Source organism: Clytia hemisphaerica, unplaced genomic scaffold (assembly GCF_902728285.1).
Source record: "Clytia hemisphaerica strain Z4C2 unplaced genomic scaffold, Clytia hemisphaerica genome assembly, whole genome shotgun sequence".
Lineage (NCBI taxonomy): Eukaryota > Metazoa > Cnidaria > Hydrozoa > Leptothecata > Clytiidae > Clytia > Clytia hemisphaerica.
Window position 1 is genome coordinate 165,304 of NW_027103603.1, and position 72,089 is coordinate 237,392.

Sequence of the window (72,089 nt, forward strand, 5' to 3'; positions counted from 1 at the left end):
CATAATTTTCAGAAAAAGGGGGGACCCACCCCCTTATTTTGGTATCGATACCAGCTTGAAAATCATATTTTTCAGAAAAAGGTGGGACCCACCCCCTTAATTTGGTATCGATACCAACATGACTTTTTGAATTTGACAAAATATCATGGGACCCACCCCCTAATTTAGTACCAATACCAATCTAGCAAATTTGAGTTTAGAGCTGTTTAAAGGGGACCCATCCCCTCCCACACAAACAGGGTACTAAGAGAAACTTCAAAAAAACTCATTTTTGAAATACTCTTTCTTCAACACAACACAAAAAATGTCATTATGCTAAAATAGAAAATGACTGAAAACTGACAATATAATAAAAACAAACCCAATGAAATCAATTGAATCAATATTATCTGAATATAATTGATGTGAAAAAACTAGGAGAAGCTATTATTAGTACATAATTTTAGAACAGAATATATTCACTCCATTACCAAATGCTATCACAGAAAAAATGTTTTTGCTTCAGGCTTGATCAAAAATAAGACTTGAAAATATCGAAAAAGTCCAAAATAAACAAACTTCAAAGTCATTTATACTTATTACTCATTTACAGTCATCATACTCAAAAGCTAAAACAAATCCAATTGAAACCTGTTTAGACTGATATGTACCCGGGGTATTTTCTAGCTATAAGAGCAAAGATTAGGAAAGTTTTGCTGTCATTTTGATATGGATACCAACTTTCTGAATCATATTATTTAAAAAAAGGGGTACCCATCCCCTATTTTGGTATCAATACCAACTGAGGATAACTCTTTTTTTCTAAAAAAGGGGGACCCACCCCCATCAATACCAACTTGACTTTTCAGACTTTTAAAGAAAAAAAAGACACCACCACCCGGCTATGGGTCTGGTATCTGGATGTTGACCCCCCCCTGTGAAGTGATATAAAATTAAAATAGTATGTATATTTACAATTGAAAAGTAAATAAAATTTCACGCAACAAAACCCAAATAAGCGAATTATTCAAATACCGATTTTTAAACGAAAAGATACTGTTTTCTATGTTGTTCTTCGAATGAAGACGTGTGTTAATTTTACTGCCACTCTTTGTAAACTTCGAATGCTTCTTTGGAATGTTTGTCCAATTCCTCTTTATACGCTACAAAGGACAACAAAAAATCAAAATTTCAACAAGACTGACTGACCATAATTAAGGGCTCAACCGAAGCTATCCACAGGGTGACTCGATGGGTGACTCCGAAACCAGACCAAATCTAAAAAGTTATACCTCACACTTTCAGTTAGACTAGACTCAAGTAAAAAGCTACTTCGAGTTAAATCATTTCGCTTGGTCTCAGGATGTAATAAAAATATCAAGCAGAGAGGGGATGGGTGTCGCTAAAAATGATGACAGTGTAAATCAGGAATAAGGTACCTGTTTGGTTTTCCCAAAGCGTCGCTGCTCTTGCGTTGAGTGGACTTGAAACATTGGGATCTGAAAATAGTAAATTTAGATAATTCGATTACTGAAAAACATAAAATCATAAGACTGATTTGACTCTCCTTCGTTTTTCGAGTAAAAACACACAGAAAGAGTAACTTTTACTCAGCCTGTTCGGAAAAATATACCCAAAATAGTAACTCTCGGATGGGAATTTTATACACGATAAACATCCCCTATATCAAATCAATTTCAGGGATGCCTACATCGTATCAAGATATCGTCATCCATTAACTCGATCTTCAAGTACCGGTGTCTTTCGTATCAAAGAGTGAATCAAACAGAATCAAATTCAAAATATAATAATTTTTCAAAACTTCCGAGCGACACCCATTTTTGGTCGAATGGTAGAAACATTCAAACGATAAAGAATCGAATTATAGTTAGTTTGAGCTGTCTGAATTTATCTTCCACATTTGATAGGCTCTGGTTTTTAGAAGTCATAGTGCGGAAAGGGGTCTGACCCCCCCTTCTTGGCATCCCCCCAACCTTTAAAAATACCTATCCCCCAAGGGTTTCGGGCTAATTTTTTTATGGTAAAAAGGGAAGGAAAACAGTAAAGAAAAATTAAGTCTGGCAAATATAATACCACTTTTTAGTGAAAATAAAGAATTTCCTTCAATGCAGACCAAATTTCATAACAGTGCTGGAAAAAAATCTACAATATGTGTAAAGCCCCCCCTTTCTTAAACGACCCCCCTTGCTACCCCCCCCCCTTTTTAGTGAAAATTTCTGATCCCCCCTTTTTTACTTTTTTGGAAGGTGTCATCCCCCCTTAAGAAAGGGGGGTCCGAACTATGAGAAGACCCACATGCAAAATATTAACACTAAAATTTAAAAAAAAATTGAACCTTGTAATAAACTTTGAATCGAAACCAATATGGAGTGAACGCTGTTGCAGGATGACCATCTCTCCTAAAAAAATAAACATAATAGATAAAAGTACTTGGAATAGACGATATCGGCTTTCGATAAATGCAATGCATTCTGGTTTCTAGGGACTCTCAAAGGAAAAATTATAATCTATTATAATTTCTTTTATTAAAAACCCCTTTTTGAGATGTACCTAGGAAAACCAGAATTGCTTGCTTCTCGAAGCGATATCGTCTATTGTTGTTAAACTGGAATATACACCTAACATACCCTGCGCTTTTGAGGAGATGGGTAAACGAAATACACAAGGAAAAATTGCTACCTCGACGACGGTATCGAAAACACAAATGTAAGTGTAATAGTGAATGCTTATGTGGAGAATTTAAGATACCCTTGCATTTAAGCAACAAAGTAACGTCGATATAGTTCCCGTAATTTTTCTAATTTAACGCATACCCTAATTTAACACGTACCCTGTTTTTGGCGAAAAGTCGTAATTAATTTTACTCTAATTATTATGCGTGGTCAAGCCTTGGAAATGAAAACTTAGACAAAAATACAATACAATAATATATGTATGATGATGTAATGATGATGTAATATATACTGTACAATCCTGACTAAATAAAGATTTCTACGTGATATCTACCTCCAGTTTAGCATGTCCAATTTAATTTTCCCTAATTATTAACGCGTACTCAGCACGCTCAGATATCGTAATTATTTATTCTCTAATTTTTCACGCGTACCAGCCCCTAGCATTCTTTAGGAGGGGCTAAGGAAAATCGCCCTGGCTAAATTTTAAAAACCTAGCCCCCACATTCATAAAGCAAAATATTGAAGAAATTTTGCATGAACATTCTTATTAGTTTTATTGCGCCACAGGCAAATATTTTTTAAGAGGAGTCAAAACTTTCTCCATAGCATAAATTTTTAACATAATTTAAAATATACTGTCTATCTGCCCCCAGTTCTATTACTCAACACACAGCCCCTCCTACAATCATCTGTGAAAATTATGAGACTTTCCAGTTAATTCAGGGTCCCCCGCTCCCCCAAATCAATGTTGTGGATATCGGAGGAAATTTGACCATCAACGCTTCTCGAATTCAAACAACATTGACTTGGGGGAGTGGGGGGAGGTGTCAGTCTCACAATATTATGCAGATGATTGTCTGAGCGTTTTGCAAAAAAGACTTAGTTTCCACACCGCTTGACTTCTAAGTTTCACATGGTGTCTGGGGGAGAATTTTTTTTGTTTGCCGTCAACACTTAAAAATGAGGTTGCTTAAAGCAATTAGCGTGCCTTGTTGTTGTTGTTGTTGTTGTTTTGATTGGAAATATGGGTGTGGAAGGGTGTGGCCTTGCATGAGTGGGTGGCATTCCTGATAAAGGAGTATCCTATCCGTACTGCCATTAGATCCTATCTGACAAAAAGTAATGTTTGATTATGAAAATCTTTTTTTTTTTTGGCACGTGGCCTTGCCCTACAGTGGGGGCGTTTTGAGAATACCACTGTCACCCGGCCAGGTGTTTCGTAAAAGGCGAAAGCATGGACCAAACTGTAACGCAGTAAAAAGAAAAGCGCAGGCACTTAACCCTCTTTAATTAACACGAAGTGACCCGGTCGCCTTTATTTTTCCTCAATACCTTGTTCAATTGTTTATTATATACATATTTCTCATTTATCTTTACAGAAAATAAAATAAAATAAAAACTACTTACTTACAACGTAGTGGTCTAAAGAAACGACTATTCTTTTTTAGAATCAACCTTACAATCTAGTTTTTATATTTATAAAAACTAGATTGCTGACGTGTGAAAAGGAATGTCGGCGTGAATGATCCTTTTGTTTCGATAATAACATCAAAGCGGGAACTAATTTTCTTCTCGTTTCTTTCTTTCCTTTTTCTTTCTCATAACTTCAAGCTTTCCCTCAGTCTCTCCCAAGCATGGTTAGCTCAAATGGTTAGAGCGTTTGTCTCAGAAGCATGGGTTTCCGAGTTCGATCCCTCTGGGTGTCAAATTTTCCAATTCTTGATTTTGTTTTCGTGCTGCTCATCACTTTAATTTTGAGTCACATTTCATGGGAGTGAAGAGACATCGACGCGTTATGTAATGTTAATTGCTATTAGTAATTACGCGTTCAATTCGAATCTATGATCTGTTCTCTCTTAGTGAGGAGTTTGATACCCTTATAACAACCGTATTTTATAAGCACTGAATGCTGAATTTCAAATGACGACCACGCAAGAAAGATAAGCAAACGATTGGGTCAAGTGTCAAACATTTTGACCCGGAAATCAATTATCATGCTCGCTCACTCGCTGGCTGAAAGTGAAAGTGAAAGTAAAAGTAGTGAAACTGAAACTGAAACTGTCAGTCACCAAACGCAGGCGCAAACGCCTATACCCGTTCTTCTATATCTCAGCCTTGAATAATCGCTTGTGGTAAAAAAAAGATTGAAGAAAAAAAAAAACTTAAAAGAGTTCTTATTAAGTGATGCTATCATAGCTTATCTAAACCTTACACAGAGAGCGCAGGTAATATATGCTAGTTACTTGTTTGATTGACCTTCATTTTAATAGAAAGAGAATTAAAATAAGAAATTTGAAGAGTTGAAAAATTTGACACCCAGAGGAATCGAACTCAGAAACCCATGCTTATGAGACGGATGCTCTAACCACTTGAGCTAACCACACTTGAGACAGTCCGAGGGAGATTTGAACTTATTAGAAAGAAAAAGGAAATAAAGAAATGAGAAGAAAATTAGTTCCTGCTTTGATGTTATTATCGAAACAAAAGGATCATTCACGCCGACATTCCTTTTCACACGTCAGCAATCTAGTTTTTATAAATATAAAAACTAGATTGTAAGGTTGATTCTAAAAAAGAATAGTTGTTTCTTTAGACCACTACGTTTTACTTAATTAATTAATCACTGAACGACAAATGGATGGCATGCGGAGAAAACAGAGCAAAGTCTCCATCGCTGATTCCCTGTACATGAGATTCCTGTATGTGGAGTTGAAGATGCCGGTCAGCCGTATCATGAAGAAGTTTCCAAAATACAGCCGTGCAACCGTTTTCAGACATGTGAAGAGGCCGCTCAACCGACCACACGATAAACGAAAACTAAATCCTGGACGTCCAAGGAGACTCACCCCGCGCGACGAGAGAAACCTTATTCGCCACATCAAACGTATGAGAAGCACGATCGGCCCATTTACTTTGCGCAGACTTGCTGTGGAGGCCGGAATTGACCAGACAGTTCCATGGCTACTGTTGGTAGAGTTATGCGAAGAACATGGCTACAGATATCTTCACTCCCGCCGTAAAGGATTATGAAAAACACAGACTTGCATAAACGTTTGGCATTTGCCCGAAATGCCCGGAAACTGCCAAAGAACTTTGGATGAAGCATATTAATTTCTATGGGATGGTACGGGTTCACACACAAGACCAACCCACATGATGAGGCCCGCTCCACAAAACTATGGCCTGGCGTCGAAGAGCCGAAGGATTGAGTGGCCAGTGCACGACTAAAGGTAAACGCGCAGGTACAGGGGGCCGCATGTCCAATTTCATGGTGGCAATTTGTCCGAACCGAGGTGTGGTATTTTGTCGCCAGTACCACAACAGATGGAACAGTGACAGCTTCGCTAAAATGGTGCGTGAGGAATTCCCTGCCATCTTTCAAACTACTCGACACATCCGGGGTAAGGCTTTCTTACAGGACGGTTGTCCGGTTCAAAATTCTGCCAAGGCTAAGAAGGCAATCAAGGACATTGGAGCCGAAGTGTTCTCCATTCCACCGCGCAGTCCAGACCTAATCCTATTGAGAACTTGTTTAACTTGGTCAGTCGAAAGCTATCGCAGATGCATTGGAATACAGAATTACTAAGGAAAGTTTCAACAACGAGTTCAGTGGCCGGGTGAAGGCAACCATTGAGAACTTTGACGTTGGAATGATTGACCGAATTATTGGTAGTATGCCGAAACGGTTGGACAAAATTATAAAAAGGCGTGGTGGCAGGCTGAGATATTGATTTTGGCTACATATGCTCTTGTGTTGCTCTTTCTTGACATTTTTCAAATAATACTCACAGTTAACCACAGTTAACCACAGTTAACCTCCTCCTTTTTCATAAAGAACATTAATATATTATTATCTAAAGTTTCTTTTAAAGAGCAGCCCTCAGTTAACTGTGGTTAATTGTGGATTAATGTAGACTTTGGACTGCAAAGTAGCCAGAGAAGCTGGAAAACATTCTTTAGACTGTGATATTAGAATCAGGGATATCATGAAAAAATACTGTCGGCTTTTAGAATTAAGATTTTCAAAGTGTCATTGAGTAGACTTTGCACGACCAGTCGTGCAAAGTCTTCTCGGTCAGGGAACCTGGTTAGGTCGGCCTGGCTGTAGGTTATCAGGTATGCGTGCGCAGCTGTCGCGGTTGCAATGAGCTTAGCGGGCGGGCCGCTGCTTCGGTACTGGTCTTCTTTCCCTTTCCATTCATTCTGAAAGGCAGTAAACAATACACAGGTCAAGACTTTAAGGTGTTCCAAAGTTCAACGGAAACATTCTTGTGTTTAGAAATTTTACTTAAGCTTCTTATTGTTTATATGTTTATTTCTTGATATTGATAGAAAGTATTTTTTATTTATGTACACACCTGTAAATAGTAGATGTGACTGCTTTATAAATGCAAATAGGCATGGTCTAATTTGTTGTCTTCTTTTATACTTGGACCATATTCCATGGTCAAATTACCTTCTTTATGGGAGAGAAATTCATGCAAGGCCTGATTACCCCTGCACGTGGCGAATTCGGCGCGAATTTTCGTATTTCCCGCGCTTCTGACATCATTTTATTCTTTGCTATAACTCAAAACAACCCAAAACACATGGTGAACTAATTGGTATACTCTGAAACTACTCAAACGCTTGCACATGGCCGTCGGATATGTTTTGGTGGGCTTAGCAACTGGGAGCTTCAATTTTTTTCAAAAATATGATGTAAGATGTACAGGGAAACCCCTTTCAATTTTTTTTTTCCAAATTCAGACAATCATCTGTGAAAATTATGAGACTTTCCAGTTAATTCAGGGTCCCCGCTCCCCCAATCATGTTGTGGATATCGGAGGAATTTGACCATCAACGCTTCTCGAATTCAAACAACATTGACTTGGGGAGTGGGGGGAGGTGTCAGTCTCACAATATTATGCAGATGATTGTCTGAGCGTTTTGCAAAAAAGACTTAGTTTCCACACCGCTTGACTTCTAAGTTTCACATGGTGTCTGGGGGAGAATTTTTTTTGTTTGCCGTCAACACTTAAAATGAGTTGCTTAAAGCAATTAGCGTGCCTTGTTTGTTGTTTGTTGTTGTTTTGATTGGAAATATGGGTGTGGAAGGGTGTGGCCTTGCATGAGTGGGTGGCATTCCTGATAAAGGAGTATCCTATCCGTACTGCCATTAGATCCTATCTGACAAAAAGTAATGTTTGATTATGAAATCTTTTTTTTTTTGGCACGTGGCCTTGCCCTACATGGGGGCGTTTGAGAATACACTGTCACCCCGGCCAGGTGTTTCGTAAAAGGCGAAAGCATGGACCAAACTGTAACGCAGTAAAAAGAAAAGCGCAGGCACTTAACCAACATCTTTAATTAACACGAAGTGACCCCCGGTCGCCTTATTTTTCCTCAATACCTTGTTCAATTGTTTATTATATACATATTTCTCATTTATCTTTACAGAAAATAAAATAAAATAAAAACTACTTACTTACTTAATAAATTAATCACTGAACGACAAATGGATGGCATGCGGAGAAAACAGAGCAAAGTCTCCATCGCTGATTCCCTGTACATGAGATTCCTGTATGTGGAGTTGAAGATGCCGGTCAGCCGTATTATGAAGAAGTTTCCAAAATACAGCCGTGCAACCGTTTTCAGACATGTGAAGAGGCCGCTCAACCGACCACACGATAAACGAAAACTAAATCCTGGACGTCCAAGGAGACTCACCCCGCGCGACGAGAGAAACCTTATTCGCCACATCAAACGTATGAGAAGCACGATCGGCCCATTTACTTTGCGCAGACTTGCTGTGGAGGCCGGAATTGACCAGACAGTTTCCATGGCTACTGTTGGTAGAGTTATGCGAAGACATGGCTACAGATATCTTCACTCCCGCCGTAAAGGGATTATGAAAAACACAGACTTGCATAAACGTTTGGCATTTGCCCGAAATGCCCGGAAACTGCCAAAGAACTTTTGGATGAAGCATATTAATTTCTATTTGGATGGTACCGGGTTCACACACAAGACCAACCCACATGATGAGGCCCGCTCCACCAAAACTATGGCCTGGCGTCGAAGAGCCGAAGGATTGAGTGGCCAGTGCACGACTAAAGGTAAACGCGCAGGTACAGGGGGCCGCATGTCCAATTTCATGGTGGCAATTTGTCCGAACCGAGGTGTGGTATTTTGTCGCCAGTACCACAACAGATGGAACGGTGACAGCTTCGCTAAAATGGTGCGTGAGGAATTCCCTGCCATCTTTCAAACTACTCGACACATCCGGGGTAAGGCTTTCTTACAGGACGGTTGTCCGGTTCAAAATTCTGCCAAGGCTAAGAAGGCAATCAAGGACATTGGAGCCGAAGTGTTCTCCATTCCACCGCGCAGTCCAGACCTTAATCCTATTGAGAACTTTTTTAACTTGGTCAGTCGAAAGCTATCGCAGGATGCATTGGAATACAGAATTACTAAGGAAAGTTTCAACGAGTTCAGTGGCCGGGTGAAGGCAACCATTGAGAACTTTGACGTTGGAATGATTGACCGAATTATTGGTAGTATGCCGAAACGGTTGGACAAAATTATAAAAAGGCGTGGTGGCAGGCTGAGATATTGATTTTGGCTACATATGCTCTTGTGTTGCTCTTTCTTGACATTTTTCAAATAATACTCACAGTTAACCACAGTTAACCACAGTTAACCTCCTCCTTTTTCATAAAGAACATTAATATTATCTAAAGTTTCTTTTAAAGAGCAGCCCTCGGTTAACTGTGGTTAATTGTGGATTAATGTAGACTTTGGACTGCAAAGTAGCCAGAGAAGCTGGAAAACATTCTTTAGACTGTGATATTAGAATCAGGGATATCATGAAAAAATACTGTCGGCTTTTAGAATTAAGATTTTCAAAGTGTCATTGAGTAGACTTTGCACGACCAGTCGTGCAAAGTCTTCTCGGTCAGGGAACCTGGTTAGGTCGGCCTGGCTGTAGGTTATCAGGTATGCGTGCGCAGCTGTCGCGGTTGCAATGAGCTTAGCGGGCGGGCCGCTGCTTCGGTACTGGTCTTCTTTCCCTTTCCATTCATTCTGAAAGGCAGTAAACAATACACAGGTCAAGACTTTAAGGTGTTCCAAAGTTCAACGGAAACATTCTTGTGTTTAGAAATTTTACTTAAGCTTCTTATTGTTTATATGTTTATTTCTTGATATTGATAGAAAGTATTTTTTATTTATGTACACACCTGTAAATAGTAGATGTGACTGCTTTATAAATGCAAATAGGCATGGTCTAATTTGTTGTCTTCTTTTATACTTGGACCATATTCCATGGTCAAATTACCTTCTTTATGGGAGAGAAATTCATGCAAGGCCTGATTACCCCTGCACGTGGCGAATTCGGCGCGAATTTTCGTATTTCCCGCGCTTCTGACGTCATTTTATTCTTTGCTATAACTCAAAACAACCCAAAACACATGGTGAACTAATTGGTATACTCTGAAACTACTCAAACGCTTGCACATGGCCGTCGGATATGTTTTGGTGGGCTTAGCAACTGGGAGCTTCAATTTTTTTCAAAAATATGATGTAAGATACAGGGAAACCCCTTTCAATTTTTTTTTTCCAAATTCAGACAATCATCTGTGAAAATTATGAGACTTTCCAGTTAATTCAGGGTCCCCCGCTCCCCCAAATCAATGTTGTGGATATCGGAGGAAATTTGACCATCAACGCTTCTCGAATTCAAACAACATTGACTTGGGGGAGTGGGGGGAGGTGTCAGTCTCACAATATTATGCAGATGATTGTCTGAGCGTTTTGCAAAAAAGACTTAGTTTCCACACCGCTTGACTTCTAAGTTTCACATGGTGTCTGGGGGAGAATTTTTTTTGTTTGCCGTCAACACTTAAAAATGAGGTTGCTTAAAGCAATTAGCGTGCCTTGTTGTTGTTGTTGTTGTTGTTTTGATTGGAAATATGGGTGTGGAAGGGTGTGGCCTTGCATGAGTGGGTGGCATTCCTGATAAAGGAGTATCCTATCCGTACTGCCATTAGATCCTATCTGACAAAAAGTAATGTTTGATTATGAAAATCTTTTTTTTTTTTGGCACGTGGCCTTGCCCTACAGTGGGGGCGTTTTGAGAATACCACTGTCACCCGGCCAGGTGTTTCGTAAAAGGCGAAAGCATGGACCAAACTGTAACGCAGTAAAAAGAAAAGCGCAGGCACTTAACCAACATCTTTAATTAACACGAAGTGACCCGGTCGCCTTTATTTTTCCTCAATACCTTGTTCAATTGTTTATTATATACATATTTCTCATTTATCTTTACAGAAAATAAAATAAAATAAAAACTACTTACTTACTTAATTAATTAATCACTGAACGACAAATGGATGGCATGCGGAGAAAACAGAGCAAAGTCTCCATCGCTGATTCCCTGTACATGAGATTCCTGTATGTGGAGTTGAAGATGCCGGTCAGCCGTATCATGAAGAAGTTTCCAAAATACAGCCGAGCAACCGTTTTCAGACATGTGAAGAGGCCGCTCAACCGACCACACGATAAACGAAAACTAAATCCTGGACGTCCAAGGAGACTCACCCCGCGCGACGAGAGAAACCTTATTCGCCACATCAAACGTATGAGAAGCACGATCGGCCCATTTACTTTGCGCAGACTTGCTGGAGGCCGGAATTGACCAGACAGTTTCCATGGCTACTGTTGGTAGAGTTATGCGAAGACATGGCTACAGATATCTTCACTCCCGCCGTAAAGGGATTATGAAAAACACAGACTTGCATAAACGTTTGGCATTTGCCCGAAATGCCCGGAAACTGCCAAAGAACTTTTGGATGAAGCATATTAATTTCTATTTGGATGGTACCGGGTTCACACACAAGACCAACCCACATGATGAGGCCCGCTCCACCAAAACTATGGCCTGGCGTCGAAGAGCCGAAGGATTGAGTGGCCAGTGCACGACTAAAGGTAAACGCGCAGGTACAGGGGGCCGCATGTCCAATTTCATGGTGGCAATTTGTCCGAACCGAGGTGTGGTATTTTGTCGCCAGTACCACAACAGATGGAACAGTGACAGCTTCGCTAAAATGGTGCGTGAGGAATTCCCTGCCATCTTTCAAACTACTCGACACATCCGGGGTAAGGCTTTCTTACAGGACGGTTGTCCGGTTCAAAATTCTGCCAAGGCTAAGAAGGCAATCAAGGACATTGGAGCCGAAGTGTTCTCCATTCCACCGCGCAGTCCAGACCTTAATCCTATTGAGAACTTTTTTAACTTGGTCAGTCGAAAGCTATCGCAGGATGCATTGGAATACAGAATTACTAAGGAAAGTTTCAACGAGTTCAGTGGCCGGGTGAAGGCAACCATTGAGAACTTTGACGTTGGAATGATTGACCGAATTATTGGTAGTATGCCGAAACGGTTGGACAAAATTATAAAAAGGCGTGGTGGCAGGCTGAGATATTGATTTTGGCTACATATGCTCTTGTGTTGCTCTTTCTTGACATTTTTCAAATAATACTCACAGTTAACCACAGTTAACCACAGTTAACCACAGTTAACCTCCTCCTTTTTCATAAAGAACATTAATATTATCTAAAGTTTCTTTTAAAGAGCAGCCCTCAGTTAACTGTGGTTAATTCAGGTTAATTGTGGATTAATGTAGACTTTGGACTGCAAAGTAGCCAGAGAAGCTGGAAAACATTCTTTAGACTGTGATATTAGAATCAGGGATATCATGAAAAAATACTGTCGGCTTTTAGAATTAAGATTTTCAAAGTGTCATTGAGTAGACTTTGCACGACCAGTCGTGCAAAGTCTTCTCGGTCAGGGAACCTGGTTAGGTCGGCCTGGCTGTAGGTTATCAGGTATGCGTGCGCAGCTGTCGCGGTTGCAATGAGCTTAGCGGGCGGGCCGCTGCTTCGGTACTGGTCTTCTTTCCCTTTCCATTCATTCTGAAAGGCAGTAAACAATACACAGGTCAAGACTTTAAGGTGTTCCAAAGTTCAACGGAAACATTCTTGTGTTTAGAAATTTTACTTAAGCTTCTTATTGTTTATATGTTTATTTCTTGATATTGATAGAAAGTATTTTTTATTTATGTACACACCTGTAAATAGTAGATGTGACTGCTTTATAAATGCAAATAGGCATGGTCTAATTTGTTGTCTTCTTTTATACTTGGACCATATTCCATGGTCAAATTACCTTCTTTATGGGAGAGAAATTCATACAAGGCCTGATTACCCCTGCACGTGGCGAATTCGGCGCGAATTTTCGTATTTCCCGCGCTTCTGACATCATTTTATTCTTTGCTATAACTCAAAACAACCCAAAACACATGGTGAACTAATTGGTATACTCTGAAACTACTCAAACGCTTGCACATGGCCGTCGGATATGTTTTGGTGGGCTTAGCAACTGGGAGCTTCAATTTTTTTCAAAAATATGATGTAAGATACAGGGAAACCCCTTTCAATTTTTTTTTTCCAAATTCAGACAATCATCTGTGAAAATTATGAGACTTTCCAGTTAATTCAGGGTCCCCCGCTCCCCCAAATCAATGTTGTGGATATCGGAGGAAATTTGACCATCAACGCTTCTCGAATTCAAACAACATTGACTTGGGGGAGTGGGGGGAGGTGTCAGTCTCACAATATTATGCAGATGATTGTAGCATGCTAGCTTCCAGCATTAAAAAAAAATACAGCCCCAGTCAAGCAAAATTTGTTTAGGGGGGGGGCCTATGCTCAGGGGAGTGCATCCTATTATGCACCAAGAACAAATAATTATTTATTCATTACCAGCCTTCTAAAAAGCCGACCATGTCGTTAAGGGTTGATAGGTGTACACGCTTTTTTTAATAAGAGTAACTTCTATAAGAATATCAGGGTGAGATTTCAGAGTTAGAACAATAGGCCTATTGTTTAGAACAATAGAAAAATAAGAATAATGCTCGTAAATTTGTTAAGCTTTTGAGCTCCATATGGACATTCAAGACATTTCGTGGGGCCTGAGTTTTCTCAGTTAAAACAATAAGAAAGAAAATTCCCTGATCTCCCCTATTTTTTTCTTAAACCGATCATTTTCCAAATGACAGTTTTTAGCAGTAGGTAAAAACACTCTATCGTCCCCATATACCCCTACCTTGACCAATAAGATTCGTACCTTGAGGGTATCTAGACAAATATTTCCAGCCATATCAACGTTCGGATGAAAACAAGGAGTGGCAAATGTGATGGTTGGTGCTTCGTATGGATAAGTTGCTGGAAATTTTAAACTCATCTTGTATGCTTTTCCGCTGTACACCTAGGATTTAATAGATAAACCTTAATATAGTGTCAATCTACATAACTCGAACCCATACGGGGAACACGAATTTGTTAAGGAAACTTCGAGTTTTGGAGTAAGATTTATAAGGCATTAACTGAAGGAACAAGAAAACTTGTTTGAATTAAGGAGACATTCAAGTTTCGAGTTAAAGGGACATAAAAGTACTGACGAAATTTGTAAATAAACCGTATGCAGCGGGAAACAAAATCAAAACAAATGTCACATGTCTAAATAAAAAATCAAAACAAATATGGCTGATTTTGATTGTTTCAATTGTTTCAAGTTTGTTTTGGACACGTGATTTTAATTGTTCTCTTTAATGACACGTGGTTCGCGCAATGTTTACATTTTACTACTTTTATGTCCCTTTAAAGAGCCTGTACTGTAGATAAATCTAAGATCAGTGGTGAATATACTTGAATCTGAAAGAGACTGCACTATGTCTGATAAGACATCCCAAGTCTGTCCAAGAACCTTAAAACCATTAAGTACTGCAGTACTTACTGAAATATTTACATTTAAGGATAAATGATTAGTTTATCAAGGTGACTTTTCCCAAAGAGACATCTTTTTTCAGTTAGTATGGTAATAAAAAATGAGAAAATGGTTAAGATATCACTCACCGAACCTTCAGGGCCTTTGATTTTACCAGTCCATTTAAATGTATCATCTTCCATTGGAAAAGCTGTAACATTGCTATCATTTGCCATCTAAGTAAGAAAAAATATTAGAACTTAATACTTCCCTACTTTCTTCAACAAGTAGAAAAAATAAACTCTGCAGATTGTTTGATTCTGAGGAAACTCACTTTTGTAAAATAAAATATTGGAACTTGTAACTTGTACTCACCATTATGTCTGAGAGTTCTTTCATTAACCTAAAAATATAAAGATAAAATTGTTTGAATAATATTTCAAAGTTTAATAAAGGTAAAGTTTGAGCCAACACATATTACCTTCTTCACAGGTTACCTTAAGGGAAGAAATTTTTGCGAGGAAGAAATTTTCGCGGAATTTAATTTCGCGAATCAGAGTTTCAAAATGGCAAATTTCGCGGAAATTTAATTTCGCGATTGAGAAGAATTTATCAACTTAGATTAACTTTTAAGCATCACGGAGTTGTTTTTATATTTGTTCATATTTGATAAAAAATACACGTTATAATGCTTAAAAATCAATTGTGTCCATCTTTTTTGGTAATACCTGGTCAAAAACAATAAAATAAAAGAAGAAGAAATAAAAAACTGAATTTCGCGGAATTTAATTTCGCGATTTAACAATTTTGGTGTATTTCACGGAATTTAATTTTGCGAATTACGCCCAAATTCGCGAAATTAAATTCCGCGAAAATTTCTTCCCTTAAGGTATAAAAAATTGTGAAGTTTAAATGATATATGTTTTTGGTCCTTAATAGAAACAAATTTCTGTTATTCATCATGTGTAAAAAAAAAACCAACAATGCAACAAAGATTGTATCGTTGGAATCCACTGGCCCTTCTAAAAAAGTCCAGGATCTGTGTTTGGATTTCTTCACTTGCTTTAAATTCCAAAATTGTTTGGATATTCAGTCTGTGCTTGTAGAATTTATGATGGAACTTTTTTGTCGATGAACTGTTTCTTAATGCAACCAATGTATTTCGTCTTGATAATGACAATCAGTGCCAATAGGGCAATTCTCAAAAGCCTACTCCTAAAAGTCTTGGAGATCACCAATACCATTCCTAATTTCATAATCTTTTGACTATACTTTTTGAGATATTCTAAGTATAAAATTTACGACGTCTTCAATTATGACCTCATAAAACAGCTTTTTCAAATCTCTCACAAAAGACTTATTAAAAATCTTATTAACAGTGATTTCTGAAGTATACATCCTAATACACTCTTTTAACGTATAAAAATGGCCATGCCCAAAAACCCAAGTTTTTTAGGCTTTATTTATGGACTTGCAGAGAGTTACTAGAGATTCGTATATGTAATCACATAATAATGAGTGCAATTCGAATATAATTGCACGAGTGACTTTTTTGTTATTAATTGAAATTCGAAACAAAAAAATCACGAGTGCAATTTTCGAATTGTACGAGTTATTATGTGATTACGAGCTAATCGCACAATGGCTTTCACTACTTTTTCCCAGTTATAGGAAAGTAAATTACAGAAATTACACTGCGAGTTTTATACTTTTCTCTTCTCTCTATGTCTTTCTTTTATTGTTGTTTATAGATTTTCTTTCTCACAAAATGAATTTCGAATGCAATTAAAACGTTCGATGTAAAAAAATGTAAGAAAAAACATTAAAATCAATTTAGTAAACATCGGCGCAACATCGGAGAGTGTGATTAACGATTAATTGCTCTCTAAAGGATGCAATTAACGATTAATTGCTCTCTTTGAGGGCGCGCCAAATAAGAAAAAATAACCCATCGTGCGATTATGTTTGGAATTATTTGCAGACAACACTTGATTGATGGAAGGAACATTCAAATGAGAGGATTTTGTCCATCTACTAATTGATCTGACACAGACATTTAAATGATACAGCGCTGGTTAAAACTTCACATTTGCAAAAATACGCCTTTAAGCCTCCTACAACAATTTACAGTGATTTCTGAAATCTACATCCTAATAAGCTTTTTTGACATCAAATGACCATGCCTAAGGCAACCTGCTTTTTGCACTTTACTTTAGGCATTTTTGTCAGAATAAGTTACTAAACAAGATTCTATTTTCACATTATTTGCAGAATGATATAAAGAAATGTCCAAATCAGAGGTTTTTCATCTACAAATTATCTTATCATTGTCTATAAATTGACAGACAACAACATGCAGCTAAATTGTCTTAAATTTCAGCACGTTGTCTTTATGGGAAATGACTTCCTGAAACAAAGTTCATACTACTTCTCTGACAAAACAATCTTAATAGAAAGTAAAGACCAAGTTAAAGACCCACAGTTCCCCTAGACACAAAATTGTCAAAATTATTCAAAATAAGTCAAAAGCATAAGTGTATGGATATACCGCACATTCAAATCAAGAAAAATTGAAACTATGTTAACTTTATGGAAAGCACTAGGCCGAGATCACAAATAACTTGTGTTCGCGTCGTCCGACCGACTCACTTTTGATCTGAAAAATCTGATTGTTTTTAGTCGGAAAGTCAGGGAATCTGTCGAATTTTTAGGTGATATTTTCCAAAGAAAATTTGCAGATTTAGCGCTAGTTAATTTTTAATCATCAAGCGTTTAAAACAATTTCTACTCACAATTTTTCAGAGATTTTTTGCGTTTTAGAGTGCTACAAACTGATTTTGCCCATTGAGTTTAAAGCCTGAAGGGCTAGAATTCAATCTCTAACCTTTCTCGGGCAAGAAAAAGTGAAGCCTTAAAAAATGCACCGCATTTTTTACCACAGATTGAATCTAGCAATTCCTTTGTTTACAAAATTTAGCAATTCCTGCTCAAGGCTGCGCAACTTTGGTAGGATTTGTTGGCTTCAAATCCTACCAAGGAGATTAACTTCTAGCCCTTCAGGCTTATATTTCATTGATTCTTGCCGCCTGAACAAGCCTACGTCTACGGCCAGAGTGTATTTTTCCGACATTTTTATTGCCGACCGACCGACCCATATTTTAGAGCCAAAAATGACGCGAACACAAGTTATTTGTGATCTCGGCCCTAGCCATCCCTCATTTGAACTACTGCACTTCAACTCTAGCCTCCCTGGAAACGTGGTCTTGTGCAGCAACTGGAAGAAGTTCAGAATTCGTTTTTACTCAAATCAGTAAAACAGTATAGCCTTGAAAGACGGAGAGAGCGGTATCAAATAATTTATACTTAGAACGTCTTTGAAGGCAACGTCCCGAATTTTGATTATGACAAAAATAAAGGAGGCATTTTTCCTCCTGCCATACAGTATAAATCAGAGATTGGGGAGAATTTTTAATCTAATAGCTGTCAATATTAAACACAAAAATATCTGGAGGGGAAGTCTTTCCCAATCGTGCCCTCGATTATTAAACACTCTTCCCAGACCAATAAGAGATTTGACAAACTGCCCCAAAGAAGTATTCAAAAAACACTTAGACATCATCCTCACAACTGTTCCTGATGAACCTCTGCTTGCCCACTATTTCAACCTTAGGCAAGCTGACTCCGACAGCCTCAAGGAAATGTCGAAGCATCGAACTCAACGAATTGGATGAGCTGTTCAAGCAGAAGGCAAAAAGAGGTACAAAATAGGTAGGAGTGAAATACCAACGGTTTTTACCTCTTAGTAACTGAGCTGTTTTTACTATTTGATACATCTTGTGTTGAGCTTTGCTTGGAGTTTGCTCTTCGAGACACATTTGATCTTCTAACATTCATGATGATGGTTTATATTGTTGTAAAATACTTGGGTTTTCGAGGAAAAATTGGTTGGCGTTGGCAGCGTTCTGGCTGAGAAAAATGGCGAACCAGTCGAAATTTTATCTGAATTTACCGCGGCCATTCAAAATACAGCGACTTTTCTTTCGACCAATCAAATCATCAGACGATAAAATGAGAGCCAATTAAAATGGAGGAACAAAACACGTGGGGGAAACGGAATAAACGGGCTCGAAATCGGATTGCAAGATGCCACTCTTTACCTTTAGCCTTTAGGTTCCAAATCCCGGGGGGGGCACTGACCTTGACGACCGACGGGGACGTGCCGCTGGAGTTTCAAAAGTCGATCCTGTCAGAAATGAAATTTGATGAAAAATAGACCCTGTCAGAAGAAAAATTTGATGAAAAACCTACCCTGTCAGATTCTACTGTGAAAAACCTATACCCTGTCAGATTCTACCCTGGAAAACTTACCCTGTCAGATTCTATGTTAAAAATCTACTCTTTATACACGTTTTTCGCGTTTTTCGTAAAATATAACGTGATATCAACATTTCCAGGCTAAAAAACTACAGCATTGCATAAACATTAAAGAGGCCCCCCCAGCGGCACCCCTAATCACGCCATCACGCAAACCGCTGGGGGGGGGCTCATTAAACCTCAATACCTGGAAAACCGACCAAAAGAATCGACGACGAGAGTTATGAAATTACAAAGTAAACATATCTTTAATATTATTCAAAATCATCACTCTGCACTTCCACAAAATGTGTTTCAAAGCTAGAAAAGTCATACAATATTATAGATGTACAAGAACAAATAGAACGCTAAAGTTTCAAAAAACGTAATAATGAACGTAGATAAATTTCAGATATCCGTTTCCAGGATTACCGTAGGATCACATAAGATTCCGATTCCCGCTCTAGCATTACTGGCGCTTTGTGTGGGAGATGCACGATCCCTGCAAGACTCAGAAGTCTTCGATTTCGAACTCGAAAAGAATACAATTTTCAAAAAAAATTTCCGGAAACAATTTTGTTAGTACCACTATTCAGCTGAACATTTATTCTAAATAGTTCAATAGAGGTATCTTTGAAATTAGCCTAAATTAGCCTCGATCCCTTTAAGAGGGCGCAATGGCGGGGGTGTGGTGCGAGACAACAGCAGCAAAGTGCCTGTGTTGGCCGTGCGATAAGTATTTGCAAAAAGGTGTTTGCCCCTCGCAGGAGCCTGCTCACCGCCGCGTCAAAACGATTTGCAAAAGAACTCTACATGCAAAAACGGCAAAAACAGACCCTGTCAGACACACATCATGAAATTGCGCCCCTGTCAGATCAGAATTTTGCAATTTTAGATACCCTGTCAGTAATTCTGCAACACTGAAAAAGGTACCCTGACCAGCGGCACGTCCCCGTACCTATTTTTGCCTAAGTGCCCCCCCCGGGTTCCAAATATACGGGGGGGGGGGTTCGAAAATTTGATGGAAATTGTACTTCTGAAACCCAAAAATAAGGTAAAAATAGGCTAAAATCAGGTTATTTAAAGCAAAATAAGGGGCCTTCTCTTTGACAGCTAAAAATATTCTTAGAGATTAATAAACGGGGGGGGGGTTCTAATAAGGTCCGGGGGGTTGGAAAATCCTCTAGCGAAAAATGTTTCTTATGATGACGTCATCACTAAACTTTCATCCTTCATAGGGGGGGGTTTCACCACAGATATCTAAGCCCGAAGGGCTAGATTTGCAACTTTAAGCTTTCTCCAGCAAAAAAAAGTGAAGCTAAAATTTGACTTTTTAAATTTCGTGCCGATGGATAGGATCTAGCATTTTGATTGTTTTCGGAGCGCGATATCAAAAAAAATAGGCGGCAAACGCTATTTCACATCTCTCAAACCGGTGAAATTGCATATTTTAGTCACGTGACTCTGGTAGGAAATCCTTCCAAAGATGAGCTTCACTTTTTGAACAAAGCTGCAAATCTAGCCCTTCGGGCTTTACAGATATCTGTGGGTTTCACGTTTGACGGAGGAGCGGAATCGGCCCTTTTTTCGGACGGAGTGGCGGAATTTGGCGAAAATTTAAACGGAATTACGGAAATTGGGTTCTCTGACGGAGACGGAAAATTAGACAATTTTAGTGCGGAAAAACGGAATTTAGCAAAAAAAATTGCGGAATTTCGGAATTGGTAAAAGATATTCCAAATTTGCGGAATTTTCGACAAAAATATTGAATTTCAAAGGAATTTTCGGTGACGGAATTTTGGTTCAATTTAAGACGGTTTGACGGAAATTGGAGAAAAAATTGGCGGAATTACGGAATCGGGTACCCCCTGAAACCCCCCCTTCATAACTTTTGATAGGAAGATTTTCAAGGCATCTTTTATACCTCGATTTTCATCAGCATTTCATGCTCTTTCTGCTGGAACCATCAGATTTTGAATATTTTCAAAAAATATTTTTTTGCCCAGCCACCTGATGACGTCATCTGGCAGGTGGCCAGGTGGCAAAATTTCGTTCGGTGTTACTGTTTGAAATAAAGTTTTAGAACCTCTAAGGATCATCTGTGCCAAATTTCATGCTTTTATCACCATCTGAAGAAGTATTTTTGTGCTAACAGACCTCACTAATACCCCAGACGTCATCATAATATTTCTCACTCTCAGTGTCAAGATGAAGTTAACACAACTAATCAAATTCAACAGCAGTTCCTTTTTGAGCTTGAGGTAAGCCTTACTTTAGTCGAAGTTACAGCAACATTATTTTATGAATTATCGAAACTTAACAAATAAGCCCATTTTCATCAGATATTTGATTTTCAGACCTAAAAAAACAACCGTTAGTAAAGGGACCCTTGATAAGTTCTACCGATTAACTAAAAATCGATTCAATCTGCAGGAGATTCTAAGGGCAAATTCTTTTTGTCAATTCTACTCCTAGACTGGCACGCCAGTCGGGCTGGAACGGTATCACGCGGGAAAAGTGAGCGTAGGAGTTAGGTAAGCGTAGGAAGAAATTTTGTCGGCGGCGAGGGCTCTCACCAACTTTTGCTCGCTCTCCTACGCAGCTCCCATTCTAGCAAACGCCCGCCGCCTTTATGTTCCCGCCCTCTGACATGATTAATTTACAGACTAGTTTGCTAGTCTATTCTACTCCCTATCAGGAGTATAATATCAAAGATTTGCCCTGATCTAAGGGGCACAATTCACTACCTCGGCCGCTGGTCTATTTTTGGTTTTTGAAGTTTTTTTTATTCTAAGTCTTTTTAGAATTTATCACCACAAAGCTATCTTGGCTGGAGAACTTAAGTAAAATAGGCTTTTAGCACTGGGAAACAGGATGTAAAGACCATTCATCTCGTCCAATTTTCGAAACATATTGAAAAAATTGTGCAGATTACCTTAAGTGGATAAATTTTGGCGTGGATTTAATTGTTGCAACACATCCTTACACTTATTTCTACCATATGTGTAGATATGTAAAAATCGTAAATCTACCATATGTGTGTAGATATTAGAATCCGTAAATCTACTATATGTGCAGATATTGTAAATCTACCCTTTTTGGCGGGGATTTAATTTGGCGAATTGAAAATTTTGTCACACTGAAATGGGTGAAAAATACTTAAAAATATACTAAAAGGTTGTGATCTTTTACCTTTTTGTTAAATTTGGCGGGGATTTAATTTGGCGATTTGCTAGGCTGCATGCATCCCCAAATTAGTTTTGAAATAGGGGATGCGAATCGGGCTCTGATATCGCTTCCGAGAAAATTACCGAATAGCTATGTATTTTGCAGAATTTTGGCGACTTGTATTTTTCAATAAACTCGATGTGTATTGTTTGAGTTATTTGATGACGTAAATAGAAATCAAATAAAGATTCAAATAAAAAGAACATATGGCTAGAAATCTCTCTTTCGCCTCTATTTCTTTTTGTTTATCGAAATTAATTGAATTAGCAAATTAAACTCTCAAGATAACCAAAGACTTATAACCAAAGGTTATAAAGGTTTGGTTATAAGTCTTTGAGATAACAAAAGACGACAAACTGTCAATCAAAGTTCTCTATCATTCAATTCTTTTTTTGGTTAGCAGATTTTTTGCTAAGTTCGGAACGGTTTTGTGAGCCTGATTCGCATCCCCTATATCAAAATTTATCAGAGGGGATGTGTGCAGCCTAGCGATTTGCTAATTTCGGAAATTTTGGCGAATTTTGCTATCCACTTAAAGGCAATAGCGCTATACTTATAGTAAGGGTCGGATTTGAGGCCCGGAATTCCCGAGTTATTTTTTCCGAGTTAAAAAAACCGAGTTAAGAAAAAACCGAGTTATGACGTCATTTTTGTAATTTAGTGACGTCATTTTTCATTTTTTAACTCGGGAATTTTTGCTTCCTTTAACTTTCCGAGTTATTTTCCATTTTTTAACTCGGGAATTTTTGCTTTCTTTAACTTTCCGAGTTATTTTTGAAATTTTAACTCGGGAATTTTTGCTTCCCTTATAGCTTTCCGAGTTTTTTTTCTTCTTAAAAAAAACACCAGCTTTAATCTATTGATCCCATACCAACCAAAATCAAAGACATAACCATCCATTACCAACTGAAAAACCTTAACCTGCTTTGAATAAAATGAATAATCAACAAACAAGTGAATAATCAAAGAGATAGAAAATATTTTGTATTTTCTATCTCTTTGGAATAATTGAAAAACAAGAACTAAAGTTAAAGCCTGCTAGATAAACAAAGTATAAGCCCTTCAAAAATCTTACAGCATAAATGCTGTGTAAATCTAAAAAAATACAGCAGGTAAGTGATGTGATAAAGCTATTTCAAAATTAATATTTCCTCCCTATTTCATAAAAGAATACTGTAAGTGACATGACAAGATTCTCAAAAAAAGTCCTTCCCCCTTCGCTGTAAAAATTTTGAATGAATCAGCAACGATTCTTGAATCAATCATAAAGACTGGCAGTCTTTACAGCTAAAATGCGCTTCAATGAATGAACACCAAATTTTCGTAAGGTCTTAAGTAAAATTTTACGTGCATGTGAAAAAAGCTTTATTTAGTAGAAGCAGAAAAGTCACCCTTGGATTGGCACATCTCTGTGTTATTGAAAAACAACGGAGGGATCGTGTAAGACCCGTTCGGCTCCATAGAAGCCCGGGGGTACTAGAGTTGCAAGCTAACGGGTATGTGCCGCAAAAATCGAGGAAAAAACTGATTTTTCGGGATTTTGTGACCCTTATTGGAACTTTTGGCTGTTTTTACAAGCCTTAGGGGGACTGAACTTAAATTTTGTGATTTTTACGACCCTTCGAAGGTCCAAAAAAGGCACCCTTAAGGGCGGCACATACCCGTACTTGCCTTAGTACCCCCCTCCATAGAACTCATTCACAAAATTCTTCTTCTATTACTTGTGGTTTCGATCAATAGATTAAAGCTGGTGTTTTTTTATGAAGAAAAATAACTCGGAAAGCTAAAGGAACCAAAAATTCCCGAGTTAAAAAAATGGAAAATAACTCGGAAAGCTAAAGGAAGCAAAAATTCCCGAGTTAAAAATTCAAAAATAACTCGGAAAGCTAAAGGAAGAAAAAAAATCCCGAGTTAAAAAATGAAAAATAACTCGGAAAGTTAAAGGAAGCAAAAATTCCCGAGTTAAAAAATGGAAAATAACTCGGAAAGTTAAAGAAAGCAAAAATTCCCGAGTTAAAAAATGAAAAATGACGTCACTAAATTCCAAAAATGACGTCACAACTCGGGATAACTCGGTTTTTTCTTAACTCGGTTTTTTTAACTCGGTAGAAATTTTGTTTTTGAAAATCTAGGAAGGTAACTTCTTAATAATTTTTTAATATAAAGGGAATAAGTATACATTATTCATATCATAATTCAAATTCCTAGATGGTAAAAGATGAAAATCCCGGGGTGAAGATTTTGCCATCTTGAAATTTACAACGTGGAAATTTTTCCTCAGGTAAGGCAAATTGTCACATCACTATCTTGTAGGAATTTTAACGTCGCGAAATGTACAGTATCTTAAAATCGAAAAATCGCGCAAAAAGCAGTTATTTTGCTGAATATCTTCCGTAAAAATTTAGGTTTGTAATAAAAATTATACCACAAGAATGAGCATGAAATTCTTCATGTAGTGATGTAAAAATTATAATATTTACGGTATAGTTACGGTTTTCTAAAGTTTGTAATTGCTAAAATATCTATTTTCGGATATATTTGACATATCTATAAATAGCAGTTTTTAGAATCACAAAGAAAATATCCGAAAACGGATATTTTGATATTTTTCTCTTCTTTTTCGAAGAGAATTTTGTCACAACAGTGGGTTTGGAGCTGCACAAAAGTGCCGAGATTCTCAAAATAGTGCAAGTACATGACAGAACTAATGAGAGCTATCGAGCTAATGCTCCTAAATAAGCGAATACATTTAAATTCTCTCTATTGATATCTTTTGGTACTTTAATGTCAGAAAATTTCACGAGCAAAAAATGTCGCGAATTTCGTGAATGACTCCTCAATTCACGAAATTAATGGTCACGAAAAAACTTTTTTGGCTGATTTGCGAAAATTAATTCCCATGAAAAACCAGCTTTTTATTTTTCTTTGTATTTTCTATATAAAATGATTATGAAAAAAAGGATTTTAGCCTATTTTTGCAGCATTTTTGTCCTTGAAAATGCAATTTCGCAAAGATTAATTCCCGCGAAATAATTTAATCTTTATGATTCGCAAAATTAAGGGCTATCAAAACATGCACAATTCCACGAATTGCCTGATTCGAGAAATTTTCTGGACGTAAAATTTTCTGACATAAATCTATAAAAATATTTCCAGCCTGGCGATTACCATAAATAACCAGGTAAAAGAAATAACTAGATGGGAAAAGGGTCCGATTTGCTACCTTATCGGGGAAAAAAATGTTAGTGGAAAGTGACGAAAATTTAAAGGGGTGACGAAATTTTCCCCGGACGAATTTTTTCCCCGATATGTTATCACCCGACCAAAACTTTTACCCGATTTTTTTATCCCCGACCGAAACTTTTACCCAAAGTTTTTGTATTCCAACCAAAAATTAAATCCAAGTATTTATACACCAAGATCTTTTTTCGGCCTAGTGAAGAAAACCAATTCATTTGGACAATTTAGTCGGGTGGAAGTGACTACATAGTAAATTTGGTCGAGGAAAAGTGACGAATTTGAAATTTTGGTCCGGCCTCTAAGGGACGAAATTTTTCTCCGACGAAAAAAAACCCCGACTAAATAAAATTCCGACATTATTTCCCCGATAAAGTATGTGAGATTTGATTTTGTGGACGAATACATAATGTATAATTACATTTTGGACAGAATTTAAACGCAAAAGTTTATGAGAAAAGACTTAGTGATTAAATTTAACATGGTAAACTCCTTAATGACATGGAAATTTAAGTGGGAAATTTAACTTTTACCATCTGGATTACACAGACACTTTATTTAATGAAAATCCGAAAAACTGCTACCGTTTTCGAAATTTATCGTTTCACCAACTAGGAATTTGAATTTTTCCTGTGCGTAAGGCTTGTTGAGCCATTATTTTCATGATCAAACCTAAGTATTGGACTCGGGTTTCAAAAAGGTCTTGCGTTTAAAAAAGTATTAAAGAGTCGTGGGTTGAGATAGCTATTTTCACGAATACTGTATAATTACACTTCAGACGGAGTTTATACGCAAAAGTTTTATGAGAAAAGATTCTAAAGTGACAACAGTTTTAACCGAAGAACAATAATTTCAGAAAACAAAAGTATACCTCAATTTGTCGTTGATTCGCTTAGCTAAGTGACTCTCTCCATTTGCTGACTTCTGATTCCAAAACAAGCAGCTTCTCAGTTGGGAATTTATCGGTATCAACAACAACGATGTTGTCAGCGTCTGGTCGTTCAATGGAACGTTTCAGGAAATTCATAAAGTGTGTGAGAGATAGCAAGTATGATTTGATTGTTCCTGGTGTATGCTTCTTCTCTTTAGAGTATTTGAAGACGTACTCGTCTTGCACCAGCTTTAAATTGAGTACATTGCGATAGCTGAGTGGTTCACCATTCGAACAAAGTTTAGCCAATGTCCTTATTTGGGATTTCTCGTCAAAAGCATTTTTAACTGACTTTCTCCCACCAGAAATGCTTAACAAGTACTTTTCATACTTTCCTAAGCACGTTTCAAAGTCTTCGGCTGGTTCGGCTGGATCTGGCTCTTGAATGTCATTGTAAGGAATTGATTCTTGAATGTCATTGGTTGAAGGAATTGATTCTTGAATGTCATTGGTTAAAGGAATTGATTCTTGAATGTCATTGGTTGAAGGAATTGATTCTTGAATGTCATTGGTTTTTAAAGGAATTGAATGTGATATTTTTGTTGATGCCATAATTTCCTGAACAATATTAGATTTTAATAATGGTTTCACTGGAATTCCTGGCTCGTATAGCACTTTCTTCTTTAAAAGAGCTCTATATTCATTCTCGTCCTCTATCCAGTGTGGGGATTTTTTAAGGTGGTCGTGAATGCGATCGACTGGCTTGTCGCAAAGTGGGCAAATATGCCTAACTACCCTCCGAGTTGTTGTTGGCAATTTATCCTTCCTGACCTTCCGCATGTTGTTCTCTCTTTTATACCTGCAACGTAAAAGGTAGTATTAAATAGTGAGTGTGATATCTCTGACCCGCAGGAGACCGATCTCGACGACCAATGGGGACGTATCACTTGAGATTAAAATGGGTCCGGTCTAATAATGATTTAACACACCCCTGTATCAGTGCCCCGTTGGAGCTTTTTCCCTCAGTGGGGGTGAAAATTCTATCGAAGTCCTACTAATAGAGAAATAAAATATATTTCCAGCGCAGAAATTCTAGTCCATTATTTTTCCATTCAGTTTTTAATGGGGATAAAGTCATATCCTAACTTCCCAGTGAGGTTGAAATTTTTAGCCATTTTTTCCAGAGGGGCTGAGTCTACCGGGTCTGTGGCACAGGGGTGTTATAAGGAAATACTTGCTCAATTTGCTCAATTTTCGGACCCTGGAGTTAAAACGCCAAAATTTTTGAAAAAGTGTTAAAATTACGAAAAGAGCCCTGCCAGAACAATTTCTTGAAGCTGTCTTATTTTGGAAACATGTCAAATATTTCCACAGGTTGAAAAAGAGACCTTGAATTGAAACAGCCTCTCTTCATATCTATGTCGTTGAAGTCGAGCAGGTTGGTAGCAAAAAACTCAAGAAACTACATATTGTCAGGAATTTTTAATGGATAAAATACCTGTCAGCTTTTTTATTTGTCCAGCCTAAATCTTTGTGGACAGTAGATAGATGTCTGGCGAGATTAATGGGCGTATTCCCACATTCAGGACATGGCCATCTCTTCCTGTCGCTTGTCGTGGCTCCTTTTTTGCCTATTTCAATTTTCCCAGCTGCCTCATGTTGTTGCTGTCCTTTTGTTTCTTTTTTCCATTGACTGAAGAGCTTTAATTTGAAGCAAAGAAAAATGGTTATAATTACGATGGGCCCTTCTTTTGTGTACTCTGGTGTACTTAATGAAAAAAAGATTGAAGCATTTTAAGATTATCATTGATAATTTATTTTGTGTGTAAGAGGCTAGTTCCTGGATGTATCCCAAAGACCATTTTTCCGTGAAGGTTTCTAAGGGTCAATATAATGAAGAAATTAATACCAGACTTGCAGCTTCCATATTTTTAGTCTCCATCGCTTGCTTTAACTCATCGAAAGAAATCTAAAAAAAGAAAATTATGGTGGCGATTTAAGCATATAATTACTATTATTATTCAGTCGAGTGAAAATTAGTTTCTACTCATTCTCGTCCTTTTTATCAGGTGAATGTTTTGGTGGTTCTGCGGGCGGAAGGAGGGCTCTGTCAAGTAGAAAAGGCTTTTAAAGGTCAGCTCAGGTTCTCTGTAAGACCTCTAGACAGTAAGTTTACAATTGTTTTATACTTTTATTCATGTACCGCTGTCGAGACGATCACCATCAGATGACGATATAATATGCGAAAAAGCACCCAACATTTTATAATACGTAAAATTGTATAGGTCACGTAATTTCTGCCATTATAGAAGAAAACACTCGAGTTTGAAGAGGCGATCCATTATGCGATTCCGTAGCTTAAAAATGTGAAAAATCCCTCCCAATGCTTCAAGTAGTTCCAACGATGAAATAGTAAAATATTAAGGTAAAATCTTAAACGGACAGCTTCGAATGGTAGACGTAGTGGTGATCCATGGGTATTCTCTAACCGAAAGCATCATAAAGTTCCTCTGTTTAGCCATAAAGGTAATAAAGAGAATGAAAGGTTTTCTTCTTTGCATTCTCTCTAAAAGCGACCTCACTTCGCGCCACAGGCAGCTTCCATCAAGTGCAATCCTAGGCTGCTGGCATCCACTAACGGATTCGTGCTCCTTATAGAGGATGCTTAATAAGCTATATTTCCTTTGTCCAGAGATTTGCCGCCTTTAGCCGGATATACGGCTAAAGACATTTTTAGCTGGCGAGTGTCTACAAATATAACATTACGTAATGTTTAAATTTTATGTGAGGTACCAAATCATAGATTGGAAAATATAGTTGGATTTTGAAAAAAAAGTAGGCGGAAGGAAGTTTGCTTGTTTTTCTTCCTCCTTTCTTGTTTAATGTGGAGATTTTGTAAAATATGAGAAATTAGATTTATTGAATTTAAGTGCCCTGATGTATCTTCTGTGTGCACCAACAAAATTTTGCTTCATAAAACTACATTTTGATGCTTTAATTTGGACTTGCATGAGTGTATAATTTTTTACCACACTGGATTCGTTGATCACTTTGGCTCCAGATAATTGTTTTGTCAGTTCTACAGATATGTTGCAGATTATTTCAAGGTATTCTAGTTATGTATATACATTACATTTTGGGGGTCATATTGAATATTTCTGACATTACTTCTTTATGATTCTACAAAAGGGAGTGTTGTTGTTCCTTCAACAAGGGCCATTAAATGTTAAAACAAACAAAGAACTTTTCTTCAGCTTTGGCATTTCTCTTTTTAATACTGTGCGGCCTTTGTATCTTTTCAGGCACTTAGCTTCAATTCTTTGAAGAGATTGGAGTGTTTCTGGTTGTTTTCTTTCACTTTTGTGTTCATATTTGTATTTTTTGAGCTTCGACCGAAGAGCTGATGGAAAAGTTATCTTATCAGATATCTTATTCTCAACTTCAGTTGAGTTAGAATCTGAGAATGTGTGTCTGTGTGTGTGTCTGTGTGTATGTCCCAAAACTTTGGGGCAGCCTGGAGACTTCAAAAATTGTTCGATTTGGCTGAAATTTTGCACACTTGTTCCTTGGGTGAATATCTGGGGGTGGTTTTTTCATTTTTCGAAAATTTTGATTTTTGGGGCCTGGGGACGAGTTTTTCGCCAAAACGAGGCTAAAACTTTGGGGCAGCCTGGAGACTTCAAAAATTGTTTGATTTGGCTGAAATTATGCACACTTGTTCCTTGGGTGAATATCTGGGGGTGCTTTTTTTCATTTTTTGAAAATTTTGATTTTTGGGGCCTGGGGACGAGTTTTTCGCCAAAACGAGGTTATAACTCTGGGGCAGCCTGGAGACGTCAAAAATTGTTCGATTTGGCTGAAATTTTGCACACTTGTTCCTTGGGTGAATATCTGGGGGAGCTTTTTACTTTTTTCAGAAATTTTAATTTTTGGGGCCTGGGGACGAGTTTTTTGCCAAAACGAGGCTAAAGCTTTGGAGCAGCCTACAGGCCTTCAAAATGGTCGGATTTGGTTGAAATTTGGCACACTTGTTCATTGGGTGAATATCTGGGGGTCTACAATTGGGCCTATGAATAATTTGAAGCCACTGAAGTTGAGTAAAAGCAAAAGTCAAAAATAAATCTGCAGACTGTACATAATGCGCGCATCAGATGGTTTTTTTATCTTTTTTCTGTTTTGTTTTTCTGGTCTGGGATTTGAATTTCAAATGTAAACATTCCATTGAAAACGTTCGAAACGATCGTTTTTGCGCGCACATCAATGTCAATCAAATTACTCGCCAAGATTTTCTTTGCGAACCGGAAAGCGGTTGGTAGATCATTAAGCAGACCTATACTAGCTGTGGTTTTGTAGAGGTCTGCGATTCAGACTAGTGCAATCCACGAAAAAATTTAACCGGAAGCTGTACAATGAATTTTTTTCAAACGTGCATACAACTTATCACGAGAAGTAGTTAAGTACTTACTGGTCGTTTTGATTCGTCTGAAACATGTGAACTTCTAGTTCCTAAAAATCAGAAAATCAATTTTTACTTGAAATGTTCATTATTGACGGACCACACTATAAATTAATTGTAAAATAAAAATAAAAATCACCTTACACTTGATTTAAAGCAAACTTGTAGCATACCTTGGTTTAAAGTTCTTGTCTGTGCTTCCATCTGAAATCGAAAAAAAATTGTTAAATTCATAACTCTTCAATAAATAACCACGCCCACCCGCCGGCTTTCAAGGTTTTCTCAAAATATTACAACTAACGTTTAATTCATAACTTTTGATTGAGGTAAAACCTTACCGAGTCATCTGGTTTAGGGCAAACATGATCATCAAGACAATCACTGCAAAACTCCTGACCACGTTTGTATGAAGGACATTGCTTCCAGTGGCAAAAATGCGTTTTTCTTGTTGTCATATTACAGACATGACATTTAACCTGTTGATAAAATAAAGAAAATCACGATAAACCTTTTGTTATAAAAATATGTAAGCTAATTTAACAGGGGTCCGCTTTCAATCCTTTGAAGAATACCGCTGTCTGTCGGAGAGAAACCTACCTAACTTGAAGTTTCTCTCCAATGTAATCGTCTAAATTTTAAAATAATTATATTCTAAAAAAGTATGGTAATCTTTATATATTTTATGAATAGAAAACGATTCTTATTGTTTGAATGCTTACTAAATACTTACATTATTCTCAGAAACATTGATATCCCCGTTGTGTAGAGACTGGCCATGATCATTATGGTCTTTTTGAATCGATCCTGGGTTGTCTAAAACAACAAGGGCAATAGTACAATTGGATAGATAGGTCGATCAATTAGTTCGTCAACATTGACAATGCACAAAAACACAAAAATTAGACGCAAGATTAATTCCAAAGATCCCAAAGGTGAAAGAAACACACCTTTTCACCCATTTGTCGATAAGAAGGTATAACATCATGTTTACAAAGTCATATTCCTTGAAAAGACGGAAAAGTTTTGCATAAAAAAATAAAAACATTACCTGGCTGAAAGGCTCCTTCTTGTTCGAAACTGTTGGGCAACTCAATATCAATAGTACATTCCTGTTGAAGAGAATAAAGTGATTTTTAGAAAGGGTAGGTATGACAGACTGGTAGCGTTTTTGTTCGAAACTCTACTCTCTGATACCTAATAAAGGCAGGCACGACGGAAGTATTTTGAATCTGGTACGTACGGGGAATGAAGAAAATTAAGCGATTTTACCGACGAAAAGAGGAATTTCAGGGTTTTTTGAAAAAATCTGATACGGCAGCCGCCGTACCTGCCGTACCCGGCGCGTTGTGCCTGAAAGGGGAGAGGGTTTTGAATAAGCGCGGGGTGAGTGGAAAAAATATCACTAGGATGGAGGTTGGAATAAAATGTCGTGGGAGGAAAATCTTCGTAAAGGAGACAAATACGGAAGAATTTTGGGCAAAAAATTGAAGGGATTTTCAAAAGCAATTTTTTCAAAAATTTATAAGTGGGGCGTTGGAATAAGAATTATTCTCAAAAAGTTAAATAGCGGGGGACGCTTATTAGATATGGGAGAGTACGTGTATACAGGAACAAGTTAGCGCGAAAATTAGTTGTGGTCAAAAGTTGGGCATGAGTTTTTGTTCACTATAAAATGGACTAGTTGCAAACTATAATTGAGAATAAAGGCTACTATTTTAATGTTGTTAATTTTCGCGGGGATAAATTTCGCGGGTGACTGTATTGGGAGATAATACTTTTACAATTTTGTTTTTTGCTATTTTCTTCAAAACTGTACATGTTAGTTGTGAAATACGCATTATTAGCGCTTCTTTGATGGCAGTAAACATGTTAAGAGTGGTCTTTTGACCACTTTAAAAAAATTCGCGGATGAGACCTTTACAAATTTCCAATGGGACTTATTTTCGCGGATGACACCTAAATCCGAGAGATCTAATCCCGCGAAAATTAATCCCAATTAAGTGATATGTAAAACACTTTCTATGAGAAGACTGGAAACAACATATTTGACGCTCTCTAACTCGATGGACAAGGGGATGAATTGGATTTTCATCGAATACGGGAGATTATCGAATAATAGACCGTCTTTTATGAGAGTTTCTTGTCGACAAAGACTTTAAATGATTTGAGTTTATATTATTCTTACCACTAACTCAGTTTGATCGTCAGGCAAAGGCTCATTCTGATTTGCATCAATTCCTAAAAAATATATTTAAATCGTACTATACTTCTTACACTTCTCATTTAGTTTCTAGATGGTCTACTGCCAAATGTAATAGAAAGCCTAGGTTAGAGACGAGGAAACAAGATCCTCTCAGGCTCAAAAAATTGAACTGTGATGGGAATAAAAGACATGCTTGGTCAATTTTAGTGGAACGCGAGGTTTGAGGCAAGAGCCTCAAACATTGGGAATGAATGGTCAGGGAAGTGTTGATTTTTACAGCATAAAGACCAGAGCCGGCGAATCGGTTTTAAAAGTGAGGGGGCTAAATGATATAATGACTAAGGTGGCCCCACCATGGTTGGGGCCGACGAACTGGAAAATTTTTGAAATTATGGTACTCTACATTGGCCCAGAAGTGGTCTAAATTTAATTTTTGTGAAGTTATTGGAATGAAAAAATCAAAGAAGTTAGGCGTTTTTTTATACTGATAATCACCAAAGAATATACTACTACATATATAATAACAAAATGAAACCTTAAGTAAATAAAGCGGACTTTTACATGTTCAAAATTCATAAGTAAAAGTAGATTGAGATTGAGATTGCTTTAACAGACAGTAAGCATACAGTATTAAAAATTAAAATTGTCCAAAGTAATTAAAGCAATATTCTCGAGTTGACACAAACTCTCTACCAACTTCATCTAAATCAAATTTATCCGTTAGATTTTTATGGATATGGAGCAAAGAAAGATTGTTAAACCGTTTTGGCTTCATTGTTGAACGTAGCCAGGTCTTTTTTCTCTCACCCTCTCTTTTTCTCACCCTCTCTTTTTCTCTCTCTCTCTCTCTCTTTTTTTTTTTTTTGCAAAAAAGTGGGGAGGCTACAGCCCCCCTAGCCCCTCCGGTTTCGCCGGCCCTGAAAGATGTCACTCAGTTAAAAGTTTTATAGGTGAAAACCCTTTTCTAAAGCCATTCCCTAAATCAAAAATTACATGCTTGGGAGCAAAAATTTACTGATTCTTATACAAAGGAAAACATGTAACATTCCATTTTGGCATGTTTATTCTGCTCAGCTATTTAAAATGTAACTCAGTTACAGTGGACTAAATAAATACCTACCAAAATGACTAAACTCCTTGAATTTGCTGATCTCGATGACACAATGGAGAAGAAATTTTGTCGCTAACTCATTGGTATCCCCTGGAAACCGAGCAGTGATCTCCTCCAAAACAACATCATGTATCGGGAAGTTACTAAAGCTGAGTTTATCAAGCATGTTTTTCATGACAAGCTCTTCTTTTTCATCAATGAGCGTCAAACAAGCTCTGCTAACAATTCTTCTCAATGCTTTAAAGCTTTCAGGATTTTTGAGGATTTTGATGAATGTGCTGAAGTGTTTATCATCATCTAAATTAAAACGAGGAAAATTAATCAATACCTACTTTATACACGCTTTTTTTATAAGAATAGTCTTTTTTTGCTGAGGGTCAAGTATTCTTAAGAAATTGCCAAAATTGAGGGTGAAATATTCTTAACGTATTGTTATTTTCTTACTTGACTTTTTATAAACAAGAGAAATGATAAATTTGAGAGTTTTGGATTTTTGAATGAACATTTGGAGCCAAGATTACATTTCTACTTCAAAGTTCGAATTCAAGTCTAATAAATGAAGCAGTTTTTTTTATGTTAACTAAATACAAATTGATTGTATTATTATAAAATGCTCCCAAAATGCTATGAAATTCACCCAAGCGGGTATTCTTAGTGTATTCTTACGATTTGGCCATTTTTCACCCTGATATTCTTATAGAAGATATTCTTATAATAAAAAAGCGTGTACAAGCTTTATCAACAGCATATTTAGAAAAAATTCTAAGATTTTTCCAGGTTATTGATCTAGCTGCTAGGAAAATTCTCATATCAATGCTCAGAGGATGTAGCCAATGATCATTACTTAAATTAACCGAAAAGGTTTAGGTAATTTATCTGAATTTATAGATAGTTTGAAACGAATTTCCAAAACTGCAATTTATGAAAAATGGCATTAGCTAACTATATTTTGAAATTATTTTGTTCAAATTAAATTAGGAAATTAACTGTTCATATTTCTCTCAAATATCACACACGTAACGATGGAATACCTCGTTATGGTCTTTCAACCGGCCAAAGTAGGTCTTAGAAAAAGCATAAAAGCGGCGCATGATAAATACCTGTTTTGTTTGATTTCTTTTTTATGTGATCGTGAATTTTCCAAAACCTTTCTTCGAGGGTCTGAAATAAAAAAATGAGAATTACAGTACGGGATTACAAAGAAGCTACAATCAACTCTTAAAGTGAAGCTTCAACTGTTGTGACATTTGCTGGAAATACTATTTCAAATCTCTGAGAAAGGGTGGATTAGAATGTTGAAACTTAATTGTACCATCCTATCTTTGAGTCAAAAATCCCAGATTGTAATTGTTTATATTACCTTATTCCAGTAGAAAAAACATTGCATTGCATTTTAGATAAAATTTATGCTTTTCTCGACCTTGCTCCCACGTAAGAATTTCGTAAATGTATTTACCTCGACATTTGAATCTACAAGTATTTGGCTTTGGTCGATGTAAGTGTCGTCTTCTTCATCTTTGTCAACTTTAAAGTATAAGAAGCATCACAATGATATATTCCATATAAAAAGGAAATAGGAAATGGTAAGCAAAAAATCCTCACGAATTATTTCATGGGGTATAATCAATGTAAGTTTATAAACATGTCTATGCGTATAAAGCTATACAAAAATTTGATGTTTTAAGACAGCCCTATATCACAGCCCCGGTGGAACGCCAATGCGATTAACGATAATATGATTTATTATGAGGATATTTTTGTTGACCATTTTCCGTTTCCTTTTTTTCGGACACCCTATACCTATACATGTAGCCACGCAACAATTTTGCAATTGATTGAAAAATATCTTTCATAGCTCATAACCTTCCTCGACAAACTTTGTTAGTCTTATCCTCGATGAAAGCTCAGTTTGCTTTATGATAATGAAATATCTGAAGTGGTCCTTTAATTCTTCATAAGTACTTGGAACTTCTTAAAACTCAATAAATTTCTAATGGTACTTAAACTGTTTGATAAACTTAAAGAAACCTACACAATCCTTTCTTATCAATATCATCTGCCAAAGCTTGTATACGATTAATCTAAATCAAAACAATCACAATATCAATTATTTGGATGACTGATCTAAATCAAAATAATATACAATGCTAATTCTTTGTTGTTTGAGTTAACCACCATCCCCTCTAGAAGATACTTTGAGCCCACTCCCTAAAATGTACAAAAGAAGAAACACAGAAAGAGAAACTTAAATGTAGTTACCTCGCCAAGTGAATCTTTTGGAATTTCCTTCGTCTCATCTTTCCCTTTGCAATCACTTTCTTCACCTTTAATGAGAAAATCATTAAAATTTATCAAAAAAGCAATTCTTAAGATTCTTACAGCCGCTGCTCGTTATTTCGAACTTACAAGGGGCTCACAGTAAAGGTTGAGATGGCAGATGTTAAAAATAACGAATATGCATTCTGAAAAGTTTGAGATAAAGAGAGTATCACCCAATACAAATGTTTTACACCTTTTATTAACCAAAACGGGGTACAGAAATTAACAGAAGGAGATAAACAACGATATCATTGATAGTACCATTCTACGGATACGGTAATGAGCTCTTTCAAAATTGTTTTTTCCTTGAAAGAATTTCGAAATAATGAGAGTCGAGATAGCGAAAATGTTTTTTACATTTTAGTGGATTGTAGAATTCAAGGGGTGGATAAGATGAATTCGAGAAAGTTCGAGATAACGCGTATTTGAGATAATGGAGCGTCGACTGTGTATACAATGAACTGTGATGCTCTTTTCTCAGTCTCAGTTTAAATATGGTTTAAACTAAACTATTGTGGTGTGACATAATATGAATGAAATAATGTCCACATAGTTCATGATATAGTTAGTAGGAAGTAGTAGAAGCAGTAACAGTAATTCTATTCATGATATTCATGACGTAACCTTTTATACGGAAGCACCCGAGATTACCCGGAACTAGTGGCAAAATAACAAAAGACTAGTGGCAAATTTTGCCACTAGTTCCGGATTATTTTGTGTGCTTCCGTATAAAAGATTACATCATGAATATCATGAATTCGAGTAATTGAGTATAATCCCATATCTTTTTAACTTGTTCCCCAAAAATAAGCTCCATTTCAAAGAAGAAGATACTCACACAGCATGTACTCGTGAATTTCTTTTCCGCATTCACCACCGATACCATTAGGAATTCAGATTTTGTCGTTTCTAAGCTTGTGATAAAATCTTTTTCGAGGAAACAAAAGCATTGTGGTTTGTGACATTAATTAACATATGAAGGGCAAAATAAAAATTAGTATGTATATTCATCGTGATAAGACTTTATGTGTGAATGAAGGTGAAGTCAATCCACACTAGCGTACCATAGTTGGCGCATCCCTTACCTACTGGAAAATTTGAAAATTGACCAAAACTAAAACGTCTCCCGTGGGAAAAATACTCTGAAATACATCATTGTCGGAAAACTCTCACACGCTGAACTCTAACCCTCATTAGGAAAGGCACTACAGCTTATAAGATCCCCCTTGAAATCTAGCTGTAACATTTTATCCCTGCGGGTAAAAATATCCTACCGGATCACTGAGACAGAGGTGTCATTTGTAACAGAGGGGTTTTTGTACATTACCTCACTATATGGAGCTGTTGTTGCGGCTTGGCTTTGATCAACAATCTCTTGTCCAACTTTAAAGACAAAAATCGTCATGATGATTTAAAAGTTTAAAAATAGAAAAACACTGTTGTATCGACGAGTTACAAGTTCAATTAGCTTTAAGATGTATTCGATATCTGACCTTATGGGTTCTCCATATAAGGTTGAACGATATCTCTGGAAGTACAGATATGACCTCAAAAAACAGACCCTAAGAGATATTTAATGTTAACCTTAACGGCTCCACATCCTCAATATTCCTTAGTATCTACCGTTATAACCTTTTCCTTATTTATGGCTCCTTATTTGAAACTCAATAAGTACTGATATGGTGGATGAAACTAAAATTGACCTACATAATAGATATTCACTATTGCCATCTGCCAGATTTTCTCCAATGTTAAAAGCGTTTAAAGATTTGTTGGGATCAATCTAAAAAATGAATAATCAATGTTGTTAGTCGACTCTCTACCACTCACCTAACATTATTCTGACGGCAGAAGTCGAATTACCTTATCAGTAGAACAGTGACGAAAAAACGAGTTAAAAATCTTATACCAACAAATATTTTTGCCGGCGATAATTTGCTAGTTGTTTACCATAGGTAACCCGAAAATCAATAAATATTGTAAGAATTGGCGGGATTTAATTTAGCCAGTTGGAAAATATAGTGAAAGTTGAGAGACACAGAAATTTATGAAACTGCTACTGGAGAAAAAAACTTACCCTACGGTGGAGGATATTGATTTTTCGAAGTATCGAACCCTCTGGATATCTTAAGAATATACTCAACCGCCTTGACATCCCCTTTATAAAGAGATGCTTACCCCCTCTAATATCGTACTTGAAAATATTCTTTACCCCCTAAATATCCGCTCTCTTGTAGATAATTAACTTCCTGGATAACATAATAATAATATCATTAACCGCTGGATGTCCAATATCCTCCACCGGGGGGGGGCGAGCTATTTCTGGAAGAGCCCAATACTCGTTAAATTTCTTATTCATTTTCACTCAGAATAATTGAAAACTAGCTCATTTTTGATTGCTTTTTATTTCGAATTACCTCATCAAAAATTTCCGTGACACCATTTTGCGTCCTTTCCACGATATTAAAATCCATAGGAACCTGAATAATGAATGACAGAAGAAAGACTATTAATAAATCTCGAAAGTAAAATGATAATCTCCAAAAAAAGAAACCTTGAGGCTTAAGAGATTTTAAATTCTGATCGAAAATTTAAGATAAAACGTTTATTTATTTATTTTTACCTCGGAGTAGGTGTAGATTTTAAGCTACTAATGAAATTTATATTTACTTTTACAAGAGCCAGTAAAATTTTTCTAAGGCTCGGCTTTGAGCCTAAAATTGTTCTTATTCTGTTCTTATTTATAGGCTGTAATTGAAGTATACCCAGATTTTACTACCATAACCCTTGAATTGCTTGAAATTGAATAATTTCAGGCTCAGAATTGTTCTTAAATTGTTCTTATTTTTTGGCGATTTTGGGCTTCATTGTTCTTATAAAAGAGAAACGTGTACTTCTTCATGAACTTTTCTCTCTTCTTCTGGCTGTTCTCGTCTCTCTTCTTCTGGCTTTTCTTTTCTCTCTTCTTCTGGCTGTTCTTGTCTCTCTTCTTCTGGCTGTTCTCGTCTCTCTTCTTCTGGCTGTTCTCGTCTCTCTTCTTCTGGCTGTTCTCGTCTCTCTTCTTCTGGCTTTTCTTGTCTCTCTTCTTCTGGCTTTTCTTGTCTCTCTTCTTCTGGCTGTTCTCGTCTCTCTTCTTCATTTGTTTTTTCGTCGAATTTTGGCTGCAAATAATGTGAACGAACATAGTGTTAAGTGACGCTTTTATTTCTTCTTTAGGAACGCATTGGTACAAGATAGACAGGTTTCTACAAATTAATCACCCATGTTTGACTCAGACAAACTTTCGTCAACAGAAACTTTCGCGATGTCTAAAAATCGCGAAATTTTTACTTTCGTGATTTGAGGAAAAAAATATTCTTCACAAGCATAAACCTTCACGAATTATTGGGTGAAATTGAGGATTTTCAAACGAAAACTAGTTTAAAAGTGACATATATTCCTTGAATCCGATAAAGCAGTTAAGCAGATGCTCTTTGACTTTAAGAAGGCCACAAATGCTAAAAAATATGCTGAAAACTTGAAATTTAAAGTTTCTGCTCGCAAAGTTTGTATGCCCATACAGTATACAGTATAATTAGCAAGTTTTCTCACTTTTTCCAATTTCAATTGTGCCAGATTAAAAGGTGTCGAGTATTGTTTCTGAAAAAAGTAATGAAGGAATAATGTTAAAATTATCAACAAAAAAGGCTTTTCAGTGGTAAAATGTAGAATAGCATTGCAGGAACGATATGGAGACTATAATCGTGGATGACCTTAAGTGAGATGTTTCTATTCTATACAAAGCTGTGGACTCTCTTAAACAATAGTTTTTCGAAATCGCCGACAGTTTTTAATAACATTTTAATTGAAATTGTTTTGACATAACCACACAAACAAAAAAATCTTACTGGTCAATGAAATCAAACTCCAATAAAATACCTGCTTTCGCCAAGAGGCTCCTTTGGTGGCACCATAACAGTACCTCACCTCTGTTCCTTTTACTATTTCTTTGCTGGTGGCAAAGAGACAGAGATGAGGCCTTCCACCCCAAGCAGCCACCACCATTTTCGCATTGAACCCAATTCTGCTGTCGTTGATGAAGCGTCCAATTTTGTTCGTTGGAGTTCCATCGATACTGAAAAAGAGAAAAAGTATTTTTTCATTTTGCTAAAGAAAGACCATTGAAACATGATCATCATTTACTGATGAAATGTCACTTTTACAATACTACATAAAAACCTTAGGGGATGGTCTATCTAAAAAATATCGAAGCTAGAGAGATCGAACTTTCTGCTAATAGCCCAAGAATACAAAAATGAAGTTTCAAAGCCCAAAACGCAAAGTCAAAATGTTCACTTCTGAAAATTTCCGGAATTATTTCTCCCATATATTATAGTACTCTGAATTATCTTTTCCACGGTTTAAAGCTTGTTAAAATTGAATAATCTGTTGGAACTGCTAAAGCACTGAGCTCGTACGTGTGAAAGTGCTCAAAACACCTATTTAATACAGGGTGATGTAGGGTGATGAACCTTCAGGATAAAAGGAGGCCGATTTAAACCCCGGGGGATAGGCGCTCGAGATTGATGAAAACCAAATTGTAAACCCAGGATGATAGATAAACTGAAATGATAGATAAGAGAAGGCCCGATTGCAAACCCAGAGTGATGAGTAACCACAATTAGGGAAGGCTTGATTGTAAACCCAGATAGTCGGATATGGTATGGTTAAATTGCAAACGCTGGGTGAATAAAGCCTACTTTGACGGACACCCCGGATAGGTAGACTCAATCATAAAACCCATAGCGATGATTACTCAGAAGAATTAGAGAAGGCTCAGTCGTAGGTAAATTCAGGGATCAAGAATTTATTTCCATGTAGGGCAACCGTTTATTCTGGCACCTTAAACAAATTGACGTCAAATATTTTTCAACATCCTAGTAAAATGGGAATGACTCGTGAAAAAGAAAAAAGAACTTTAGCTCGACTAAAGTAAAGAAAAAGCAAGAAAAACAAACATTTTACTCCACGCTGCAAGCGAATAAATAGACTTTATATTATACTTACAAGTGCATTTGCTTATTATATTCGAGATCGAATATGTAACTCCCCAAGCCTTTCTCCGTGTAGATTTGTTCCCTCTCGTCACGTTCCTCTTCACTTATTAAATCTCCAGGGTATTCGCATAAGAATTCATATGGAGATATGTTTTTATTTACAAATACTCCATACCCTAAAGATGAAGGTAAATACAAAATTCATATTTCGCAGAACGTGGTTTTAGGGGTTTCATTGAATAGAAGCAACATTTAACATCACGAATCAAAATGTAGTGATTTTACTAAGGGGTAAATTTTTATTTAACATTTTTCAAAATTTAACAGTGAATTTAACTTTCCATTCCGGCGTAAACAACACAAGCCGTGTTATAGCCACATACTACCCTTAGCCTGTCTTATCCATTAAGTTGGTATCTCAGGTGCTATTTTCGATCAGCTTCAAGCGGAGAAGAATGTATCACCCTATCATCGCCAATAGCTATCCTACAAATATTTCTCTTCCTTCTCACTGTATCCACATTTCTTGCATGCTATGAAAATAATGTCATACTAGCCGGTACCCGGCGTCGCACGCCGGTTAAGCTGTAGCTAAACGCACTAAAAGTCCTTTGGATGTTGAAGATGGCTTAAAAAAGCGATAAAAAAAAAGAAATCTCTACAACGTTTTAACTCTAACCTTCCCCGGGTGTCTTATCTTTTAACCATATTTGGATCGTGTACTTAGTTATTTTTCTCGCTTCGCTCGCGTTAAATATACCGTCCAGTTTAAATGACAATTTTTCAGGAAAAAGTGGGAAGGTCACAAGGAATAGTGCAACTCTTTGTTTTTTATCAGATCGAAAAAAAATTTAAAGACAATTTAAAGTTGCTTTTTTAAACCCTTGGCATAATTTTTCGAATTTAAACATAAAAAATGACAGACTAACACGACGACTTGAATATTTTTATAAGAAGAAAGAAGTAAACTAATTTTTCTTATGCTTGATATCGTCCTTTGAATGCTGTGTTGTCCACAAACTTTTTGATTTTTATGCTTTGATTTACTTTTGAAATATTCTTTTCTATGAAATGAAATTGTTTTGTTTTGAAAAGAATTCGAATGTCATTTATAAATAATCGTTAAATACATTCGAAAACATTTAAAACAAAAGAAGAGAGAAAAAGACAACTCTGGGCAGAAGTTAAAATTACTAAAATGTAGATGGGCCTTAAATTTCAAAACAAAGGCTGAATAAAGTCTAAACCAAGCTCTATCCGATCTTTTGCCAATGGCGCGAATCCAATGGAACAAATTTGTGGAGCAAGAGACTAAAAGTCATAATTCTAAAACACAAACAAAGCGAAAACGAAAGTGGTGACACACAGACACACAAAGCACCGCTATTAATATATAGATAACTTACCGATGAATTGATTGATGAAGTGTTTCACAAGGAAATCAGGGTCGGTACCCTCATTACAATGCCGGTAGGCTTCACTATTGACCTTAGAAGAAAAAGTTAACATTTGATAAGTCTTTATATGCAAGAAGTTTAAAAGTTTACTCAGTCAGTCCCTTGAGATATTTGATGCCGTTTGGCCGGTTAATATTTCCCATAGCGACAAGTTATAAAATTGATAGCATTAAATGGTAATTGTTACAATGTAGAACAATGAAATATACCTGTAGCCTATCTTTTGTCTGGAAAATACAGTGTATCCGTAAAAAACTTTTTTCCGGATACTGTATTACAATGCTTCCGAAGAGAGACAGACTTTTCGGTTAACAAGCCATTAAAATCCACCCTCTTTAACCAGTATTGATTAAAAACTTAAAAAACAGATTAAAAACATACTGAAAGGTCAGGGGAAGTATTTGTCAATTTTTGTCCAGCATTACGACTTCGCGTCTAAAAAAGAGAAATCAAAAGTACTTCACAAATGCCGTTGAAATTCAAAATTGGAGAATGTATTTAAACAAGTAACGAACCTTATTTTTGAGACCCAAAATAGAACGCGCTTACATTTAATGAAAATGTTAGCGCTCTTAAATATCAAGCTATTGATATTGACTCTTATCGACTTAGGAGTTCAAAGTACTTTCCAAAATCCTGGAATAAAATATGAGCCACCAATCAATTTTTTCTCAAGAATTTAGCAAAATTAAGAGTATTTGCTGAAAATATCTCTAATATCTAAAATTTACCAATATATAATATACAAACATTCAATAACACTTACGGAACGCTTCATCTTTACCAGACCAGATCAAGGGTCCTAACCAGGCATTTTTGTGAAAACTATAACAGAAAGTAGTATTGCTTCAATTTTGCTTAGATTTTGAATACGTTAAGGAAACTAATCTTCGCGTTTTTCGTTTTTATTATAAAGTGCCGTATTGATAGCAAGAAATTGTTACTATCGGAAGTTGTCAAAATAAACCATACACTGTGCTATTTTCTGATTTTTCTACATCCTTCTTTCTTCTGAATTAAGACGGCGAGCATGCAGCTAAACTACTGTTTCGGTAAAACGGCGCAAATTTTTGAGCCCACATAATACGATAGACCTTTTCTTAAATTACGTCACTAATATAACTTGCCTCGTATTCAAGCAATTACCATGGTAATTATGTCCCTTGAGGCATTTAATGATTTTTCATGAAGAGAAATTAGTTTTATTAAAATCCGTTGGGTGTTAACCAACTTTGGAGAATTTTAAAAACGAAGCAAGTGATGTGCTTAAATAGATGGAATGGTATGGGTCGTGATCAGACCTGAAAGTTTAAGTTTAAGGCTTTAGTAGTACTAAGTTGATATGGGAATTGAGAAATGCAACGACTTAATTGCTATTTCATCTTTTAGATAGATTACATAAGAGAGGAAAAAGGAATCCCCTTCGTTTTTGATGAGGAGTATGGGTCCATCGATCCATGATATTCTCATTGAAAGCCCATTAACTGCCTAAATTGCTAGAGACGCTCCGAGCGTCTCTTAAATTTCACGTTCTCCTTTCATAATTTACAAAAGGAGCATGCTTTTGTTCCACTTGCGAATTCTGATTTCGTCTATTAGGAGAACTCACACGAAATCGTAAAAACTTATTTTTTTAAATCAGAGGGTGATTCCTTTTTAAACTTTGGTTTAACTAATGAGGAGCGTGCAGTTAAATACAAAAGTAATATAAAAGAGGTATGCGGGCATAATTACTTTAAACCTAGGTCTGAACACGGCCATGATGTGTGAGATTTAATCTAGACAATTCCAGTGCTAATCACGCCGTCAATGAAATAAAAATGTGATTAGGCATTGGAACAAGGCTGGTTAAACCATAAAAATTAATTTCCATGGAATGCGAATCCTTGTTATTCTTTTTAACCACTATTATTAGTTTCAGCTAAAATTAAAATACGATCCCCCTTTAGTTACTCTCTTAAATACTACTATCTTATCTTTATATAAGGGTGAACTAATTTAATACAGAAGAAACTTCCTACCTTTGATTGAATAGTGATGGATGACTAAAACGTACGGATACCAAAGATGATAAATACCGATACAACACGACAAATGATACAACAGTTTTCAATTCGATTTTAACACTGAAAAAGTAATAAAACGAGAGATGAATAAGCATCTTATTAAAAACAAGCCACATACTGAATGGACCTACCTGATTATGAGAGTCAGATAAAAATAGAACTAGAAATAAAAGATGATAACGTTCGGGACGAAAGCAAAATACCATACACGTTTTTTATATAAGAACAAACTATGTTTTTGACTTTAGCTTAATTTGAAAAGAACAGAAGACTTTGATAGCCGAAATGTTAATAACATTTTAAACTTTGCAGCCCCTAAAAACCCACTTTCTTAGGAAAATTGGCATTAATACGATATGGTGAAAATAAGAACATTATTTTAAGGTTTGAAACTCAAAAATTAAGAACTTAAAAGCTTTTTATGGTAGTTCTAATGAAAAAAAGGAATGTGTAATGAGAAAGGAAAATCAAATAAAAATCATGGAATGGTTAAAGCCCCTCCCAAATATGAAAATTTTCGATAACTTTTGAAATCTTTATTCAATTGACTTGAAATTTTCAAAGTGTGCACCAAATAGGAATTGTCATCTTTGGTGATGGTTTCGTAATCATTGATGATGTCATTGTCGTTATTGTCTTTTGAAATTGCTGACCCCCCTCTAATTATTTTCCACTTTCAGTTTTTTGCTCAAATTTTGCGAGGCAACTCCACATGTCATGTATTTTTGGGGCTGGGGGTCAATTTTTCCACCTGTTTGTATTGTGTATTTTACAGACCGGCCCAAAATTGCCCATTTTGCCTAAATAGCCCTAGAATATTGTATCTAGTGATGGGAAAATGCTATTGAATGGAAATTTTGACAAGTGTTAGGTATTGATGATGCAAGCTTACAGCCAAAATTTCACCAAAATGAGATGAGTGGTTATGCTGAAAGTGAGCATTTTAGAAAAAAACGGACCGGTCTGTAAAATACCAACCGCTGACGTGACAAAATTAATATTTTGTGCACTGCCTTAGATGGTCAATATCTATCACTGGTGAAAATTTCAAGTCAATAGCATTTTCCAATCACTAGATACAATATTCTAAGGGCTATTTAGGCAAAAAAGGGCAATTTTGTGCCAGTCTGTAAAATACACAATACAAACAGGTGGAAAAATTGACCCCCAATTTTCAGTAGTTCCTGAGTTCCCGCAGGTGGTCAACCTGTATTTTACAGACTGGTCTACAAAGTAACAAAAACTCATGGGAATAATTTTTTCCTGTTAATAGTCTCTTTTATTTGACAAATCAGCCCTTTAGGAGGGAGTTTCTAAACATCGACCAGAAATGGCGACCGCGACCAGCGACCACGACCGGCGACCAGATAAATTTGGGTTATCGAGTTTTTCCTCTTTCTCCACCGTTGAGTCTTTCTCTTATGATCATTTATTTATCGAATTGAAAAGTAAAGCTCACCCCTGTCTCACCTACAGTGATTATAAAGCCACGTGCAAAACGTGTAGAGCAGCCATTTCAACGCTCATGGAGCTTGAATAGAGTGTCAATTTCTATCCTTTTGTATTTTCGGCATCAAATTAATTAGTGGCAAAATTTGTGCTGGAACTTATTTAGGAAGCTTTATATTTGATCATTAGATCATTATTTTGTCAAAATAAGTCATTTTGACAATGTAAGGACAATAGAATAATTGATGAGATTGATATCTCTAAAACTGGCCTTCCCAGCTTTTTCCTACTGACACTTTCTATCTATTCATACTAAAGGCATCTCATTCAGTACAATTAAAATATTTGGTGTAATAAAGTTTACAGGCATCACACTTAATTGCCCTGTCAATATTTTTGTCAAAAAGTGTCACTTTCTTTAAAAAATAACTGGTACGTCAAAAGTCACTTTTAGTATTCTCTCTAGCTAGAGTAATTCTCAGCCACGTGCTCAGTGGTTCATTTGAAAGCCACATCAGGACTCGATTTGGATGTTCTCTACGGTGGAGAGAGCAGGTAAACTCGATAACCCAAATTTATCTGGTCGCCGGTCGTGGTCGTGGTCGCCATTTTTGGTCGATGTTTAGAAACTCCCCTTTTAGGAACAAATTTCAGTCAATATATGATTTGGGTCAAGTTTACATTTGGTCTGTAAAATACCAACCAGACAGGTGGCCGAAACAAATTCTGTAAATCATCTCCAATTATCAATATCTACCACTGGTTAAAATTTCAAGGCCATACCACCTATCAACCTTAAGATTTTAAAGAAGGGCCTCGAGCTCCCCCCCCCAAAAAAAATGCTCGAAGGGTTAGTGAACGGTCTTCAAGTCATGTCAACAAGTCTCTTGATGACAGGTGAGATGCTATTCATTTCTACTCGTACTAAAATAGTGAAATTTTTATTAACTCTTAAGCGCAAAACAACTAATTGTGGTAAATTTTTAAGAAGCTCATAATTTCAGAAGCTCATGATTTCAGAAGCTCGTAATTTTGATTTTAAGCAAGGTTGGAGAAAAGTCACGGGACGAGACGCATTGTATTTTTTTTTCAAATCGCATCAAAAATTAATTTTATTTTTTTCAAAACTTTAGTTTCATCTATTTAAAATATACATCTAAAATAAAATCAACATTTGATTCAAAAACTTGCACCAATTTCTCTAACGAAAAAATAAAACTTCTATTGCAAAAATCATCTTAGTATTTGGGCGCGACCAAATGCTGTTTTACGCGCCAAGTTACCCAAAAAAGAGGCTCGGTTGGTCCTTTGGTCGACGAAGAAATAAAAATAAAAGTAGAACCTCAACTATAAAATCTACGAAAAAGGCAGCAAAAACTACTACATCTAACGTGCGAAATAGAAAATGAAAAGACACAAAAAGGTCGAGTTCATGGATAAAATGAAAAATGGAACATGAAATTCTCAAAAAACAAGCGATACTTTTATGGACCTACCTGGTTATCAAACTAATCAGTGAACATTGAAACAATGAAACACATAAGACATAACTGGTCAAAATACAAAAAATAAAGAAAATGAAAGCATGTCTATTGAGAGAAACTATCAACACTATTGAAAAAGATTTTTGAAAAAGAAATAAAAAAGCTATTAAACGCTTTTCTTTATAAAAACCACTATCAGACAGAAAAATGCACAGCTTAATAAATAAGGTTTCCAGAAAACTCAAACAGTCACACTCTACCGTGACATTTTCTTGAAAAAATGAAGGAGAACCGTTTTACGCCGGTTTTCGCCTGTTCCGGCGATTTTTAAGGAGTTCCGGATTCAAAGGATGATTTTTTTGGAAATCAAACAATGCTAAGTTTTGGGCATCATCATAAAGAACATTTTTCTGTAAAGAAACAATTAAATAAGTTGAAAAAATGTGACGGAAATGTGAAAAAAACGACGATTTCTGGCACATTTCCGGTTCTACAGACCGGAAAAAAATTTTTTTCGACAAACGGTTTTCGACACCTTTTCGGCAGTACTAATGTGCATCTATGTGCAAAAAATCGCAAAAAACTAATGAGAAAATCTCGAGAAAATCTCAAAAAACCGCTTTTTTCGGGACATTTCCGGTTCTAGCGGCCGGAAAAATTTCTTTTTTGAAAATTGGGCTCTGTCACATTTTGGGCATTGCCATTTTACATCATTGTGCAAAAAATCATGAAAATCTGTCGAGTATAAGTTGAAAAAATGAAGGAAAACCGTTTTACGCCGGTTTTCGGCTGTTCCGGCGATTTTTAAGGAGTTCCGGATTCAAAGGATGATTTTTTTGGAAATCAAACGATGCTAAGTTTTGGGCATCATCATAAAGAACATTTTTCTGTAAAGAAACAATTAAATAAGTTGAAAATGTGACGGAAATGTGAAAAAACGACGATTTCCGGCACATTTCCGGTTCTACAGACCGGAAGATTTTTTTTTTCGGCAAACGGTTTTCGACACCTTTTCGGCAGTACTAATGTGCATCTATGTGCAAAAAATCGCAAAAAACTAATGATAGAATCTCGAGAAAATCTCAAAAAACCGCTTTTTTCGGGACATTTCCGGTTCTACCGGCCGGAAAAATTTTTTTTTCGAAAATCGGGCTCCGTCACATTCGAGGGTTTATAGTAATGCACCTTTGTGCAAAAAATCAGAAAAATTGAATGAGCCAATCTCGAGAAAAGTTGGTAACTAACGTACTAACGAACTAACTAACGAACACGGGTTAATTTATAGGACCTCCACCCCACCGGGGTAGGTCCAAAAAATTGAAAAAGGTACCAAAATTTAGCAAGGCAATGAAAATAAACCGGTGTTAAAAGGACTAGTGTAAAAAAGACCAAAATTTTGGAACTTTCACTTAAAAGCGGCGTTAATTTTTTCTTCTCAATTTAAAGGATTTTAGGCATGATTAAAAGATGGATTCTCAATGGAGTTTTCAACAGTTTACTATCGAAAGACGACATTTTAATGTAAATTTCCGCCAATATTTACTGTTTTGAAGCCTGAATAGCGATCTTTCCAATTTTTGGCGTTATTTACAGCCCTTATTGGCGTAAGCCCAAAATTAGGCTGTGGCAGAATAAAGGCCGGCGTAAAAGGAACTGGCATAAAAGGGGCCGATGGGATAATCAAATTGGTCTCGCCTTATAAAGATTTTTCGGCTTCAAGGTTTTTATAAAAACAATCCTCCTTTTTCGGTTTGATTTCTATGAAACGACATGGCCATGGCGTCCTCCAGCTTTTTGGTCCCCCCTAATATGAGCTAAAATCCCCCATCTGGCCTTTCCCCCCCACCTGTCTTTAAAATTTGTGCTCCCCCCAATTGGGAAACCCCCTAGCCGTATTGTGTAAGGGTTGCGAAGTGATGATCCAGACTCGCCTCAATTCGCAAGCTACTATAGCAAAAAAAGACTCTCAAAATCCCTAGAAAGACAGGCTCATAAGCCTGAATGCCCAAACACACCAGGAAGGTCTGCATTTATCCTATTACTCCCCCCACTAGGTAGAGGACTGAATATACCCCCTATTCGCCTTTCTCCCCCCATCAAGCTTGAAATTTTCACTTCCCCCCTGGCACCAAAATCTGATTCCCCCCCCATCTTCCTGGGGGGGGGATGATCCCATGATGGCGAGCATAAGTTAGCAAACGATGATGATATTAAAAATTTCATTCGGTTTTATCATCTTTTTGCAAAGTGTTTTTATAATTTTACTTCATGTTTTAATAATTTCACATGATTGTTTCATTACTTCCGTTGGCGGTTTAAATATTTCGCCTAATAGTTTCAATGTTTCGCTTGATGGTTTCGATACTTCGCTTGATGGTTTCGATATTTCGCTTGATGGTTTCGATATTTCGCTTGAAGGTTTCGATATTTCGCTTGATGGTTTCGATATTTCGCTTGATGGTTTCGATATTTCGCTTGATGGTTTCGATATTTCGCTTGATGGTTTCGAGATTTCGCTTGATGGTTTCGAGATTTCGCTTGATGGTTTCGATATATAACTTGATGGTTTCATTTTCGCTTGATGGTTTCGATATTTCGTTTGATGGTTTGATATCTCGCTTGGTTAATCTTTTCGTTCGATGACCTCATGATTCGTTTCGTTGTTTCAGTTCAACTGTTATGTGATAGATCAATCATCATGTGGTGGTCAAATCGCTAGGTGGCTAAATCGTTATGTGAAGCTTGGCTCATTACGTGACATGACCGCTTTTAAACTGCTGGTCTTTGGACTGGATGGAATTATAGCCTGCAGTGCCTAAATTACAAAGAACACTCTCTAAGACAAAACTTATTGCTTTTTATGGACCGTAGATTAGATGAATAGATTTGTGTTCGGCCTTTTAAAAGTTGATGGGGTTTTCTAGAACTTTTAAAATGTAGGTCATAACGTTCGAGTCTATCCTTCCTCTTTCCAATGCAAAAAGAGCCCCCAGCAGTTGCGATGATAGAGGGTTTTTCGCGGCGTGATAACTTATGAAAATATGGCGGCGTGATGATGATGTGAAAATGAAGTGCCTGCGTGATCATAAAATTTGGTTTTTGAGAGATGATGGTGTGAAATTACAGGTCAGCGTGGTTATGAAAATTATATTTCCATTTAATAGCCAATTTAGACAGTCTAATTCTCAAAACTTTCCTCCTCTATTTCATCTGTTGTAGTATAAAAGGTATTAATTAAAGGTATTGCATATTGTTTAAACTGATTTTAAAGTTGTAGTAAAGTTGGTCGGAAAGTCGTTTATTTTCAATGATAGTGTTTGTAAAATTGACCAGAATTGACCCTAAAATCATTTAGTACTAACTGTTCTAAGTGTATAACTAGAATGAGTAAATGAAAGCGTTTTAGTTGTAAGAGGGTCGGAAATTGAAAATTTCTTCCGACAAATCATGGTACAGCCTTTTCAGTCAGTAATCAAAAACTGTACCTTATTAAGTGGATGAATTTTGGCGTGGATTATTTTTTTGCGGTTTTCGAAAATTATGGCAATCTCCGTAGACTGGAGTCGTTTATAATGCGTGTAATACTAATAATACCAATACTAATAATAATAATACGGGATTTAGTTTGTATAAACGACTGGAAGAATCCGGTGTTCCAGCCTTATAGATACAGGGGCTAGCTACGCAGAAACTTGCGTAGCGAGAAAACAATTTATCAAGCAATAACAAACTCTCAAAACAAAATCAACTCAAATGAAAAACTTTCAATACACAAATCCACACACATGTTTTTCTCAAGAATTATTTTGAGCGGGAAAAACTTATAATTGCTAAATATTGACACTTTTCTTTTGTTTGAAGTTAGTGCACAAAGGTTTCTAGACGACTAAAATTGTTCTCTTTATTACTTTTTGCTTTATTTCTACTATGTATGAATTAGTCGTCTAGCTTGCTAGACTACAATCTCCGCGAAATTTAGTTCACGCTAAAATTTTGAAGGCCTTTGATTATTATAATAAAAGTTCGCGAAATTAAAGAAAGCTTTTGAGTGACTTTGCCTGCCTTTGTTCGATTAAAAACGCATCTCACGCATTTATATAGTCGAGAAACTAAATAAAGAAGGCTTAAATCGCGAAATTTAACCTACGCCAGCCTACGCAAAAATTTTAAACACACAATCCACGCGAAATCTTTAAATTCTCGTCTTGCGATAATTAGTATACGCGAAAATTTATCCACCGAAGGTACACACTTACTTTACACTCTATCAGTTTACAACTATCAGTTGTCTAACAACAATGACAAGTTATCAAAAATTGATTACCAAAAACACATCTTGCTAAGCACAAAAGTTTTTTCTATTGTATGATTGTGAAAAGAAAAATGGTGTGACTGTGAAATTAAATTATGCAGGCTTGATGACGTGAAATGGAAAAATAAAATGACGTGAAGGCATGGACCTTGGGTTTGCTGGGCAGCCTCTTGAATGCATAGAACTCGAGAAGATCTACTTAATAGATGTAGGCTTTTTCAAGTGTACTGTCAAACTGGGAAGGAATGATAACTGGTTCTGGGACTAAGAACTAACATAGAGGTATAAAGAAAAACAGGAGTTGAATGTGTCGGTAATTGGTCGTTAAAGTCTTTTGATTTCTTTTATAAAATGTATCAAAAGAAATTCTAAGCTCGCCCGATGAAATAAGACTTTTTAGTAGAACTCAAGTTTGCTATGAACATTCTAATAATCAGTATTGAAGATTCTCGCCTTTTAATATACGAAAATTAGATAAAAATTCGTCCACGAAGCAAGTTTATGTTCCATTTCGCTATCCGTTCAATTTTGTTTTGAAAAGATATTTTCTCAAGCCAGAAAATGAAAAAGTTCTTTATAAGCACACACGATTTCAGACTCAATCTGTAGACATAAAGTCGCTGGAGAATTTTGGAGGAAAGTATCAAGCAATAGAGTTCGTACCTTTAAGGAAAACATTGATCGAAAAATCTTATCATTTGATGAAGGATTGCCAAGTTTACAGGCCTTTTTTAGTCCAAATATTTTCTTACACTGATGTCAGAAACAATGAATCTCGTCTCATCTAATTTCTAACGCTTAAAAATGAGCCAATAGGATTTCACCTATGGATAAAAGAGCTCATTAAAAATGCACGATATATGAGATTATGAGCATGCATACATCGTAACTTTTTAATCGTAGGGCGAGCTTGGTTACAATAGCATACTTCTCCTGTTTCTTTATACCTCCATGGAACTAATAACGTGAGCCGCTTGAAAATACGAAAATGTTAAAATATTAAACTCAGAATGCTAGTCACTCAGCGGCTCACGTTTTTCTGGACCGGTATACCAGAGAAAAATAGCGTTAAGATTCTAAGCTCGGGAATCAGATTCTTTCCCAATTTCACGGTACTCCACGGGTACGGGTAGAAATTTCAGGAATCCAAAATTCAAAAATCTATAAAAGATTTCATTTAGACTCTCAAAGGGTTCATAATCGAGGCTTGGAAATTTGGCGAAGATTAAGAACTAAGGGTGTCCCACCAGGGTTACGCTGTACAACAGGCACCCCTACCCATACATTGAAAACATGATTCCCTGAGGTACGAGGATATAAGGGTATATGTGTATTAGATTAATATAGTAAAACTTAAGAAAAATTCTCACCTATGATCATTATCTGTGATAGGGTGGTTATGGTTATTATCTGACGGACATATCAAACCATATACAAGGTAGTAGGTTCATCAATATTGCTTTCAATTTTCAATTTCATTTCACTAAAATCAAAAGGAACATGAATTGACATAACTACCGGTGACACACAAAATGATTCTTTCGTTATGAGGCCAAATTTTTGTCCCAAAGTAGTTTACATAGTGTGCCGAGGGGTCTAGCCCCCAGCTTTTTTCAAGGGGGCTAAGGAAAATAGCCACCGGCTAAATTATAAAAACGTAGCCCCACCTTCACAAAGCAAAGTATCAAAGACATTTTGCATGCAAATTCTCAATAAATGTATTGCGCTGCAGGCAAAAATATTTTTTAAGAGGGGTCAAAACCTTCCCCAAAGAATAGATTTTTTATATAATTTAAAATGTTTTTAACCTATAAAGCTCTGCCCCTGCAGTATTATTACTCAAAAAGCAGCCCCCACTAGCAAACTAGCCCCCAGTATTTTTTAAAAAGTACAGCCCCCAATCAAGCAAAAATGGTTTAGCATTTTTATTTTTCACCTCTAATTTACAGCTTGCTATTTCTTTTCTATCCAGTTATCCATGGTTCTTTACAAAAACAAAGCATTCAACTTCGGAAACATTTTTTATTCCATAGTATATAAAAGCAGAACATTAAATACACCCCTGTTTCACAGCCCCGGTGGAACCTTTTTCCTCAGTAGGGATAAAAATTCCTATTGAAATGTTAATGGGATAGAAATTCTATTGGGTATTGCTCCAAGGTTAAAAAACCCAGTGGGGTGGTTTTGGAGTGCAATTTTTTTTAACATGGAATTTCGAGTGGAGATGAAATCAAAGTCAATTTCCCAGTGGGACTGAAATTCAAGGGTATTTTCCACCGGGGACGAAATTTTTGCTTAATTTGTGACACTGGGGTGTTAAATCTTTTATAGAAAAGTTGTTTTTTTCATTTTGTCTAAAACGCTTGGTCAATAGTTAAATTTCCTAAAATTTGGTGATTTTTAGTACTCATATGTACTAAAATTTTTCTTAAATTTCTTGAAGACCCCACCTAATTTGGGATTTTAGTACACATGGTACTAAAATGCTTTAAGGCCTTTTTTGTAATACCACCACGTCACTAAAAGTCATGATGTCTGAAATTTTAGTAAAGAAAATTAGGCAGGTTTGTCAGATTTTCAGGTTAAAAGTTTTGTTTTTAAATAACAGTGAAATTGTATGCTTACTCATCAATTTCATCAGGTTTAATTTACTTAAGCTTTTTGACATTGAATCTGATTGAATTGAAACAGATGTGGAGTAAGATTGGTCAAAAAGAGGAAAAGAAAAATATATATAGGGACACACTGTTCTGATATGAAATAAGAATACACATGTGTTTTTTAAAGAAACACACTTTTAAGACACATGAAAAACTAAGAAACATCTAAGAAACATGCCGAGGCATCTCAGCTTCTCAGCCTGAGAAAATAACAACTTTTAATTTGGTTTTTCGGTTTTTGAAGAACCTTCCAATCAAAACAAATGCTTTTTTTTCTTTGTATGAAAATAAAATTATAATTCATAAAACGTTTTTTTGTTGTAAATAAACACTACTGTATATCAAAAAGTTAAGAGACATCTAAGAAACATTTAAGGCTCAAAAGGCCAATTTCTTAAGAAACATTGAGGCTGCTTGGTAAAACTAGTTTCTCAAAAAAAAACCTGTACTCATGTAAAAATAAAACCTTTAAGCAAAAAAAAACTCCTAGCTCAAATTTCATATTGTGTGCGTTCAGTAAATCAAAATTCTTATAATTCAAACAATTCTATATCCTTGACCCATACTACCAAGCCTAAAAACAGCATTTATTTTGCTTTATTTCTTGTACAAATAATAATTAATCTGGGAATGCAAATTTTTTTCAAGCAATCCAATAAATTCCTTAAAAAACTCAACATTTCTTCAGTTAATAATCAGCTAAAAGATAATATGAAATTGTAACAAAATTCTCATAAAAAGTCACAGTTGTTTACCCAAAACATCAGATATATACCATTACGCTTAAAATTTGACATGAATCTATTATAACCAAAAAATCATTGATTGTCTTGATTTTAGGCTTTTTTGGCTGCACTTTTATTAACATCTCTTCAGCTTTCTCATATATAAGGCAAATTCATTTTGTCATAATTGCAGCTTGTCCTTGACGTCACCTAAGAATATATTATATTCATATTCAATATTATTAATATTGAAAGGATTTACTAGTCTGCAAAGGGAAACAAAATTATATTTGTTGACTATGCCGGCCATTCTGTAGCAATATTCAATCTTTCGAATATTTAGTTCAATCCAATCCTTAATGCCGATATTTAGTTCAATCCAATCCCCATATTTAGTTCAATCCCTATATTTCGTTCAATCCAATCCCGATATTTTATTCAATCCCTATATTTCGTTCAATCCAATCCCGATATTTTATTCAATCCAATCCCGATATTTCATTCAATCTATTTTTATTCAATCTTTTTTTTCATTCAATCTTTTTTTTTATTCAATCTTTTTTTTATTCAATCTTTTTTTTTTATTCAATCTTTTTCATTCAATCTTTTTTTTTATTCAATCTTTTTATTTTATTCAATCTTTTTTTTTTATTCAATCTTTTTTTCATTCAATCCTTTTTTTATTCAATCTTTTTTTTCATTCAATCTTTTTTTCATTCAATCTTACTGGGCACGAGTACTCCTGCACTGTTGTTTTAACATTGGATTGGATTGGACATGATACCGTTACCGATAACACTGTTCCATTTCAGAGTGTTTGGAGCAGCTGTAGCAGCTGTCTCCTCGCCGTCATCATTGGCGGAGAAATCAAAATCATCATCATTGTCATTTGGTTTTATCAATGCAATTTCAAATACCTTTTCAGGTATCTTTCTTTGATTGTAGGGATGCTGGCGTGCACGTTCACGCCCCCCACGTCAACGACCTTTTCTTCCACCACGAATAGGGCCACCGCTACCAGCTTCTTCACTAACAACAGAAGAAGCAACCGCACCACCGGATGCTCTAAGTCTTTCGGTTTGATTCAGTCCAGCGAAAGTCCCATTTCTAAAGCTAGCACTCAGCATACTAGTTGCATTCGCAACGGCTCGTTCTAAAGTTCCTGATGATGTTGTCGAACTCGTTGACTCAACCAAATTGCTGGCCTCACGAAGCAGCTCAGCGAGACGTAAATTGTTATTGTTGTTGCTTGACGCCATCTTGAATTTGAATCTAGTCGGTTCTGACTATTTATCTGACTTAGAGAACGGTGCGATCTCCTAACATAATTCAGTCAGATCCGACTAAACTTTTACGTCTTAAATCACTTCAAACATTGTGGAAACTGCATTAGGGAGATAATAATTACGCTCCTACCCAGGAAAGATTGAATGAAAAAAAAAGATTGAATACTGTAAAAAAAAGATTGAATAAAAAAAAAGATTGAAAAAAAAAAGATTGAATAAAAAAAAAAGATTGAATAAAAAAAAAAAGATTGAATAAAAAAAAGATTGAATAAAAAAAAGATTGAATGAAAAAAGATTGAATTAAAAAAAAGATTGAAAAAAAAGATTGAATGAAATATCCAGAAATATCGGGATTGGATTGAATGAAATATCAGGATTGGATTGAATAAAATATAGGGATTGGATTGAATGAAATACAGGGATTGGATTGAATGAAATATAGGGATTGGATTGAATGAAATATAGGGATTGGATTGAATGAAATATAGGGATTGAACTAAATATGGGGATTGGATTGAACTAAATATCGGCATTAAGGATTGGATTGAACTAAATATTCGAAAGATTGAATATTGCTACAGAATGGCCGGCATAGTTGACCTAGGTTGACCTAAAGGTATATAAACCGTTTTAAAAAACATGGCTCAGCCAGTCAGTTAATGAAAAATTCTCAAAATTTATGGTTGGCAAAATCCAAAAAAATAACTTCTTATGGATCTAAACCAACCCTCTCTAAATTCATTCATGAAGCTTGAAATTTATTCAAAAATACTATAAGATTTCATGTTGATATTAATACGCTGTGGAGCACATTTTGAGAGCTTTCATCCCACAATGCAATTTTCTTTAATATTTTTAACCCATCTGTAAATTCTAGGGTTATATAGTGAAAATTCTTATATCATAAATTTTTCAAGTTAAGGTATGTGTTCACCTTCCTTGACACATTCTCTTTAATTGATCATATCTTTAGAACAACAAATTTTTATACATCAAAAGTATATATTTTCTGAAAGCCAATAATATTCTCTTTCTAATGGTAAAAGTTTCAGCTGAACACACTGGGCCCAGATGGCAAAAGTTTGGAAATAGGGAGAGGGAGAGCAACAAAAAACTATTTCTTACAATTTTTGTATTATAAAGGCTTTCATAGAGCTCTAGTGTCACATTACATGAGATAGAAAATAGTAGACTTCAACTTTTGACTTTCTTTTGAGATTTATCATGAAAATTGAGATTTTTAGCTTGGAAAATGCAGGCAAAATTTGAACTTTTAAACCGCTAAGTGTCACATCAAAACTCCAGCATTTTTAGAAAGGTTAGTGTCTGTAGTTTTCAAAACATATATGGTTTGATATGTGACACTTAGCGGTTTTCGAGATATTTGGACATTTGTGGTTACCTTAAGCATTTTCGTGATGAGAATTTCGATTGAAAATTTGAGTTTTTTTCTCGCTCTTGGACATTTATACATACTTTTAAGCAATTTCTCTTTAGAATATAATGTCTCTAAGGTAATCACACAAAATGAACTGATTTAGAAGCTGAATTTAGTTCAGAATCTTCAAAAATATGCATTTTTCACTTATTTTGATTTTTCATCAAAATCTGGTTTTCAGTCAACTTTGGAGCCACATAACTTGAGTTACAAATCAGATACAGACCTGAAACTTTGGCATCTGATCAGAAATTTATTCAAGATTCCATAAATTATATTAATAAAGCAAAATTTTAACTTTCGTTTTTTCCCTATTTCCACCTCTGGGCCCACTGTGCTGAATTTAAAAAACTGGGCAGGATATAATTAAAATCTTAAGAATTTTAACCTTACCTACTTCAAAGAAGTTAAAGTCACCCATAGCTTTTGAAATTTGAAAAAATAATTTCGATACTATGTTCCCAATAGATTGAACCAAAAAAATGTCTTAGGATTTTTTTTTGGATCGACTTTAACTCGAGAAAACTTAAAAATTGTTAAAATTTGGAAAAAAATCATTCATTTCTCGATTTTTTTCCACTTAACCTGAAATTGTGAAGCTTTAACTCGATTAGAAAAAAAATCCTAAGACATTTTTTTAGTTCAATTCTTTGCCGAAAATATAAAAAAAAATTAAGTTCATAGCTAAATGCTATGGGTGACTTTAACCTCGTTAAAAGTAGTATGGTATGGTAAAATTTCATTTTTTTCTACATCAATTTGAAATTTTTGACGAGATAATAACTGTTTAATTAAGTAATCAGAGAAATGTGTCAAAAATGTTACTATTCAATAGATGTGAGAATAAACATCAGCTGAATTCTCTCTTTTCTCTTTGTTGTTTCCGAAAGAGACAATTATTTGAGTAAATAATCCATCATAAGACGAACTTTGTTTTAAAATTTAAATGGTCATAACTCTGGATCAAAAAAAGATTTTAAGATCGCGATTTTACCAAAATGAAATCCAGTAACTTTTCTTCCACTTTGACTGAAAAAAAATTTTTTGACAAAAAATCGGAAAAAAGGTGTACACATACCTTAAGCAACTAACCTCCCAACATCATAAAGTTAAATACCTGAAATTTTGTTTTTTTCCCTCGAAAAACCTGAAAATTCAGACCAAAACGGTGAGATTTATGTTCTTGATGAAAAAAAATTGCTTTTCCCTGAACAATGAGTAATGGGTTTTTACCTCCTGTGAGAGAAAAAGTTTAGATTTCAAACATAAGGGAAAGATAGTTTTATAAATTTCTAAACGCCTAACAAAAAATCAAGTTTAAAAATTTCTTTTAAATCATTATTTTTCTTTTAAAGATTTTTTAATAACCCCTTTCTTGAAGTTTAAACATTTTTCTCTCAGATTCACAAATTAAATGTTGTAAATTTTTGATCTTACAAAACATTATACTCACAAAAAGTTATATGCCTGAACTGAAGCAGTTATATTAGAATTACCTGCAATGCGCAAACAAGTTGAACATGTATGTAAATTTGAATGAATGTAAATAAACCAAATTCATGCCATATTCCAGAGCTGCAAACCTTTCTTAATACCAACTACTCTCTTACTGATTCTTTTATAAATTTTACTTCTTTGTAAGTTTCTTACCTACTGTGCGATATTAAAAACGAAAGTAATTTCCTGTACATTGCCGGTAATCAAACTTTTTTGATTACAACCGCTTGGGTTTGTCTCTGCAAAAAATCTGTGTAGAGTTCTAAAAATCAAAGACACTTTCATCAAAACAACTAAAATTTCAGGGTGTCAATTTTTCAACTTAGACCACAATCAAAAATAACTTGTGTACGCGTTATTTTCCATTTTCCAGAACGTCAGAAAAATTGAATTTTCATATCTATCTAAAATTTAGAATAAACTGTCTACTACCTTAAAGGAAACTAATTTTTGCGGTTTTTGCGGATTTGGCCCCAAACCACATTGCCAAATTTTTTCAAGGTTTTGAAAATTCTATGTTCAATTTTTCATTATGTCCATAAATTCAAGCTTTCTGGTCATTTGATTTTCTTTTCCGCATTTTTCTCAATATGTAGTAGCTTTTGCAGCTTTTTAAAAGAGGTTTCATACGTGAAATTCTACTTTATTTTTATTTTTTCGCCGGCCGAACGACCGACACTCTTTCTCTGGCATGTAAAACAACAAGTTGGCTTCGCCTTAAATAACTTTCTGAGTTGCTTCAAAAGAAAATCAAGAGCGCAAGGAAATTTAAAAAAATGTAAACTCTTTAAAGGAGTGGGAAGATCTGGTGTTAAGCTTACAGTATCAATTTGTTTGAAAAAAATCTGTGAGTTTCAACATTGAACATCCAAATGAGCCCGATCAATCAAATGATCAATCAAGATAATTGAACTACATCAAAGAATCTATAATTAAGTTGGCTTAAAAAATCTTATCGAGCCTGATTGAACACTCACAATTTTTGAAGTAAGAGTTCGGTTAGTTCGGTCACTAAAAAATTTTAATGAGTTTGATGATATCACAATCCTCTCATCTCTTCTAGCTTCCTAGAACTTAAAATCGCAGCACACAATTTACCATATTGCAATTCCCAGACTTAAGGATATTGTATGTACCTAGATAATTGTCTTTGTGGATCCAAAATGATTCTATCATACAGTGAGCAATATGCAAGCTGAATTCTATTTTAAGGCCACAATCACAAATAACTTGTGTTCGCATCATATGAACTGACCGACTGATAATTGTTCCGGTTAGTGTAAAACGCAGGTCACAGGTCGCAGGTCGCAGGTCACAGGTCGCAGGTCACAGGTCGCAGGTCACAGGCCAAGAAAGTGCAGACCGGAAAAAAAAAAAGATCATAACATATACATAACATAACATCAATACATAGCGCATTAAATTACAAAAAAGTAATACATGCTATTTAGATATTATAAAATGACAATTGAATAGAATAACAACCTATTTTGACATAGTGACACTTACTTACAAAAATAATGACAAAATCATAAAATATGATGCCTAGCAAGACAAAAGCACGAAAAATATTTATTATACAAAATGTGATGTGGATGGTGTGAATGGATATAAAATGGCACCAAACAGAAGCTTGCAAGGACCCTAAGAGAGTGGTTTTAGAAGGATGGAACTAATTAATTATTCAGTTATTATTTTAATGTCTTAATGACAATTTTTGACAAAAATATTAACAGAATCATAAAATATGATGCAAGAACAGACAAAAAAACGAAAAATATTTATAATACAGAATGTGATGTAGATAGTGTGAATGGATATAAAACGGCACCAATCAGAAGCTTGTGAGGTCCCTAAGAGAGTGGTTTTAGAAGGATGAAACTAATTAATTATTCAATTGTCATTTTAATGACTTAATGACAATTTTTGACAAAAATATTGACAGAATTACAAAATATCATGTCTTACAAGAGAAAAACACCAAAAATATTCAGCATGCCGAATGTGATGATAACAATATGGCTGGATATAAAATTACATAAATCAGAAGCTCGTGAGTTCTCTGAGAAGGTAGTTTTAGAGCGATTTGTTTTATTATATGTAACCATCATATAACATTACAAACATTACAATATGTAATATACCTGTTATACGTATAATATGGTTTCAAATATTTTCTGGTCTGCGTTATACACGGCGCAAACCGCGAAAGATCGATAAAAGCACATGGTTAAATTTTGATGTTTGAAATGGTTTTATATGGATGAAATTGCTTGAGAATTATGTTTTTGATAATTCTTTGTGTTTTCCAAACATTTTCATCTGCAATGACATTGATTAGAGTTAACCTGTCATCACTGACCTGTGACCTGTGACCTGCGACCTGTGACCTGTGACCTGCGTTTTACACTAACCGTAATTGTTCCTGCTTTTCTGATTATTTTGAGTTGGAAGGCACAAAATTGTTGGATTTTTGTAAATTCCATCCTTCACATGCAATCTTGACAATATTATCTCTGTTATATTTTGAATATGAATTTGCATAAAATATTGAAACATACAATTACCCTTACTTTTAGGTTTGCAGGAATCTGTTATATCTCCCTTAGTCATAAAAACAGAGATACCCCATTTAAAAAAGGGGGCAGTATGCCTGACTCATAGTTTGAAAATCCAGTTTTTCTGACTTTTTATTTTTGTCGATCTAACATGAACACAAGTTATTTGTGATTGTGGTCTAAATAATAAATCCAGCTATTTCCTGATTTTATTTTTAAAACAAAATAGATCAACTTTGAATTAAACCTGATAACAGATGTTCGTAATTTTCTTATGTGCACGGTAAACCTTTGAACAGCTCTGAAAGCACTTGAAAATTATACATCTGAGGAAAATAGTCCTCCCGCGAAAAATTTTATAACAAGAATCTTGTTATGCGTCGGAAAATTAAAACGCATACAGCGCCCTATTCATAAACACAATAACGCAACCTTGTTGGTATTCCTAGTCCTTAATAGTCTCCAAGAAAACAAGATTGCATATTCGTCAGATTGTTTGTTTTCACCCATCCCTTTAGGGGATATCTTCATTTCGCGTCCTCGTTGGGTCTAAAAAGTGAGTCGGTCAGTCGGTCGGTCGGTCGGTAGTAAAAATTTTCGAGTTTACATAATGACCTAAAATGGTACATGTAATGATAAAAAAGTCAAAATGACCGCCAATACGCTAGAAATCGCTCACAAAAATTGGCATTAAAACTTTTGAACAAAGGAAACGTCAAGGACGAAAAATTTACCGACTCACCGACTCAATTCTACTCAATTTTTGAGAGTCGGTTGGGCGACGCGAAACGCAGATATTTGTGATTGCCGCCTTTGGAGCTTAAGCGTAAAACGTGGTGGCCAGAAAATAATAACAATCTGATCTCAGGTTACTTTGAATAAAATCACTTACAGCCCTTTTCAACAGAATCTTTTTACCAATGACCAACCCACTTTTTCAAAATCGAATTATGAGGAACCAAACAATCTTTTAGGAGCGGCCTCTCACAATGTTTTCAAAAATATTACTGATTGATTTTTCTGGATGAACTTTTAGTTAATAATATGTCAGTCTGTTGATACAGATAGTTTGAGCTGGTTTAACAAGTTCGATTGGTTTGAAAAGTTTGATTGGTTCGACAAGTTCAATTGGTTCGACCAAGTTCGATTATTAAATCGGGTCTGGTCTAAACTAAGTCAGAAAAGCTACTATTTTCAGTCCGTAGCGACCGTAGTACAGTGGTAGAGCATCCGGCTACGGTTCGCAAGGTTGTCGGTTCAACCCCCAGCCGGGTCATACCAAAGATTCCCAAAATAGTACTTGATGCCTCTCTGCTTGATGCTCAGCAACTAAGCCAGACCCCCGCGCTCGATAGGATCGATCATCGGAACGGCTCGATGACGGATCGATATGTGATCGATGGATTACTTATCGATCCGGATAGGAGATCGATGGAAGATTCAGCCATTAAAAAGTCTTGAGTATCGATCCTTCGTTGATCCATTATCGAGCTAGTATTTCAATCGAGTATATCGATTCGTCATCGATCGTTAATCGATTCGTCAACGATTATAAATCGATTATGCATCGATGACGAATCGATTAACGATCGATGACGAATCGTTATACTCAATAGAGTCGATAGGGTCGATAAGATCGATGATAGATCGATGATAGATCGATGATAGATCGATAACTAATCATAAGCTTAAAAAAATCTTGAGTATCGATCCTCTATCGATCTCCTATCCGGATCGATAAGTAATCCATCGATCACATATCGATCCGTCATCGAGCCGTTCCGATGATCGATCCTATCGAGCGCGGGGGTCTGGACTTAAGAGAAGGATCAAGGGTAAGTGGAGAAATCCAGGGAGAAAGAGTGGCGCCCTCCCCTACCTTCGGGTAGATAGCTATCGAAAGAGGAGCCTTCGGGTCGCCTCCGGACTGCGGTCGCAGACTTACTTACTTATTTTCAGTCCTAGCATTATGAAAAACTATCCCAATTTGCTTCAAAGTTACACATGAACTTTATCCTATTATATTTTATTGAATTCCAAGATCAGTGTATTTGGGGTTGGTCTAAAAAGCAGGGTAGCCAATGGGGTAGCCAATTGGGCTAGGTTATGGGGTACCTCTTTTTGCCTAAACTTTTGAAATCTGAAACCTGTTTTCATGTGGAAATAAGTATACAACATCTTGTTAATGATTACATGTAATAAAATTTAAGATTCCTTTCGAACTTCAGCCACAATAGCCTTTTTTCCAAAGGTACTAAACTTTGTTACTTCTCAAGAGACCTGGCGCCATTTTGTCTTCCTTCTTGGCTTCGTTTGAAAATTTACAGACCCGAATAAAAAATATATACAAAACAGTTTTTAATATTTTAGATTTAGATTTTATTTATGTTTTTAATTGTTATTTCCGTGAAGCTGTAATTCGATGATAATAGCTTTGAAATCGCCTTTGGGCCATATGATCTCTAATCTTGTCATATCTTAACAATCCTTTGTTATTGAATCTATTGTTTAATTTATATCATGTTTAGATGTTTCAAACAATTAATTCCTTTCAAAATTTTTTAATATGGCAGCTTATAATAGATACAAAAAGTCTTTTGAAATAGCTCTATTATAATGAAGCTCTATTTCTTACTCCTCGTGCATTAACACGTGGTAATTTATATCTTTGTTTATCTTTGTAATCATACATGATCAATCTAAGTATCAATCAGATTCATGCTCCCTGGTCAGTAAAATGTGGTTCTATGCATTCATTTTCGGTATTTCTATTCTGGTCTGTAAAATATTTAGGTACCCCACAACCTAGCCCAATTGGCTACCCCAATTGGCTACCCTGCTTTTTAGACCAACCCGTGTATTTGATAAAAATTTGTGTAGAGTTTGAAAAATCACAAAGTCCACTTTTGTCAAAACCAACAAAAAGTCAGAGAAGTTCATTTTCAGACCTATATAGATCATGAAAAACTGTCCCAATTTGCTTCAAACGTACAATGAACCTTGTTTAGTATATTTCATTAGATTCATATCAAGAATCAATGTGTTTGGTAAAAATCTACTATAAAGTAAAGAGATGAGAGTTTGAAAAGTCAAAAAGCCAAGACCATTGCCCATTTTTTTAAGCTAGCATTATACACAAACAAGATGTAAAGAAGACAAAAAATGATCATCCAAACCAACAGGGTAAAATTTCACATTTACTATAAACCAATATCATCCAAAAAATTCCCACATCAAAAATGGTCTCAAAAACGAACCCGCGTGTAGCGGTTAGTGTAAAACGCAGGTCACAGGTCACAGGTCACAGGTCACAGGTCACAAGTTACAGGTCACAGGTCACAGGTCAACAAAGTGCAGACCGGAAAAAAAAGATAATAAGATCATAACATATACATAACATAACATCAATACATAACGCATTAAATTACAAAAAAGTAATACATGTTATTTAGATATTATAAAATGACAATAGAATAACAACCTAGTGACACTTACTTACAAAAATAATGACAAAATCATAAAATATAATGCCTAACAAGACAAAAACACGAAAAATATTTATAATACAGAATGTGATGTTGATAGTGTGAATGGATATAAAACGGCACCAATCAGAAGCTTGTGTATGCTGCACGCATCCCCTAAATTAGTTTTTGATATATCACCAATCAGAAGCTTGTGAGGTCCCTAAGAGAGTGGTTTTAGAAGGATGAAACTAATTAATCATTCAATTGTTATTTTAATGACTTAATGACAATTTTTGACAAAAATATTGACAGAATCACAAAATATCATGTCTTGCAAGAGAAAAACACCAAAAATCTTTAGCATACCGAATGTGATGATAACAATATGGCTGGATATAAGATTACACCAATCAGAAGCTCGTGAGTTCTCTGAGAAGGTAGTTTTAGAGCGATGTGTTTTATTATATGTAACCATCATATAACATTACAAACATTACAATATGTAATATACCTGTTATACGTATAATATGTTTTCAAATATTTTCTGGTCTACGTTATACACGGCACAAACTGCGAAAGATCGATAAAAGCACATGGTTAAATTTTGATGTTTGAAATGGTTTTATATGGATGAAATTGCTTGAGAATTATGTTTTTGATAATTCTTTGTGTTTTCCAAACATTTTCCTCTGCAATGACATTGATTAGAGTCAACCTGTCATCACTGACCTGTGACCTGTGACCTGCGACCTGTGACCTGTGACCTGTGACCTGCGTTTTACACTAACCGCGCGTGTAGCACGCAAATCGTGTCCTTGAAAAAGTGGGTTAAGGTGAAGTAAGTAAAGAAGCAATCTGATTGGCTGATAAAGAACTGGTCATTCAGGCTAAAAATGTTCACGGGCTAGTTTCATCATCAGGCTTGACTCTCTCAGCCTAGATTCTTCATTTTTTTATGGGAAAAATAAATTTTAAAATAGTAAGACAGAATCTTGTGTTCTCCGTGTTCTTGTGTCTACCGCAATGGGAAAAATAAATTCTAAAATATAAAGCTGAATCTTGTGTTCTTGTGTCTCCACGATGGGTCCACGATGGCAAAAATAAATTCTAAAATAGTAAGACTGAATCTTGTGTTCTCTGTGTTCTTGTGTCCACCACGATGGGAAAAATGAATTCTAAAATAGTAAGACTGAATCTTGTGTTCTCTGTGTTCTTGTGTCCACCACGATGGGAAAAAATAAAATCTAAAATAGTAAAGCTTGTGTTCTCTGTGTTCTTGTGTCCACTGCAATGGGAAAAATAAATTCTAAAATAGTAAGACTGAATCTTGTGTTCTCTGTGTTCTTGTGTCCACCACGATGGGAAAAAATAAAATCTAAAATAGTAAAGCTTGTGTTCTCTGTGTTCTTGTGTCCACTGCAATGGGAAAAATAAATTCTAAAATAGTAAGTCTGAATCTTGTGTTCTCTGTGTTCTTGTGTCCACCACGATGGAAAAAATGAATTCTAAAATAGTAAGACTGAATCTTGTGTCCTCTGTGTTCTTGTGTTCACCACGATGGCAAAAATAAATTCTAAAATAGTAAGACTGAATCTTGTGTTCTCTGTGTTCTTGTGTCCACCACGATGGGAAAAATAAATTCTAAAATAGTAAGACTGAATCTTGTGTTCTCTGTGTTCTTGTGTCCACCACGATGGGAAAAAAATAAATTCTAAAATAGTAAGACTGAATCTTGTGTTCTCTGTGTTCTTGTGTCCACCACGATGGGAAAAAATAAAATCTAAAATAGTAAAGCTGAATCTTGTGTTCTCTGTGTTCTTGTGTCCACTGCAATGGGAAAAATAAATTCTAAAATAGTAAGACTGAATCTTGTGTTCTCTGTGTTCTTGTGTCCACCACGATGGGAAAAATAAATTCTAAAATAGTAAGACTGAATCTTGTGTTCTCTGTGTTCTTGTGTCCACCACGATGGGAACACAAGATTGGATTTGGATTTGGAAATTCTGCAATTGATAAAATCGGACACAAGAACACAGAGAACACAAGATTCGATTTGGGAATTCTGCAATTGATAAAATCAGACACAAGAACACAGAGAACACAAGATTGGATTTGGGAATTCTGCAATTGATAAAATCGGACACAAGAACACAGAGAACACAACATTGGATTTGGGAATTCTGTAATTGATAAAATCGGACACAAGAACACAGAGAACACAAGATTGGATTTGGGAATTCTGTAATTGATAAAATCGGACACAAGAACACAGAGAACACAACATTGGATTTGGGAATTCTGCAATTGATAAAATCGGACACAAGAACACAGAGAACACAACATTGGATTTGGGAATTCTGTAATTGATAAAATCGGACACAAGAACACAAGATTGGATTTGGGAATTCTGTAATTGATAAAATCGGACACAAGAACACAGAGAACACAAGATTGGATTTGGGAATTCTGCAATTGATAAAATCGGACACAAGAACACAGAGAACACAACATTGGATTTGGGAATTCTGTAATTGATAAAATCGGACACAAGAACACAGAGAACACAAGATTGGATTTGGGAATTCTGCAATTGATAAAATCGGACACAAGAACACAGAGAACACAACATTGGATTTGGGAATTCTGTAATTGATAAAATCGGACACAAGAACACAGAGAACACAAGATTTGGATTTGGGAACTCTGTTATTGATAAAATCGGACACAAGAACACAGAGAACACAAGATTTGGATTTGGAAATTCTGTAAGTGTAATTGATAAAATCGGACACAAGAACACAGAGAACACAAGATTGGATTTGGGAATTCTGCAATTGATAAAATCGGACACAAGAACACAGAGAACACAACATTGGATTTGGGAACTCTGTAATTGATAAAATCGGACACAAGAACACAGAGAACACAAGATTTGGATTTGGAAATTCTGTAAGTGTAATTGATAAAATCGGACACAAGAACACACAGAACACAAGATTTGGATTTGGAAATTCTGTAATTGATAAAATCGGACACAAGAACACGGAGAACACAAGATTCAGTACCATTTTATTTAAAATTTATTTTTGCCATCGCGGACACAAGAACACGGAGAACACAAGACTATATTTACTTAATTCAAAAATCAAAAATTAATTTTTCATTCACGAAAAATAAAAATAAAAGAATAATGAATTAATATTACATACTAAGACGCCCCCGTCTTTTACTCTCATTTAATTTCCAATCTCGGCACGTGCAAAACGCCCGTCCGCCCAATATCCACCCAATCAGCTTAAATTCACTTTAATTGTCCTTTGACATTCAAAAAATAGTATTTAAAAATTATGAGTTTATAATAATTACAAAAAACAAAAAGATTGATACTTCATTAGTGAAATATTCAATAAATTCCTGGTTTCAATTTTCAGTGGGCGTTCTTCTAGGGCTTCGTTTATCGCACAATTTTTGCGTCACACAAACTTTCTCGGCCGCTCGTAATAATTATACATTGCCAAATTTGGTTCTCCATTGTCGAGTCAGGATCGATGGTGACGTCACCTAAGCATAAAAAAGAAAGGATTTCGTCAGTTTTATGCATATATTAATTTGATATTCTATTCGCCGCGCGAGCGCACTTTTCGTAGACTAGTCGAAAGCATCCAGCGAGGACCTTTTTTTAAACATCTGTTTCCCAGGCATAGCCTTCCTGGAAAATTTGATCTGTTGACCAAAAGTTTCAAAAATCTTATTCCTAGAAATGAAGATCTGTTTCTCCTCCAAACCTAAACTTTTAATCTCAAATTATCTTCCCTAGAAAATCTGATCTGTTTCCACAATTTTCAGAATTAAAATTTTGATCTGTTCTCCCAAGCTTATAAAGAATAGAATATCTGTTTTCCTCTCCTGGAAATTTTCATCTGTTTCCCTTGCTTTTTGTGATTGATATCTGTTTTCCCCCAGAAAGTTCGATCTGTTTTCTGTTTCCAATGCACTATCATCTTTTTGGAAACAGATATCTGTATCCCAATATATTATGTCATCTCCTAGAATTATTGATCTGTTTCTCTCTCTGATGACGTCATCAGCTGGAGCAGGGAAACAGATAGTTTTAAGGGAAAGGTCTCTCCTAGAAAATCGGATCTGTTTCCCTTTTTTTCAAAAAAAAGCTCTCTCCTGGCAATGGGAAACAGATATTTCGGAAAAATGGGCTCGTTGGCTGCTTCTGACTAGTCGGAGTACTTTCTTTTACTCGCGGGATTGATGGTAACTTTTCATCTTCGTTATTTTTAAAATGAAGCACAACCGAAAGAAAACGAAACTTCAGAAAGTTGCGTATTTCCAGTGAGTAAACGACTCTGACAATTAACAAAATTGATGATGATGATTTTTTTTCGGTCAGGCCTATGTCTCGTATTGGGGGTTCTAGTCTTGAGCCCAAAGCCTACGCAGGATTGCAGCGTTTGGGTAAACGAGACAAAACTCTAAAAAAGCTGGTGTTTTGACGCGCTTCCGTGCTCTCGAAATATCGCGGTTTGAGACGCACTGACTATGGCAAATGCAGCGTAAATTTACCTAGAACTAGAGGGGGTCGTCATGACTAATTCGATTCAGAAGCCTTCATGAGTGTGGGTGGACGAACTAAAATCAGTCGCTTATAATAAGTGCCCTAATGAAAGTGCAAGCACGGAGTAGTTTTTACATCGCATTAAACATCTTTACTCTGTTTGAAGCATTTTTTAATTGCTTTAAAAAATGTTACTCGAATCAAATATTCTTCAATCGCCTCAAATATTTTTCAATCACCTCGAACAATTTCCGATCACCTCGAACTTTTTTCAACTACCTCGGACATTTTTCAATCGCATAGAACATCTTTTAATCGCATCGAACATCTTTTAATCGCATCGAACATTTGCTGATCGCCTTGAACATTTTTTAATTGCCTCGAACATTTATTAATCGCTGTGAACATTTTTTAATCGCCTCGAACATTTTTTAATCGACTCGAACATTTTTTAATCGCCTCGAACAATTTTTAGTTGCATGGAACATTTTATAATGGATTTACTGTTCAGAGTTAAAATTTGGTTTGTATGGAAAGGAGCTTGTAAAATGTGGGAAGTTTGATTAATAAACTTGGTTGAAGTATCAAAACAAAGTTGTTGTTGAAAAGTAAGTGAAAATACAGTCCAGAAAATCAACGTCCCATGTTGCGACCACTTGTTCCAAGTTAAAGCAGTTGACGGTAATTGGCCAACCAGCCAACAAAGTTCGATTAAAAGTTTGATGAAGTTCGATTAAAAATACCGTTCGATTGGTTCAATTAATTCGTCTGGAATATACACAAGCCATCATGTCAGCAGTCAGGCTCAGTCCTGCTCAGTCAGGGTACACAAGATTCATATTCCCTGCCCTATCATAGTTTGCAGACGTTAGCAGGTATGGCAGAAATTTTTGAGATCTCAGGGGGCGGAGATTGCTCACTTTGCAAGGGCAAAATCATTGAAAACTAGGTAATTTCACAAGTCTTTCTGGCTTTTTTGTGGTGGAAATAGATCTAACTAGCTAAGTAAGAAAGGGCCAAGGGGGATAGTTTTGATTGATGTTGGAAATTTTCCTTGAGGGTGACCAATCCCATTTTTCAACCATCTTACCTTAAAATGATGCAAACCAACATAATCACAGTTGTTGAAAGAGTTAAAATCCCCATATATACTGACCAGCAAACAAAAAGCATTAAGTAGAAAACCAATCCAATCCATTCATTGCAAACAATCATCCACTTCCACAACAAATTTTTTTGAAAACTAGTGTCTCGTGCTCTCGCCACATAAATCTAGCGTGCCATCCGAATTTCGGCGTGCCATACGAATTTTGGCGTGCCATCCGAATTTCGGCGTGCCATCCGAATTTTGGCGTGCCATTCAAATTTCGGCGTGCCATCCGAATTTTGGCGTGCCATCCGAATTTCGGCGTGCCATCCGAATTTTGGCGTGCCATCCGAATTTCGGCGTGCCATCCGAATTTTGGCGTGCTCGTCCGAATTTTTACCGAAATTTCTGTAAAGCTTGGGGGAGAAGATGACACAACTTGGACCCCCCCCCAATATGGACCCCATTGTGGACCCCAATATGGACTCCCTCAAAATTAGTGGGAAAGCATTTTCAAGGTTATTTTATGTAATGACACTTAAGTTATTTTTTTTTTATTTTTATTAAATTCTCCTTAACCACCAAACAATTTGGTATACATCAGTATATATAACTAAACAATATCCTCTACTTTAGGCTATATAACAAAATTTACACTTTCGTTTTTGATTAAAAATAAAAGCAACAGTAATATACGAAATGATATAGGGCACTGAAATTTAAGAAGAACGGGATATCCGC

At 35.9% G+C, this 72,089-nt stretch overlaps 5 protein-coding genes across 5 annotated transcripts; 2 read left to right on the forward strand and 3 right to left on the reverse strand.

Annotated features, from left to right (window-relative positions):
• The first annotated feature begins 8,172 nt into the window (after positions 1–8,172).
• LOC136802103 (uncharacterized) lies at positions 8,173–9,273 on the forward strand. The gene has a single exon (XM_067058821.1). It carries the CDS (start codon positions 8,173–8,175, stop codon positions 9,271–9,273), a length of 1,101 nt encoding a protein of 366 aa, XP_066914922.1.
• Positions 9,274–11,365: 2,092 nt separating this feature from the next.
• LOC136802105 (uncharacterized) lies at positions 11,366–12,142 on the forward strand. The gene has a single exon (XM_067058822.1). It carries the CDS (start codon positions 11,366–11,368, stop codon positions 12,140–12,142), a length of 777 nt encoding a protein of 258 aa, XP_066914923.1.
• Positions 12,143–12,315: 173 nt separating this feature from the next.
• LOC136802106 (ubiquitin-conjugating enzyme E2 C-like) lies at positions 12,316–18,375 on the reverse strand. Its single transcript, XM_067058823.1, has 5 exons — positions 18,278–18,375; positions 14,857–14,884; positions 14,631–14,717; positions 13,843–13,983; positions 12,316–12,387 (listed from the first exon to the last, which is right to left on the reverse strand). The coding sequence occupies exons 1-5, from the start codon at positions 18,373–18,375 to the stop codon at positions 12,316–12,318; spliced, it is 426 nt and encodes a 141-aa protein (XP_066914924.1).
• LOC136802046 (uncharacterized) lies at positions 14,656–37,178 on the reverse strand. The gene is made up of 17 exons (XM_067058753.1): positions 37,098–37,178; positions 36,200–36,264; positions 35,973–36,021; positions 35,397–35,464; positions 35,041–35,101; positions 33,950–34,237; positions 32,812–32,864; positions 31,675–31,735; positions 31,357–31,439; positions 30,965–31,102; positions 30,800–30,830; positions 30,636–30,676; positions 28,080–28,139; positions 27,669–27,871; positions 26,171–27,029; positions 14,857–14,884; positions 14,656–14,717 (listed from the first exon to the last, which is right to left on the reverse strand). Exons 1-15 carry the CDS (start codon positions 37,102–37,104, stop codon positions 26,192–26,194), a joined length of 2,046 nt encoding a protein of 681 aa, XP_066914854.1. The 5' UTR covers positions 37,105–37,178; the 3' UTR covers positions 14,656–14,717; positions 14,857–14,884; positions 26,171–26,191.
• A 351-nt stretch (positions 37,179–37,529) lies between these two features.
• Positions 37,530–53,542, reverse strand: LOC136802047 (uncharacterized). Its single transcript, XM_067058754.1, has 12 exons — positions 53,434–53,542; positions 44,774–44,878; positions 43,519–43,577; positions 43,134–43,187; positions 42,702–42,783; positions 41,306–41,471; positions 40,178–40,373; positions 39,851–39,898; positions 39,154–39,420; positions 38,677–38,739; positions 37,967–38,042; positions 37,530–37,642 (listed from the first exon to the last, which is right to left on the reverse strand). The coding sequence occupies exons 3-12, from the start codon at positions 43,528–43,530 to the stop codon at positions 37,530–37,532; spliced, it is 1,077 nt and encodes a 358-aa protein (XP_066914855.1). The 5' UTR covers positions 43,531–43,577; positions 44,774–44,878; positions 53,434–53,542.
• Positions 53,543–72,089: the final 18,547 nt, after the last annotated feature.

Excerpts from the sequence above, each read along its gene's own strand:
- LOC136802106 (XM_067058823.1), bottom strand. The coding sequence starts at position 18,375 with ATGAATGTTAGAAGATCAAATGTGTCTCGAAGAGCAAACTCCAAGCAA. Across the intron at positions 14,885-18,277 it reads AACAGCTCAGTTACTAAGAG|GTTAATGAAAGAACTCTCAG; the intron begins GTAAAAACCGTT and ends TTATATTTTTAG. Across the intron at positions 13,984-14,630 it reads TCAAAGGCCCTGAAGGTTCG|GTGTACAGCGGAAAAGCATA; the intron begins GTGAGTGATATC and ends ATTAAATCCTAG.
- LOC136802046 (XM_067058753.1), bottom strand. Across the intron at positions 35,465-35,972 it reads TATTGATAAGAAAGGATTGT|TTGACAAAGATGAAGAAGAC; the intron begins GTAGGTTTCTTT and ends TATACTTTAAAG. Across the intron at positions 28,140-30,635 it reads CAGACGAATCAAAACGACCA|ATTTCTTTCGATGAGTTAAA; the intron begins GTAAGTACTTAA and ends TTCTTTTTTTAG.
- LOC136802047 (XM_067058754.1), bottom strand. Across the intron at positions 39,899-40,177 it reads GAGCCTCTTGGCGAAAGCAG|AAACAATACTCGACACCTTT; the intron begins GTATTTTATTGG and ends TACTTTTTTCAG. Across the intron at positions 38,043-38,676 it reads TCACGGAAATTTTTGATGAG|ATTGATCCCAACAAATCTTT; the intron begins GTAATTCGAAAT and ends TTCATTTTTTAG.
- LOC136802105 (XM_067058822.1), top strand. The coding sequence starts at position 11,366 with ATGGCTACTGTTGGTAGAGTTATGCGAAGACATGGCTACAGATATCTT.
- LOC136802103 (XM_067058821.1), top strand. The coding sequence starts at position 8,173 with ATGGATGGCATGCGGAGAAAACAGAGCAAAGTCTCCATCGCTGATTCC.